The sequence below is a fragment of the Peromyscus eremicus genome, chromosome 18 (assembly GCF_949786415.1).
Source record: "Peromyscus eremicus chromosome 18, PerEre_H2_v1, whole genome shotgun sequence".
In the NCBI taxonomy this organism is placed as follows: Eukaryota; Metazoa; Chordata; class Mammalia; order Rodentia; family Cricetidae; genus Peromyscus; species Peromyscus eremicus.
Window position 1 is genome coordinate 38750614 of NC_081434.1, and position 64436 is coordinate 38815049.

Sequence of the window (64436 nt, forward strand, 5' to 3'; positions counted from 1 at the left end):
CTTTTGGTCATTAAAAAGCAGAAAGACAAAGAGAGGGAGTTCTCATATTAATAACTTTCACATCAGGCAAGCTGTTGTCTGACATATTCCGATGGACTCACCCTTTCTAAAGAAGTTATTGCTAAATCCTGCTCTCCTGCAAAGAGCTTGGAGCCCACATCTGTTAGAACACCAAGAAGAATGGCAAAGTCTCAAGAGATAGTGCTTGAAGGATCATGTTGCTTTTATGCTGGTGAGCAGAAGAAACGGTCAGAAAGGGATCCCTGGAGTCAACAGCAGGTCTCCCAAGTTTTTCGCTTATGGGCGAAAGGAAATGTAATGTTGGACCGTCACATTGACTTTTAGCCTAACTTGCCCTAATTTTACGAACTTTCCTGCTTCCCACCAACAAACTCCCATGATTCCATGAATTTGGTGTGTGCCAGCATTTGATAGAATGTGAAATTGCCTCGAGGATTCGTCACCAAATGGAACTGATTACACAATGAAAATAAACTTAGGGAGAATCGGAGATACCATACAAAGTATTTTACTGTGTTCTGCAAGACTCTTTGCATTTAGGAAGTGAGTTTATTTTTAAGTACAAATGGGATTTGTTTTAAAAAGCAAAACCTTACTCATTGTCTTTGAAGTGTTTGCAAGGCAAAAAAAAAAAAAAAATCCAGAAGTTAAATTATGACTATGCAATCCAAAAGGGAGAGTTACAACCTGAGGTGTGCCTGCCGCACAGAGGGTCTGCTGTGCTTCAAAACAGTCGGGAGTAGTTTACGCATGTGGATGGTCTGAGAGTACTCAGTAGACAGTGAACCTTTTGGAAGAACACACAGTTCTTAAATACCTGTCACCAGCGTTATATTGCAGAGCAAGATGAAATGGAAGGGCTCTCATGTTAGGCACTTCATATTGGTAGAGCAGCAATGACTTCATTGTGCAATTAGCAGACAAGCTGTTCTCTCTCGTGCCGTCCCTTCAGGAGGAGAAGCTTACTTTGACTTGGTCTCCCTCTCTTTCTTTTTTCTTCCACACTGAATTTTGTAACCTTGTCAACTGAAATCTCCTTGGCCCAATAATTACAGTCAACATTGAAAAGCTCTGCTCTCCAATTATAATTATTTTACAATAAAAGGAGGGAAAAATAAATGGAGCTCAGCCTTTCCATGCCCATGTTCCAGATGACATCTACCTGTGTTCTGGAAGTTTCTGGCTCAAGGTGTCTGTGCACGTTTTCATCTGAACTTTTTTGTTGTTGTTGTTATGTGTATGTATATGTGTGTTTATGTGCATGTGTATGCATGTATGTGTATGCTTGTGTGAGTCTGTGCAGAGCCCAGAGGTCACCTTCAGTGCTATCTACCTTAGTTGTTGGTGTTGTTTGTTTTTTTACTTTTTTGTGTGATAGCATTTCTCAGTCTCTTATTGACCTGGAACCGGTAAAGGAGCCTAACTAGCTTGCTGGACAGAGAGCCTCAGGATTCTCTCTATGTCGACCTCCTCAGTACTGGGATTGCAAGCATGCATCTCCATACTGGGCTCTGATTTATGTTGAGTTCTAGGGATTAAATGTAGACCCTTCTACTTGCACAGGAAACCCTTCTCTGGCTGAATTTCTCTTTACTAAATTAATTCCACAGAATTTGGTGTTGCGTTTATCTTGCTCTACTGATTTGACTGAGCTGTGTCTTCCAACAAGTTGAAAAATAGTTATGAATATTAAGAATAATAATTTTTATATAGAGAAAAGAAATCCTATGGAATCTATTTCCTTCCTATTAAGTTTCAACTATCTAAGGAAAAACTGAAGGTAGGCAAGCACTTATAGAAATACGTGATCCTTCTATATAGGACTTGAATAGCCTTCTAGAAGAATATGTTTATGTATTAACAAATGTCTCAGAAGAAGTAGAAAACAGACCATGTGTTTTAACTTTGTCTCTATGGTGAACCAAAACCAAAAAGAAGTATCACCAAATGCTGTGAGATAGTCTTTCTGTATGCTGTGAATATATGTTGCTCCCATTGGTTAATAAATAAAGCTGCTTTGGCCTATGGTAAGGCAGGGTAAGAGCCAGGCAGGAAATCCAAGCAGAGAGACAGGGAGAAGAAGGGCAGAGTCAGAGCAGAGGCCATCCAGCTGCCCAAGGAACAAGATGCCAGCAGACTCATAACACTACGACCACGTAGCAAAATATAGATTAATAGAAATGGGTTAATTTAAGATGTCAGAGCTAGCTAGCAAGAAGCCTGAGCCATAGACCAAACAGTTTGTAATTAATACTAAGCCTCTGGATGATTATTTTATAAGCTGCTGCAGGCCAGGCGGGACACAGAAAAGTTTTCAGTCTACACCCAAACTTTCAAGCTAAACCATCGTGCTAATAATAAACTCCAGGAGTCTAGGAACAAACAAAAAAGCTGCTTAAATGATGCCAACATGTTGTAGGTCTTCATTCTAGACTCATTACTCCCAAGTTTAAAAGTCAGTAGAGCAAAGACGGTACTTTAGGGACCACCCATCTTAAACAGCAAACCCTCATCTGCTGCTATATACTCGTAATCCCAGCCCTCAGGAAGCTGGAGTAAGAGGTCTGCTATGAGTTCAAGGCCAACCTGGACTGCATAGTATCAAACCAGCCAGAGATACAGAGCAAGACCATGTATAAAGACAAACAGCCCTCCAGCCAGGGAAGTGGTGGAATCAATGTAAATCTTCACCTTCTCTTCCTCCTCTCCTCTAAATTCAATCCCCCAGTCTCAACCTCAGCTCTGTAGCAGAACACTTGTTGTGGCCTCCCCTTCCTTTCTGCCCCATCCCCAGTGGATCACAGATCCATCTTCCTTCTAATCTTCTTTGTCCCATTCATCCCTTTATCTCAGTCCCCCAACGCCACCAGGCATTCTCTGGGAACCCATTAGCCGAGTCTGCCAGAGAAGCAAGTAGGAGAGCATTGGACCTTCATGCTCCCTCCTGTCCTCTAAATCCAACCCCCAGTCTCACCCCCAGATCCGTAGCTGTAGACTACCTGTGTGGCCTTTCCTGTCTCTGTCTCCATCCCCAGGGAACTAAGCAGAGCCTGGTGGAACACCCTGTTTTCCTCTCCTGTAGTCTCCCTCACCACCACCCTGACCCCATGTGTCAGCTCCTAGCACATAGAAACACATTTTACCCAGAAACCTCCAGTGGCCATACCTAGCAGGATCCCAGAAGCACTCCCTACCAGAAAACACACCGCCACCACACTCTCCTAAGAACCAGAGAGGGTAACGGAAACCAAGGAACAAAACACCACTCGACAAAGACAAATTCAGAAATCAGCACCTAGACTTATAGTCACTCGAAACCCAGATGTCTAGATGCCAGGGTAAAAACACACTAACAGCCAGGGCAATATGTGTCCACTATAGCCCAGCAACCCTACTGCAGTATGCCCTGAGAACAGGAACATAGCTGAAGGCCAATCAGCCTTTAGGAATGTGGTAGAGATCTTTAAAAAGGAAATGAATAAAATCCTTAAAGAAATCTATGAAAACACAAATAGTGGAAGGAGAAGAATAAAATGTTCAAGACCTGAAAGTGGAAGTATAATCAATAAAGAAAAATCCAATACTGAGCTATAACCACAGCACCACAGTAAAGGAAAAGTTTAGAAAATATTCTAGCCCAAACCTTTGTGATTATAGTGAGATTAATATGTAAATGTTAGCCGGGCGGTGGTGGCACACGCCTTTAATCCCAGCACTCGGGAGGCAGAGCCAGGCGGATCTCTGTGAGTTCGAGGCCAGCCTGGGCTACCAAGTGAGTTCCAGGAAAAGGCGCAAAGCTACACAGAGAAACCCTGTCTCGAAAAACCAAAAAAAAAAAAAAAAAAAAAAAAAAATGTAAATGTTAAATCTGAATGTTCTATCTCCACATTAACTAAAAGCCCAGAAACCAGACTACTTGTATGATTTGAAGAGTATGTCTAATAACAAGGCAGTAAGTATTACCTTAATGAACACCCTTAGTAATTTGTCTGCATTGGCAAAACCAGCTATCAGGTGTTTTTTAAGGCTGACTTGAAGTGCTAGGGATTTGTATATTCCAGGCATATGTTTTGCCACCAAGCATTCCTTAGCTGGAATTGTCAGGATAAACTGTTGGGATACATTAGTGGCTGAAGTGTGAGTAGGTTTTGCTAACTATGTCCTTCTTGACTGCTGTTCCTGATCATCCCAGACCAGAATGCAAATGCTCCTCTAAAATAAAAATTTAACCTCTATGTATCCATTAAAAAAAAAAAAAAAGGAAACCCAAAAAGAAGAAAATCTTGAAACGAAAAATTTAGGAACTTGAACAGGAACCTCAGAGGCAAGTCTTACCAACAGAATACAAGAGCTGGAAGAGAGAATCTCAGGCATTGAAGACTCAGTAGAAATCATGGATAGCTCAGGAAAGAAAATGTTAAATCCAAAGCAAACAAATAAAAAAGTTCCTGGCACAAAACATGCAGGAAATCTGGGACATTATGAAAAGATCAAATCTAAGAAAGAGGAATAGAGGATGGAGAAGAACCCCAGGTAAAAGGTACAGGAAATATTTTCAACAAAATCATAGAAGAAATTTTTTTTAACTTAAAGAAGGAGATGCCTATAAAGGTACAAGGAATATACAGAACACCAAATAGACTGGACCAGATAAAAAAGTGCACATAATAATCAAAACACTAAATGTATAGAACAGAGAAAGAATAGTAAAAGCCATGAGGGAAAATGACCATATAATATATAAGATCAGACCTATTTGAATAATACCTGACTTCTCATTGGAGACTCTAAAAGCCAGAAGGGCCTGGACAGATGTTTTATACACTCTAAGAGAATACAGATGCCAGCCAAGATGACTATACCCAGCAAAACTTTCAATCACAATAGATGGAGAAAATAAGACAGTCCATGATAAAACCAAATTAAGCAATAGTTATCTACAAATCCAGCCCTACAGTAGTCACTAGAAGGAAAACGTCAACGTAAAGAGTTAACCACATCCAAGAAAACACAAAGAATCTAAGACCAAAAGAGCAAAAGAGAAGAAACACACACACACACACACACACACACACACACACACACACACACCCCACCATCCCACACCACTAAATAACAGGAAACAACAAGCACTGCTCACTGATAACTCTCAACATCAATGGTCTCAATTCCCCAATAAAAAGACACAGACTAACAGAATGGATGCAGAAACCGGATCCATTCTTCCGCCGCATCCAAGAAACACACATTAACATCAAGTATAGACATCAAGTATAGACAAGGTAAAAAGATGAAAAACAACATTCCAAACAAATGAAGCTAAGAACAAGCTGGTGTAGCCATTTTAATATCTGATAAAATGGACTTCAACATAAAACTAATCGGAAGAGATAGGGAAGAACACTACACACTTATCAAAAGGAAAAAAAAAATCACCCAAAGAACATTGTGCAATTCTTAACATCTACGCATCAAACACAAGGGCACTTAAATTCAAAAAAGAAACACTGGCTTAAATCATATATTGACCCTTACACACTGATAGTGGGAGCCTTAATACCCAACTCTTGCCAATAAACAGGTCATCCAGACAAAAACTAAACAGAGAAATGCTGGAGCTAACTAATATTATAAACCAAATGGACCTAACAGACATTTACAGAACATTTCACTCTAACACAAAACAATATACCTTCTCAGCACCTTAGGGAACTTTCTTCAAAACTGACCACATACTTGGACACAAAGCAAGCTTTAACAGATACAAGAAAATTGAAATAACATCTTGCATCCTATATGAGCACCGCAAATTAAAGCTGGATTTCAACAACAACGTAAAGAACAGAAAGCTCAGAAACTCATGGAAACTGAACAACTCTCTACTGAATGAAAAATGGAGCAAGAAAGAAACTAAAGACTTCCTAGAATTCAATGAAAATGAATACACAGCATACTCGAATTTATGGGGCATGATGAAGGCAGTTCTAAGAGGCAAGTTCAGAGCATTAAGTGCCTATATTTAAAAAAAAAATTGGAGAGATCCCATACTAGTGACCTAACAGCACACTGAAAAGCTCTAGAACAAAAAGGAGGATTAAACCCAAAAGGAGTAGATAGCAAGTAATACTCAAATGCAGGGTGAAATCAATAAAACAGAAACAAAGAAACAGACACACAAAAACAGTACAAAAAAATCAACGAAACAAAGAGCTGGTTCTTCGGGAAAATCAGTAATATTGACAAACATTTATCCAAATTAACTAAAAGGAAAAGAAAGAATATCAAAATTAGAGATGAAAAGGGGATATAACAATAGAAACCAAGGCAATCCAGCCATTTATAGAACATACTTTAAAAATGGTACTCTACAAAGTTGGAAAATCTAAAATACATAGATTTTTTTTTGAAATACCACCTACCAAAGTTAAATCAGATTAGATAAGCACTATAAACAGACCTGTAACACTCAATGAAATCGAAGTGGCCATTGAAAGTCTTCTCACTGAAAGAAGCCCAGGGCCAGATGGTTTTAGCACAGTGTTCTACCAGACTTTCAAAGAACAGTCAATGCCAATTCTCCTCAAATTATTCCACAAAACAGAAACAGAAGAAACATTGCCCAATTTGTTTTATGAGGCCACAGTTACTCTGATACCCAAACCACATAAAGACTCAACAAAGAAAGAGAATTACAGACTAATTTCCCTTATGAACGTAAGAGCCAAAACAATTCTTAATAAAATACTTGCAAAAGTGATTCCAAGAACACATCAAAAAGATTATCCACCATGATCAAGTAGGCTTCTTCCCAAAGATGCAGGGAGGGTTAAACATATGTTAATGAAAAAATGTAATCCACCATATAAACAGATTGAAAGAAAAAAACATCATGATCATCCCATTAGATGCAAAAAAGGCCTTGAGACAAAAATCCAACATCCCTTCATGATAAAAGTCCTAGAGAGGGGGCTGAAGTGGTGGCTCAGCAGTTAAGACTACTGGCTGTTCTTCTAGAGGTCTCGAGCTCAATTCCCAACACCCACACGGCTGTTTACAACTGTCTATAACTGTAGTACCATGGGATCTGAAGCCCTCTTTTAGTGTGCAGATATACATGCAGACAAAATATCCATATTTATAAAATACATAAATAAATATTTTTTAAACTCCTGGAGAGATGATACAGCTGACATACATCAACATAATAAAGGCAGGTTACAGCAAGCCCATAGCCAACATCTACTTAAATGAAGAGAAACTCAAAGCAATTCTCCTCAGATCAGGAACAAGACAAGGTTGTCCACTTTCTCCATCCCTACATTTAGTACAGTACTGGAATTATTAGCTAGAATACTGTCTAATCATACAGCTGAAGGAGATCAAGGGGATACCGATTGGAAGGGAAGAAATCAAAGTATCTTTATTTGCAGATGATATGATAGTATATGTAAATGACCTAAAAATTCCACTAGGAAACTCCTACAGCTGATAAACACTTTCAGCAAAGTAGTGGGACACAAAATTAACACACAAAAATCAGTAGCCTTCCTATATACAAATGATAAGTGGACTGAGAGAGAATTAGGGAAACATTTTTCACAATAGCCTCAAGTAATATTCATTATTTTGGAGTAACTCTAACTAAGCAAATGAAAGACTTGTATAAAAACAACCTGGATATTGAAGAAGATAATCACCATGATGGAGTAACAGGAGCAAAATTCATTTTATTTTAATGCTAAAAAATCTCTTAGGTGGTGAGTTTTGGACATTGCAAAGCAGGTAGCACAGGACAGAGATTCCCCCACAAAACCACTGGTGACGTTTCCAGGACAGTGACAGGGAAGAGAAAGTGAGGACGGCTTGGCAATTTCGCTGAAGTGAGCAGAGTTCAGAGTGTAAAGACACCAGAGCGGTAGACGTCAGGGCACAGATTACCAGAGAGAGGAACCGGAACAAGAGACCAACCAAGAGTGTCCTTGGGTCTTTAGCTAAATTGTAGTCAGCTTATGGCTGTGAGCAAACTATCAAAGGGCCAGGATACTGCATGTTCCCATGGGCCAGAGAAAGCCTTCCTCATACATGAGCAGAGCCCTCAAGAGAAGGAACTAGTCATGCCAAATAACCCCTAACCCAAAAGATGGTTTCAACCACAAAACTTGGAAGTTTCAAAACCAAATAATTAGGCCCAAGTAACTTGTCATTCCAGCACAAGGACAAAACAAATTAAAATCATATGAACATACATAACACCACCAAACCTGATGGTGTGTCTGTGGGGAATTTTCATAATTGCTAATTGGCGTGAGAGGTCCCAGCCTACTGTGGGGAGATGCCAGCTCTGGATGGGCAGGCCTGGGCTGTGTAAGAAAGGTAGGTGAGCTGGGCGGTGGTGGCGCACGCCTTTAATCCCAGCACTCGGGAGGCAGAGGCAGGCGGATCTCTGAGTTTGAGGCCAGCCTGGTCTCCAAAGTGAGTTCCAGGAAAGGTGCAAAGCTACATAGAGAAACCCTGTCTCAAAAAAACAAAAAAAAACAAAACAAAAAAACAAACAAACAAAAAAAACAAAAAAAAAAGAAAGAAAGGTAGGTAGGTAGGTCAGCAAGCAAGGGGGAAGCCAGAAAGCTGTGTTCGGTGGTTTTGCTTCAGTTCCTGTCTCAGGGTTCCTGCTTCAGTTCCTGCCTTGTTTTCCCTCATTGACGGACTGATAATTCAAAGTGTAAGCTAAACTAAACCTCTTCCTCTCTAAATTGGCTTGGCCAGTGTTTCATCACAGCAACAGAGATGCAAACTGGGAAATTCAGGTATACACTCAGGAGTGGTACAGCTGAATCACATTATTCTTCTGTTTTTTAACTTTTTTGCGGAACCCCCCTAATTATTTCCCTAGTGGCTGTACCGGTTTTACTCCTATCAACAGAGAGGTGAATTCATCTTTCCCCACATGTCCCCCAGGGGCTCATGTATTTGAACACCCGATCCCTGGTTGGTAGCACTGTTTGGGGAGGTTATGCTGGAGGAAGTACATCATTGGGAGCCGGTTGTGAGTGTTTCTAGTCTGGTCCCAATTTTAGCTCACTTACTCCATCTGCACTGGTTTGCAGTTGAGATCTGTTTCCTGCTCCTACTTCTGGGCCTGCCCGTCATGAGGAACTGTAAACCCAAATAAATGCTCTCATTTATAAGTTACCTTTGACCATGGTATTTTATCACAGCAACAGAAAATTAAGTGATACACTTGCTAACAGGGTTTCTCATGTATGTGTGTTGCGGGGGAGGGAGAGGGGGGCTGTGGTATGGAAGGAAAAACAATTTAAGGCTATGCTGACTAGGCACAAATTACTGAATTCAGTAGAGCAAAGGAGAACAAGTTTAGGAGAAATAGTAACTGCAATTAGAATTTTACTTTGGAGTACTTTGGACATCCAGGTGAAGTTATCCAGGATCAAAGGAGATCAGCACATCTGCAGCTTGGGGGAGGGGCCTGTGCTTGAGCTGGAGCTTGGGGGAGGAGTCTGTACTTGAGCTGGAGCTTGGGGGAGGGGTCTGTACTTGAGCTGGAGCTTGGGGGAGGGGTTTGTACTTGAGCTAGAGCTTGGGGGAGGGGGTCTAGAATTGAGATAGAGATTTGGAAGAATCAGCAGGTTAAACCACGGACCTGGATGAGATAATCAAGAACATGTATTTATAGTGTTTCAACTTATAATAATTTTTATTGATCTTCTAATTTTCCTTGGAAATCTATTCAAGTTGGTTCTTTTGTCTTTTTGACCCCCACCCAGCTTGTGTCTAATATTAATAGCTCCCTTGCCTTCTCAAATATTGTTCTTCCTCTCTCTCTCTCTCCACACACACACACACACACACACACACAGACCGTAGGCTTAAAGCTATCCATGCTATACACACACACACACACACACACACACACACACACAGACCGTAGGCTTAAAGCTATCCATGCTACACACACACACACACACACACACACACACACACACACACAGACCGTAGGCTTAAAGCTATCCATGCTACACACACACACACACACACACACACACACACACACACGCCCTAGGCTTAAAGCTGTCTATGCTTTCCCGAGGTTCAGGAGAGGTGCTGGGATACTCCCGGTTGACTGTACTGATCTTTGTATTCTATAATCCTGCTAAACTTGTCCGTGGGTTTCAGCAGGGTTTTTTGTTTGTTTTTTATTGCAATGGACTTCCTAAATGAATGATAATGTCAGCTATAAGTAATGGCCATCTTACTTCTTCAGTCTGTACATCTTTCATTTCTTCTCTTGCCTTACTGTGGCAGCCAGAATCTCCAATACAAAGCTGAATAAAAATATTTCTGGGCCTCCTGAGACTTGCATTTCATTGTTTGGCTCTTTTGCGCTTGGTACTAGGATGCTAGGCATGCCCTCTGTCTCAGGACGAAGCTCCCAGCTCAGTTTGTTAAAGTGAGAAAGCACCGGCTGATTTTCAAGTGTAATCTGTTCTTGTATTTGTGGGATACATGCTTCCTGAATGTATTATTAACCAATAGATTTTATTTTAGTACAATTTAAAATTTATAGAATTTTAAGTAGATAGTATACACCGACTATAAATTCATCTCACCCCACATCCCCACTTGCCCGATTTTTAAGATCTTGCTTTAGTAGTACATTTGTTAAGTTACTATACAAATATTAATGTAGTATTTTGAACTCATCTGCAGATTGTATTGAGATCCACTGTGCTGGGCAGCTCTATAGATTCTGACAAATATACAACAACTTCAGCACTTCAGTCTCATACATAATAGCTTTAGTGTCTTCAGAATCCCCCCGCATAGTTGCGTATTTCTTCTAGAAAAAGGAGATGATGACTACCAGTTTGGGCCTTAGGTTCAGCTATAATAACAGGAACTATAGCTTGTCTCATTAACCTTCTTGAGTAGTCTTTTAAGAGTATGGCTTGATATTTTCTTCGAAGTCTTGGAGATGAGAGTATACAAGATGGAACTCAGGCAGTTCTGGGCAGTCCAGCGCACACGGAGTGAAATATTTTTTTCTGCCCTGTAATCGCATCCCTCATTTCTACTTCTGGTTCCCACACACCTGTGGTTCTGAGCTCATATTTACCCACAGCAACAATTATCCAGGCATTTTATTCTGGTTACAATTTCAGGATCATTTTTAAGGCTTGGGAAGCTTAAGGACGGCGGCGACTGTCCTTACAAGCCCCCCTCTCCCTGGTGGGTTACGGAGACTGCCTCAGGACCTCAGTTCTGCCTGGCGGATGGCCGTGGGAGGGCTCTACCAGCTTCTCTACCAGCTGCCCTGCAGGGCTTAGGGCATTCAAACCTAAACTGGCAGCTGTATGCTCCTTCTTCACACCGGTTTTCTCCCCCTTGCTCTCCCTGTTTTCTCAATTACACTTCCTGGGATAATTTCACAAATGACCTATATAGACCCAAGACCTTTTCTCGGGCTCTCCTCTCAGGGGACCTAAACTAAGAACACTATGAATCAAATGCTTTATATATCTTCCCACCTAAGCATTTTACAAGTTTTTCTAGGCTGTGTTTATGTAGTTATTTATGAAGATTTACTTGCAGGTGATGTGAGAACATCTTTCTTTCTTTCTTTCTTTCTTTCTTTCTTTCTTTCTTTCTTTCTTTCTTTCTTTCTTTCTTTCTTTTTTGCTGGAGCTGAGGATCAAACCCAGGGCCTTGCTAAATCCCCAACCCTGTGAGAACACTTTAACTTTAGAAATTTAATCTTTTGTCAAGGTGATGAAGGAGGTGATAACAGTGAGAACTGCTCTCTCTGAACCACACTGTGATTACCTCCAATACTTCTGTCTGGTAACAGACACAAGAAAATATCTGACTTTGATAATATATAAACTATTGGCCAAGGCATAAAAAGATATAGGTGCTATTAAATATCAGCAATGAATTCCAGAATAGGCATGTATAAGTTTTAAACAATGACAGAAAATCTTAGTCTTGTATTGCTTTCTGCCAGAAGTTTCTTCAAAAAGCTTATGAAACAAATGTACACAATAATTTTCAAACTAACATATTCACTAAATTGAATAATTAGTCACATTCTCTTTTTACATAGAGTCTACTTTTGATCAGTAAACTCAAACTAACTCCATTTAGAATGCCCATCGAATCCATCTTAGAATTTGTAGCACCCATAGCAATTGAGGTTGTTCTATTTTTAATTTCAGAGCATTTTATTTGGTTAAGGAAGCATACTGGAAGGTTAGAAATGCTTTATTTTTATTCTTAAACAAAAGAAGGACGGGGTGGGTATGTGGCCATTTGACGGTTTTTACCACTAAGAGCGAGAGTTTCGGCTCTTCCACAGAATGTAAACATATCTGTATAATTCTCATCGCCATTCAACTTAGTCACTGAAAGAAGAGTCACTATCTGAACTTTCTTCTGTGGCTTTTTCACTTGCACCGTTAGGCACTGGAGCATCTGGCTTCCTGAAAAAAAAAAAAAAAAGGAAAAATGTAAAGGTTTTTCCAACTGAAAGCAAGCACTTACAAACTGTGAATTAGGTTCATCTTGGAGTACTGCTGCTAACAAACCTGCCAGGCCTGTGTGCTTTACCAGGAACTGCACCCCAGTGGGCTGCCTCTGACTTCCACGGGTTGGGGATGAAGTGCTATTTCCGCTGAGGCCACGGCACTCTTGCCAGCCCTGACACCCTGTGCTCCCTCAGCACTCTGCATCTCGTTACCATGGAGACAACTATAGACAGAGATGGGATGTGGATAGGCTGGCATGGCCAGTGTTAAGCCCCTGCTGCCTCAAGTGTACACTGAGGTACAGACGGAAAGTGAGGAATGGAAAGAAAAACGAAAGCCCTGGAAACTCGGAAATAGGAAGGGTTCAAGAAGGGCTAAGAAGCACGGCAATGTGGAAAGTCTGTGAGGGAGGAGCACGTGGTCAAAGAAGGTTCTTAATGTCTACGGGACGTTTTCACTCACAAGTTTTTTGTTCTTGTGTTTTTCCCTCTAGAGAATGAATATAAGAAGAATGAGTTGATTAAAAAAAAATACTATCTCAAAGACAGCACAACAGGAACACCGACTGTTTAAACCCCGACTCTGCATGAGTGTGTTACACTAAACAAACATAAAAACTGACAGGACTATTAAAAGTCACTGTGAGTGGCTGGACAGATGGCTCAGTTGGTAAAGCATTTGTCCTGCAAGTGTGAGGATCTGAGTTCAGATCCCCTAAACCACGCAAAAAGCCAGACGTGGTGACACATGCTTGGAGTCCCAGAGGTGGTGAAGCGGGAAGTGGAGACAGGTGAGTCCTTGCAGCTTTCTGGTCAGTGAGTCTAAGCTACCTGGTGAAGTTGCAAGACAAGCAGAGACCTCATCTCAGACAACAGGAAGAACGGCACCCACAAGGCTGTCCTCTGACCTCCAGCGGATAAGCACATGTGTGCATGTGTGCACCTACACCCATATGTGCGCCACACCCAGAAACATGTCCACACCACCCCATATACCCCCAAGACACAGCGTGTTTTCAGTGGGCTTCACTAGTGTCTGTGCTAGGAAGTGCCCACTCAACACCCATGCACCAGGCCTCAGCTTCTGCTCACTCTAACCAGGAAGCAAATAAAACAGGGAAAGTAAACCGCTGGAGAAACCAAGAGAGAAAAGGAAGAAAAACAAGATGCTATGTGCTCTTAATTAAGATTGCCAGATTACTGGATTGATTTCTGACTCAGGTCCCTTGGCTATTATTAAAGCTTCAGGAGAGACACTGAGTAGAAGTTATCACTATAATGAGGGAATACATTGTCTGCTTGTTACTTTTAGCTACTCAGAACTATGGCTAAAATAAGGCTGACAGATTTGAATGTTTGGCTTGTTACTAAACATAAAGACATGCTGGCACTGCTTTTGCCTGTCAAATATAAACTCATGTGCTCTGCTGAGCAATGTTAGACTGTGTCTTTCAGGTGGTCACACGGACCCACCAAAGAAAAGCTTTGAAGGTCTGAAGTGGCATTTCCAGGTTTGACTGATGCTCTCTCTACCTAAAATACTGATACAGTCCATCAGCTGCATCACCTTTCACAGCTGCAAGAGCTCTGAGCCGCAGGCACAGCACGGGCATGTTTTCCCATTAAGTTTCTCTCTGCTACACTGTTAATTTCTAACATCTCCACTGCTTTTCCAAGACAGGGTCTCACAATGTAGCTCTGACACTCCCTATGTAGACCAGGCTGGCCTTGAACTCATGGATAGCTTCCTGCCTCTGTCTCCCAGGTGCTGGGATTAAAGGAGTGCACCACTATACCTGCCTTCCATTTTTTGTTAATTTTGAAGGAAAAAATTACTACAGGGAATTAGAAATAATAAAATTACTACATCAATATTATATTAGCATCTAACAACTCAAGCAAATGAAGCAATGTACATATTTCTCTAAAATAAGTGCTATTTAAGAAAGCCAGTTAGGGTGATGCATGCCTATAATCTCAGTATTTGGGAGGCTGAGACAGGAGGATTGCTATGAGTTTATGGTCACCTGGCCTTCCCAGCAAGATCTGATGTCAAAAAACAAAATAAATAAAAAAATTAAAAGGTAGCCAGGCGGTGGTGGCACACACCTTTAATCCCAACACTTGGGAGGCAGATCTCTGTGAGTTCAAGGCCAGCATAATCTACAGAGTGAGTTTCAGGACAGCCAGGGCTACATAGAGAAACCCTGTCTGAAAAATCAAACAAAACAAAACCAAAACCAAGTCTAGAAAGGAGCACAACTTAAAATGTAGTGCACTGTGACCATTTAAATGATATTAATTCTCCTGAGCCACAAACACGAGAGGTCCTTCCATCATCTTGATCTTCTACAACTTTTGTGTCTGGTGATTTACAGTTTTCACCGCCATTAACACCTATGAGAATATTTATGTGAAGATTTGATTTTTCTGTTTGTTTTCAAGCTATCGTAAATGGGATTGACGTCTTAGCTGTTTCTTTCCATTGTGTTGTGAGTTGGGGAAAATCCCTTTCTCTACCAGTAGGTAGTCCACATTTCTTTTCCCCTCAGCTCCCAGCAACTAATCTGTAACCCACCACTTTGCTGAAAGTGCAAACTCTTCTGGTGGGGGCCTTTTGGGTCTTTAAACTACAAGATCATCTCATCCACAAACAGACGATAATTTAACTTCTTCCTTTCCTATTTGTATCCATTTATTTCTTTGTGTGAGGTGGGGGATGGAGGATGGGGTAAGCTTATTTATTGCTGGTAGGAATATCTAATCACAAGGAAAATCCATATGGAAGTTCCTTAAAAACTGAAAAACAGAATTTCCATATGATTCATATATACCACTTTTGAGCATATTACCAAAAGAGTGAAAATCAGCTATCAATAGCAATACCTGCATATACATGTTTATTACTACACTCCTGACAATAACTAAGTCATAAAATCAGCCTAGCTGTTCATCAGTGGATTGACAAATAAATAAAATGTGGTATATACACATAATGGAATTTTAGCAACAATGAAGAATGAGATTATGTCATCCGCAAGGAACCAGAGACCATCACGTTAAATGAAATAAGCCAGCCCCTCAAAGATAAGTATCATATTTTCTCATATGTGAAATCTGGTGGAATGGAATATATGAAAATAAATCAGGGCTATTATCAAGGAGAGGAAAATAGAAATCAGAATAAGAGAGAGTAATAGGGTGTATGTGGTCAAAATAAATTATTTTTTACAATTAACATATGTTAATAAAGAAGAAAAAACTGTAAGTGCAATCATTCACGGATTTGCATGATGCTGTACTTGTATAGCGGCTAAGAACGTGGACTCTACGGCCAGGCTGTTCCAATCCCAGCCTTGATACTCCTGTGTCAGGCAACTTGGCAGAGATGACCACTCTGTGCCCAGATATCTGGCTGGATTGATGTGATGACAACATTACTAACTGTAAAGTGCTGAACAACACCTGGTGCAGAGAGTAAGCACTAATGAATGTCACCTGTGTCATGTGAGTCTCCCCATCACACACCTACCATTTTCTAGGATCTAAGTTCCTCCAGGGCTAACGTGAATACCCCTGGGCTCTTGCCCTAAAGAAGCTGTTTTATTATTGGGGGAGACAAAAATGCAAATAAATTGTTACACAGTGTGACTGGACTTGTTGGTGTGGGGGAAAAAACATAAGTAACTGTTTGGGTTGGTCAGGAAAGACTCAAAAGACGTGAAAACACTGGTGGAGAATTTTCAGAGAGCAGCAGGACGTTTCCAGAAACAGATGGCGGAGCCAGGTTGAGCACAGACGGGGTAGGCACGGAAACGGGAGCACCATGCTTCGTGCTCTTGGGAACTTAGGACTTGGGTGGCACAGTCTTAGGTCACTGAGGCAAACAAAGCCACCAGGATGTGTGGCACATCCAGGAGGTGAAGGGGGAGAGAAGGCCCTAGAAATTCACGTTTTCATTGAAATAGCAGATCCTGAGATTCTTAAATTCTCGTTATCTTTAGAATTGATGTAAACTCAGATACTAGAAAACTCACCATCTCAAGTGCACGAATCACAGGGGCTGGGCAGGTGCACAAGGCTGTGCACCACCACTAGCACTTAATTCTGTCTCTATGACCCTAAAAAGAGGCCTTTACACACTGGCAGGTACTCTGCATTCCCCTCTACCCCCAACTCCGGTCAATTAACGATGTGCCTCTTTTTCTAAAGATCTGCCTGTTCAGGACATCGCACACAAATGAGATCAGAGGATGCCCATCCACTGTGCCTGGGTTCTTTCTACTAGCATGATATATTCAAAGTTCATCCATGTCACAGCATTACATCATGTCATTGTTTTTCCTGGTGAATATTATTCTATTATATACATATACCACATTTGCTTATCCATCATTAAATGAAAGACATTAAGGTTGTTTTACTACTTTGTTACTACAATGTCACTGTGAATACGTATGTACAAATTTTTCAATGAACAGAAATTTCTGAGGCATACGGCAACTGTGTACCTTTAGAAATTTCATCATGTATATTTCTTGTACATGGCACTATGTTACACAGAACATCTCACACAGGTATAAACTGCCTGGTGAGCACACTCACCCTATACTCTCCTCTGCCACTCCCATGGTCCACCTTGTTCCCCCGACAGTTCTGCTCCTACTTTCATGCCATATATACATATAGATTACACATATCTATATGTAATTCAAGAACCATAACTAAGAGAAAACATATTTATCTTTGTTGTTCTTCAGACAGGGTTTCTCTGGGTAACGGTTCTCACTGTCCTCGCTCAGTAGACCAGGCTGGCCTAGAACTCACAGACATCTGTCTGCCTCTTCCTCCCGAGTGCTTGGATTAAGCCACTGCCTGGCAACATATTTATCTTGTTAAGAAAGAGATTCATATTTAATTAAGTATATGTATACGTCTCAGTGTGTGTGTGTGTGTGTGTGTGTGTGTGTGTGTGTGTGTGTGTGTGCGCGCGCGTGCGCGCACAGGTGCAAGCTGTAGTTCTTTGCACACTGTAGATATTGGTCTTCAATGAAATGTGTAGCTAGCAAAGGTCTTCTCCCATTCTGTAGGCTGTCTATTTACTGGTTAACGGTCTCCCTTGCCTATAGACCTTCCTAGCTTTATCAGGTCTCATTTCTGTTGTTGGCATTATTTCCTAAGGGACACTATCTTAGTCAGAAAGTCCCTGCCTGTGTCTGTTCCTGAAAGTGATTTCCCCACATTTTCCTCTAAATATTTTAGAACTCCGGGTCTTACATTAAGTAAGGCCTTTGAACCATTTGGAGTTTATACATAAATCTATCAGTATTCTTGTTGGCTCCTTGCTGCCCAACCACATGATGGAGCAAAAATTGCCTTTAAACTGATTAAAAATAGATCTCAATTCCAAAGTATAGGTGGGTTTTCTTCGGTCTGCTTTTTCATTCATTCACTATTTTTAATTGCAGTTCTCAATGACTTACTAGCAGCTGTCGGCTAGAATACATAGGGCATTTGTGTTGGGACATGTACCCAGGACTTACAAATAATAAGCACACACTCCACCACTGAGATACACTGTCATCCCTACTTTGTCTGATTTTTTAACTTTATTAATTCGAGAATTAAATATGTAAGTGGTGATTTTTAATCATTTCTATTCCTCCCTCTTCCCTTCAACTCCTTCAGTACCTACCAACTCCCTCTCAAATTTATGACCTCTTCTATAATTTATATATATAATGCATATGTATATATACTAACTATATATAGTGCATATGTATATGTATATACATGAGTATATATCTCATATATACATACATACATACATACATACACATACATATCCTTCCTACTTAATCCATTTAGTGTTGTTCATACGTGTATGTTTTAGGCTGACCACTTGGGACTGATTGGCTAACCCAATTTCCCCTCTCACAGCGGCCACTGATTGCCTGTAGCTGTTCACCTCGGGGTGGAGCCTTGAGGTTTGTATTTCGTCAGTGTTCTCTCTGTTCAGAACCCTAGAGTTTGTTCTCCCCTGAAGAGTGCCTGTTGCTATAACGTAGAGCTGACAGACCACTAATTTACAACAATATGTCTTTGCTACAGAATTAGAAGTGGAGATGTTCAGTTTGAACAAACAGTGTATAATTTTAAAAGATCATATTCTGTGTATGAAATAATGTCCGCTGAAAACATGATGGTATACAGACAACTAGGATTATAAACAAGCTGTGACCCCAAAACTTGGGAAATCCATGGTTTAGAGCATTCACAAGTCACAACTGACATTCATTAACCACTCACTGCTTGTCCAGAGCTCTCCTGAGCACCTACACCATTACTGGGGAGCTTAACCATTCTGTTTCCCATTTTACAGATCAATCCATGGTTCCAGAGATACAAGGGCAGTGTGGCCTTTCATCTCAACTGCCTCATGCAGATCGTCTCTAGTCTAAGGTGGCCTGAACCGCCTTCATCACCATGAACGTGCTCCTGAGCTGCACAGGGCCAAGGCTAATCCGTCATCCCAGAGGCACAAAGGTAGTCATTACTAGGTAATACTGATATTAGTTCTGAGACACAAAGCGGTGATACTTTTGTTTCCTGGTAAGAAAATCTAGGCATTGATTGAAAGAATTCTAAAAGGATGATTTACTATTCTGTATTTCCTCATACAACATTAAAGCAGTTTGATCTCTGAATAAAGATTAATTAAAAGTTTCAATTGTCCCCTTAATCTAAGTATGACAGTGACATTCCCAAGTCTTTTTATGTCAGCAGTATCAAGACTAATTTTGACAAGCTGAAGATTTAAAAAAAATAATTAAAACAATTAGAAGTATCAAACAAATACTTGTTCAGTACTTATCAAACATTTTCATCAGTTTTGTAGACATCTCAGATTCAAGGACAGGAATAATTTTCCAGTAAAACTGCCAGGCTTTCTCATAAAAACTTTTACTTTCAAACAGTATGCTTTTGGTCTCCAGCCTTTGATGTACCACACCAGTCCGACAGCATGCTTACTGACGGGTGTTTCTTTCTCCCTCAACTGCAGTTCTGCTCTCTGTCCAGGCCAGACAGATCTAGACTAGCTCTTCCACAGTTATATGAACTTGTCTTACTACCTGAGGATAATAAAAACAGAAAGTTATGTTTATACTTTTAAGGAAAAGAATATCAGGACACTCTTTACTCAAAGTTCTTGGACGAGGTTTATTTTGTACCTAAGATTCTAAATAAAACTATGTTTCCCCTTGGATGGTACATTTCCTCCTTGTACATCACGTCAAACTTCTTTCCCCAAGTGAAGGTCCCTAACTTCTGTAACCCCGATTCCACAGCCCCAGACTTCCCCTGTGAACAAGGTGGCTGTTACACTTATATTAAGCTAATGGAGATAGAAATGGTTGTAGCGGTGATTGCCTAAGTGAGTCAGTCCACTCCAACCAGTGCCCCTGGTGGCCAGTGGCATGTACCTATGAGGTAATGGGGTCAGAAGGCAGCCTCTAGGCTGTGGTTGAGAAGCAGCTTTTCTGTAAGGCCATGCTGTTACTGGAATCCTACCCTACAACTTGGCACCCACGTCACAACTGACTGTTTCTCAACATTTACAGACAATGACATACACCCACATTTGCTAAGGGTGATATAAGAACACACTCGGTGTGTGTGGGTTTTGCCCCTGGATCACGCTTACCGATCTATTAAAGTGACAATACCTAATACTCTTAAAGAATAAGGAGTTACCTGGGCCAATAAAATAGGGGAAGGGGTTCCAAGGAGAGTTAAGACAGCATATAAAAATGTCAAAAGGGAAGAGAACGATGATCTAGTCGAGAAACATAGGTCATTTGCAATGGTCACATAAAATGAACATGTATAGAACTAGCAAGAGCTTGAGAAATACTCCAGGACTTAATGGGAAAAGCATTTACATGCAACAGTTAGACACTATATGTTAAAGGCAAGAATGAAGTTATGAACAAATACACTTGGCTTTATTGGATGGCTTGACAGAGAACACAAGAACAAATCAGGTGCTACTGTACTAATTCAGGTGAGAAATGATGAGAGGCAGGAGAGCAGCAATGGGTAGGTAAGCACGTGGTAAAAGGTCAGTGATATTAAAACTGAGAAAAATCATAGTGATTGACATAGTAGGGTTGGGAAGAGGGAAGACGCAAAGGTGATCTTCAAGTTGCTAGTGTGAACAGTGTGAATGAAAGGGCCATGAATAAGTTTCATTTGGGAAGGAGATGAATGAAACCATCAGCAGCCGAAGACTGGATATGCAGCCTGGGGATGCTTCCAGGACACCGGCTTTCCTGTCTCCCCAGAGGGAAATATCATCTTTTTAAAGGTCATTTTTGATCTCTGTTATTATTTATGGCCTATTGTATATTTCCAGAAGCAGAAAGAATCCTAATTGATGGTAAATCTACTTATAATTATACAATTCAAGCACCAAAATAGATTGAATCCAAATGTTCAATTCTTATTAAAATACATGCCACAATCCATCTACTTTTAAAATGTCAGAAACAATTTCCAGAACACATATTAAACATTCCAGATATGCTTTGCTCAATTCAGCAAGCCAGGCTATTGTAGTCAAGCCTTTTGCTACTTGGAAACACACCAAATGAACATAAATGTTGGAAAATCCATTGTTGGCAGCTTTAAAGGCATTCTTGAATTTCACATTTTTTTAAGATAAAATATGAGAAGATGACTTTTATGGTATTTCATTTCCAAAATGCACACCTTCTCCTGAAGTGCTGAAGCCAAGAAAAATTCCAAAGCACACTGCTAGCACAGTTTGAATGCCCGGGTGACACAGGGGTGAACGCAAGCTCCAACCAGACAGGCTCTTTACAAGAATCTGGAGACTTGCAAAGCAGAAGGCTTGTGAGGAACCCATTAAGATCTATAATTTATTGAGATGAACCACATGGTCAGGCTGGCTTGGATGGAATGAATTATTATCAAAGCTCTGAGCTGGGATTTCTTAGCATTTCCAAAAAATATTTTATAATACACATTCAAACTGGCATCCTTTTCATAATAACCATTAATGTGCACCTAGGATACTGTTTATCCGAGTTATTTCTCAGCCTTGCTTAATCTAGGTCACTGTAGAACACATTTCTTAAGTATTATGACCTTAAGTAAAGGAGAGGTGGATAATATTTTGTCATAGCACCCCCAAAGGAGAAGTCGGTATAGGAAAAAAAAAAAAAAAAAAAAAAAAAACCCCAAAGGCCCATCTACCAAATTCTGACCAGTGTTATCACTGAATTTCATCTCTTGAAGTGTGCAAGGGCTAGTTTTAGTAGCCTAGGATATTTCCTTTTCTTTTTTTTAACATAGCAGGGGCAAGATTTATGACGATGATAATCTCAACTATAAAACACTGTATAGGAAACAGTACAGAGAACTTGAAATGTTTTTTTTTTTTTTTTTGGTTACAACTGACAGATTTAGTACCTTGTCAATATGATTTTATTAGAAATACTACTTACTCAAGAAGCTCTGGGTCCAGCCCTTCTGATATCATTTTGTTTCTGATTGCCATCACTGGAACACCCTAAGCAAAAGTCAAAAGATAATAATTCAGTTATTAGAAAGCCTTCTTCATTATTTCCATGAACCACCTAAAAGAATACACTGAGGTACATCATCATTTAAAGCAGGTCTTCTTTGCTTCTACTGCTGTATGTGCCAAGCATACGAATGACCTCAGGGCACACTGATCTGATGGAATCAGCATTATCTAATCCACATAAACACAAACCAAGTCACTTGAACTATCTCATTGCCACTTGTGCTGTGCAGGATGAGGAGATTACATTCTCATCCAAAGACAGAAAGCATCAGCAGCCCAGATGACTAGAAGTTTAGCTAAACTGATAGAATGAATAGTTAACTATGCTTTTCAAATGAAAACCAAAGTTTCAGAGCTTTTTAGAACATAGCACATACCAACGTAAATGTTCATGTAATAAGCAAACATCCCGATTTCATTTAGACACCTTAGGCATGTAGAATTCAAGAAATATATTGTACATCTTCTCAACACCACTATAAACATGAAGCAAAGACAATATAGGCAATAAACCGAGAAACACCAAGAATATATGAATATCTGCATTCAGAGTAAGAAGAGCAAAGTATAAGAGAAGGATACATCAGAAATGAAACAAATTTATTTGAAAAAAGAACTCATTTGAAGAATAAACAAACTCCATAGCTTCACATCACTGAATGTGGATGTCTCAAAACCTTTGGCAGCAGTAAGTGGTTCCTGGAAGTAGTACAATTAATTCAAACTGAAGTGCATGATGAACTGAACTGAGGTGTTTCGGTCAGTACTTGTCTGTGTTGTAGCATGCGGCACTACTGAAGCCTTGGTTCTTGACACACGGCATGTGTACTTTGCCCTGTGCGTGCCATCAAGCCACATGGCATTAGGAATGCTACCTGACACACCTCTGCTTGGATTCAATACTGTTGCATGTTATAAGCTGCAGTGCCTTTTTCTGCCCTTATAGAAACAATGGTTTAATTATGGAAGACAAACTTTAGTCATGATTTCTCACTGTTGTGCCTCGGCATATAAGTGTCAAAATAGTATAATCTGGGTTGTAGCATGTTCAAATGTTTGAAGTTACAAATTGCTGTTTGAGTTTCATTAAAAAAAAAAAAAGTTTGGGTTGGAGACGGTTCAATGGTTAAGAGTACCTGCATCTCCCAGAGGCCCAAGCTTGGCTCCCAGCACCTCTGTCGGGCAGCTCACAACCTGTTGGGAGCACAAAGGTCCGTGTGCTTATGGATAAGCACCAGGGAAACCAGGAATGTTAAACGCACAGGGCTGTCTCTTCAACGGAAGCAATGTACAACCTGTTTTTTTTTGCCCAGAAGTCTGGGAATGGATGTGGCTAATAGCCTAGGTGATCTGTGTGCAATCTGTATGGCCAGGGGCTCTCCTAGGCTCCCTAAAGCAGGATGGACTGGAAATATCAATGGTCTAGGTGACCTCTGTGCTATCTGTATGGCCAGGGCCCAGCTAAGCTCCCACACTTAGGACCAGAGGTAGCTAATAGTCTAGATAACTTCTACATATATGTATGACTGAGACCATACCAGAGCCTCCCTAGGCCCTTAAGATATCTCTAGTACCCATCTTCATGGGAAAAGTGACGTACTTTGAGAAGAGTGTTGGTGTAATTATATCTCCTTGTGCACAGGGGATTGTGGTACACCTGGAAACTGTTTCGCAAAATTGTACTGTACTTAGATATGCCTAAAATAAACTATCTGGTGTCAGATTCTAGAAGTCTGAATCGGTACCAGCTACTGAGTTGTGCTGAACAGGATTTCCTTCTTGCCTCGTGAGGACAGTTGCTCTGTTGGCCATGGTGTCTGCAGAGACCCCACAATAACTGTCTGGAACTCTAGCTCCAGGGGATCAGACACCCTCTTCTGGCCTCTGTAGGTACACACACACACACACACACACACACACACACACACACACACACCAATTAAAAATATTGATCAAGGAATTTTGGATTGTGATTAAAACAGAATTAGCAACAATTCCTGAAATAGCTTTAAAAGATTTTGCTATTTTTTTAAACTATGTGTTTATATGAAGTGGTGTTCTCATCACTGATTAGAAAATAAAATATGAGGCTGGAGAGATGGCTCAGAGGTTAAGAGCACTGGTCACTCTTCCAGAGGTCCTGAGTTTAATTCCCAGCAACCACATGGTGGCTCACAACCATCTATAATGAGATCTGATGCCCTCTTCTGGCAGAAAGCATACATGTAGGCAGGACACTGTATACATAATAAATAAAAAAATCCTACAGTATCAACATTCAACCAAATTTTAATTGTTTATGTAGATAAATGAGAACATCCATCTCTTTAGTTTAAAATTTATTTTAACCTTTAAAAGGTAGAAAACCATATACATGCTCATGAGTTGTTTTTAAACACCTTTTCATGATCTATTATCAATAGGGGTTTGATTTCTGTACCTGCTTTACATAAACAGATATGCCTGAGGTTGTATAAAAATTGTCAGGAGAAAGAGGTTCAACAAACGGAAAAGGTTTAAGCAACCTGCTTCACTGCGCCCTAGATATTAGATGGACAAGTATCAATAATTCCAACCTAGAATTCTTTCCAGAGCTGTTTCCCCAAAATAACTAGTCCCATAAGGCAGAGTTACTGTGTTCTGAGTAGTGAATTATGACAGGTCTGTAATACAAAGAAAAAGAAGATAAAACTCTGGGCCTTTGATCACTTACAAAGTTAGAGGAAAGACTACTGAAATATTGAATACCAAGGCCTGAGTAAAATGGATTTACAACCCAAATCTACTGCTTAACTTTCTACCAGGGGATTAGTGTAAGTGTCCACCCTTCTGAGAGAAGCTTCATTTTGCAGTGAGTGGTGGTGAACAGAACCACATCTGGCCAAAGGACAGAGGACTAGTGCCCGTGGAGTGCTCAGCTCCCAATAGGATATCTATGTCACACCTGCTGTCACAGGGCCCAGGACCCATCACGGAAGAGAAGGCAGAGACTGCAAGAGGCTGGGGTCAGCTTCAAACAGTGTTTCTGGACGTGACAACCATTGCCCAGATAAGCTCTCAGCTCCCCTGGCTGCCTGCACACAAGCCGCATAAGATCGAACCAGTCCAAAGGCCAGTGTGGATGCGGGTGTGGGGAGGGGCGGGGGGGGGGGGGCTTAGCAAGTGTCACTGCTACCAACCGCTCTTGGCAGTTGCTGGCTGCGTGTGAGGGAGAGTCAGTTTTCTTCAGGGATGTGGCCCCTGGTAGGCTGCCACGCTTGAGTGCCTGGCCCTCCACCATGCACACACCGGCAACACTAACTGGTGTCAGTGCATTAAACACATTACGGAGGCCATGAGTGGGAGCTGGGACATGTGGGATGGTGATGGGATCTAGTTAACTATTTAGGATAACAGAACGTAAGAAGTTTAGAACATTTCATTTTCCAAAAGCACTGACTCTAAGTCATGAAGGATAAAAGGGAAAAGAACAGAGTTCATGCCATATTTCCTAAAAGCAACAACAAGAAGAACCAGACAGCCTCTCAGCTTCTATTAAGTATGATTTGATGTCAGAAGGTCTTTCTACAAGCACAACTACGTGATTTATTTATCATATGTTAGCATAAGCCACAGGACATCACTGGAAAGGTTACAAAAATAAATTACAAAATCCAGAAAGCAGAAGGGAAGAAAAATGAGGTTAAAAAAAAAAAAAAACAAAACAAAACCCAAACAAAACAAAAAGCAAAAAAACTTCAACACCAGCGTCTCCTAAACTACAGCACAAAAAGTGTATATGAGGCAAAGGGGCGGGGGTGGGGGGGTGGGAGTTGGGGGTGGCTGGAAACACACAAGTGAGAACCAGGGATGCTGGGAGAATCAGATCAACTCCCCATTCTAATAGATTCATGGAACTGATTATAGTCAAAGAATAACAGACATCTGAGCCCGGAGCTCCATATTTTAACCTGACTTTTCTGGAACCAGTTACAGAAGGAGAACACAGAACTATCCAAAGTCCAGTGAGCTTTCTGTCACTTTTGTATATTGATACAGATAAAGGAAAATACACCCATTTTTCAACCGTCCGCCCTGCAGAGGCTTCTAATCACACCCTGATGTAAATCTCATAAAGTCTGATGAAAAACAAAACCACCAGTTGGGCCTGTGTTCCGAGCTCGCGTTCCGACAGGACCTGCTGTTGTATGTGCGGGGACGCTGCTCGGGAAATGTGCTGTTTGCTCGTCTCGGTAGGACGTCAAGTAACAAGAGTGGTTTGCTAGCCATCAAAAAGAAGTGTCCAATTTCTAGTCACGAAGAGACAAAGCTCCTGGTGGTCTGAGGAGGACACAGGAGACCTTGAAATGAAGTCTACGGAACTGTGGGGTTTTCTTTGGCAAGCGGTAAGGGCAGCCTGTCCAACAGAAGTAATGAAGGGGAGAGGAGGCAGCCATGGGTCTGCATTTGCGTCACTGGAGAAAGTGTGTAAAGAAGCCATGCTAATGAAATTAGAATGGCAGCGCTAATGGTTAAATGCTAGTTTCTTATATCACAAGAACTGTTGGGAGGTCTCCAGGCCTGCCAATATTTACACAATAATCTGCTCTTGTGTTAATGGGAACCAAGCTACTAAATCTCTCTATAAACCATGCTGAAATTTTCCTAAAGTTTTAGATTTGAAGGAAAAAAAAAAAGAGCTATGCTTCTTGAAAAAAAAAATAACAAAACCAAATCCTTATATTTTAGGCCTTTTTCCTATCATTTTATGAATTTGAATCCAATAACTTAGTTGTAAGAAGTGGAAACTATGAAGTTCTTCCCTTACATAAAGCAAGCATAATACAAGTCTACTGAGCTGACAGGAAGGCAGAACTTGTTTTTCAGAGGGCGCCGTGGGGAAGGACACCTGTAACCCAAGCTCTCCAGGCTCAGGCAGAAGGTCCCAAGTCTGGGGCCAGTCTGGGTTATACAGCAAGGCTGTGTCTCAAAACCATTTTCCACTTGCAAAGAAAGAGGTGTGCAGAAACTGTGGGATGTTCTGGGCTGGAAAAGAAGCCACTACATGCTAATGAGCGTCTATGACGTGGTGAAATGGACTCAACCGTATCTTTGCCTTCCGATGTTCCAAAAGTGCTGTTTTTATTCATTTATTTAGGTTTGTTCAGGTGTTTATTTTGAGACAAGATTTCATGTAGCCCAGGCTTGCCTTCAAATAAGTTATGTAGCTTGGGGCTAGCCTTAAATTCCTGATCTTCTGCTTTCACCTTCCAAGTTGTGGCATTACAGGCATGCATCTCCATGGTTAAGAATGCCATTGTAAAAATTTATTTGTTTTTATTTTATGTGCATTGGTGTTTTGCCATGGATGTCGGGTCTCCTGGAACTGGAGTTACAGACAGTTGTGAGCTGTCATGTGGTTGCTGGGAATTGAATCAGGGTCCTCTGGATGAGCAGTCAGTGCTCTTAACAGCTGGGCCATCTTTCCAGCCCAAGAATGCCATTTTAAAAACACACTGCATTTTATAAAGTGGTATGGTCTTATGTCAAGGATAAAATTTTCATTATATATATTACATATATACTCGATAAAAATATATATAATTTGTTTGCTTACCAAATCATAAAACAAAACACATACTCAATGATTTTTTTCCTCCTGGAAGCTTCCAGTAAAGGAATATGAAATGACTTTAAATAAATATCTTCAAGACTTTAACACAAATATAGCTATCTAAAGAAGGAAGCTTTACAAGACTCTGTAAAACAAGTTACAAAGACTTGTACAGATCTAGAAAACGCTGTGCTCCTATATTAATGTGGAGATTGTTCCTTCTAAGTGTTTCTATCTTGAACCTAAATATGTATGTGGGTCACAAATCTTGCCCAGTACCAAACAGCCATTTCTAGGAAAAGGAGTAGTGACTGAGTTCTTTTGCAAGGATTATTTCAAGAGATGAGCGTCCTTCTCATTGACTGCTCATCTGCCATCTTCACAGAGGCAGGGACAGCTCACAGGAAGAAATGCGTAAAGGCACACCAGCCATTCTCAGGGCCCAGGAAGTTGGTACGGCAATCCCTGTGACTTTATTCATAGAATAAACACATTTTAGCAGTTCTGTCTCTATGTTTTAGGGATAAAAAATTAAACTTCACCTGGATGCATATGAAGCTTAAAACCTTTAAGAAAATCATTTCCAAAAGTTAGGAATCTATTATGAGATCATTTAAAACATAGCTACACCAGTTTCCCCATGTTATTAACACCATCCCACGCCCCATAAAATACACTTGTAACATAATAAACTCCTGCTAATGGCCAGGAGTGCATAAAATGGTTTCTTTGATCTGTGACTACTCAAGCATTTGTTGATTTAAGAGTAACTTGGAGCTTCGGGAGACCCAATTTCTTCCCTTTACTGTCATGTGTAAGTAAGTGGTAGACAGAATCTGTCAATCTGTCTATCTGTCTATCTATCTATCTATCTATCTATCTATCTATCTATCTATCTATCTATCTATCTATCTTGAGGCAAGTAGCCTTGGACGGCCTGGAGCTCACTGTGTAGACCAGGCTGGTCTTGAAATCACAGAGATCCACCTGCCTCTGCCTCATTAGTATTGGGATTAAAGGTGTGCACCACTGTACCTGGCTTGGCATGTAGAATTTTAATGCTTGCTTTGACAGGCTCATCAATGGTGGAATCATCACCTCATTCCAATCAGATAACTTCTTACTATAAATGTATTCACTTTCATTTTAAATTTTATTATACTTTAACTTTCTAAATTTGCAAATAACTTAAAATGTTTATTTAAATTATGCATATGTATATGCCTGGGTCTATATGAAGGTATGTGCAAGTACCCTCAGAATCTAGAAGAGGGTGCCAGATCCTGGAGTTAAGAGTTATGGGTGGTTGTGAGCAGTGTGATGTGGGTGCGGAAACAGAACTCAGGTCTTCTGCAAGTGTAAATATTCTTTATACTACTGAGCCTTCACTTTAGCTCCCCAAAATTAATTATAAAATCATTAGAATTTGCTAATCAAATTACAAGTCTATGAATTCAGATGTTAAAAACATGCACATATTATTCAAGTAAATTTAAAGCCATTTCTCCAAATATAGCAATAAAAGCAATAGAGAAGATTCTAGTGATTTAATTCACAGAATATTTACTTCCGAGTTAATATTCTAGTTAAAGTAAGGTGTTTAGGCAGCCGAATTATGATTCTCACATTCTTTGACCTTAATAATCCATATACACACAAAGAAAGATGGCCAGAGTTAAGCACCCATGGAGGCTACAGAGCCAGAGTAAAGAGCCTTGAATCTGGTAATGATGTCATCAGCCTTGATCTAAGCAACTAATTAAAGGTCTTTGTGAACCTAGGTCAGGAAATGAAAGACGTTGCTGTGTGCTGGAGACTTTTCAGGACTGTTCAGGTCTGGACCTGCTGACAGGCATCCTCTCCCTCCTGAGGAAGCCTGGTTCCTATGATAGCTCACAGGTTTTATTGTTTGTCTCATAAATTAACCCAAATGCTTGATAAATAAATTAACAGGAAAGGTGCGAACTATGTATTTCAAAAAGGAATAAGCAAAAACTGCTTAAAGTCCAGTGGCTATTTTTCCCCTTTACCCATTTGGAAAACTTTCAGGGGTGGGCTCTTATTTCTGGCAGGAGTGGAAAGTACGGAAGAGAGAACAGCACGGATGAATGACAGCTGGGAACTACTGTACAGGGGTTGGAGTGAAGGCAGGCTGTGGCTTTCAGCAGGCACAGCGATCCTTCCAGTCAGTGCCTGTACCCAAGAGCGGCTGGAGAAGATGCTGTGCCTTCCCTACAACCTCTGGAGAGCTAAGAGAGGTTGTGTAAATGAAGGGCATGAAGTCAACAGTGCCTGCTTACTTGTGCCTTCTCTGTGTCCAGGATGGAGGAGGGCAGGAGTTGTGCTCCAGTGGTTTAATACACTGAAACCAATTTTATTGGCCTTCAGCAAAGCTGGATGAAATGGATACTTGACTTTAAAAAGCTGCTTCAGATAACGCATCTTATGTAGTATCTAAATTATTTTAATTATAATGCCATTCATACCAAACTCTGATGACTTCAAGAAAAGTACATTCTTACCACATTTACTTTTATGCAGGTGCTGGGGACTGAACTCAAGTTGTTAGGCTTGGTGGCAAGTGTCTTAATCTGCTGAGCCATCTTGCTGGCTCTCAACTACATTTTGAATATTATTTTGCATTTTCTATTTTCTTATTTTCTACTTACCCCTTTTAACTTACTTAAAATTTTTATTTTATTTTTATTTGTGTGTGTGTGTGTGTGGCATGTGTGCACACTCCTGTGTGTGTGTGTGTGTGTGCATGGCACGTGTGCACACCCCTGTGTGTGTGTGGTGTGCGTGTTGGTGCCTGCAGTGGTCAAAAGATGGTATCAGATCCCCTGCAGTCAGAGGGACAGGCAGCTGTTAGCTCTCTACTATAAGGTGCTGGGAACCAAACCACAAGAGGATCGAGAACCATTAACTGCTGAGCCACCCACCCCTCTACCCCTAAAACTCGTGTTTAAATGAAATCCATTTTAAAGTATCTAATACCACATTAAAAACAATGAACTCAAGTGTACTGGAGCCAAGTGTCTATCAGCAACCCTAGGGGAGACCGGCCTCCACGCACGTACATCAGTTTCTTGATCTGTGGCTGTTCCTCATATGTGACTGAGCACTTTTGACCTTCCAAAGGTTCACAGTTGAAAATAGATTTTCCAGGCACACTAAGCACCATGCACAAAAGCAGTACGGCAAACAACTAGTTTCTGGAAACAAATGAGCACGTTGATAAAAGTGCCACAGTGAAAAATCTGCAACACTGGCACGCAAACACACTGGACTACGGAAGTCCAGTACGGCAAGGGTGGAATCAGTGAAGGGGACAGCTGAGGAATCAAGGGGGCATAGGCGACAGCACCAATAGACACGGACACCCACACAAGACAGAAGCAGCGGTCTGCTGCATGGCAGCTATTTCCTGCTGTCTGTCTTTATCACACCTCAGGGAAAACATGAACGCTCACATCTGAGTTAGACTTATTGTCTATTGCTAACACCCATATTTATAAAAACAAAAAGTGTTTTTTTTTTTTTTTTGTTAAAAAAAAGATAAATGAAGCTGGGCCAGGTATCACAGGCCTGTAATTCTAGCTACCTGGGAGGCTGAGGCAGGAAGACAACATGTTTAAGAACTGTCTAGACTCCAGAGTGAATGCAGGGCCAGTCTGGAAACTTAGTGAGGACTTGCCACAAACAAAACAAAAAAAAAACAAAATAAAACAAGAGGTGAGCATTGGTGGCGCATGCCTTTAATCCCAGCACTAGGAAGGCAGAGGCAGATGGATCTCTAAGTTTGGGGCCAGCCTGGTCTATAGGGTGAGTTCTAGAACAGCCAGGGCTACACAGAGAAAGCCTGTTTTGAAAAACCAAACCAAATCCAAAGTTCAAAAGAAGCTTATAGATACAGCTCAGAGGCAGAACCCCTGCCTAGCTTTGGGAGGTTCCACATCAGTCCCCAGCACTAAAAGAACAAAGTCAATAAGAAAACCCCCAACATACAAAAAGAAAAATACATCATTTAAAGGCACATTTCTTTTTGTTTTGGAGACAGGGACTCACTGTATAACCCAGGCTGACCTGTATTTCATATGTAGCCCAGGTGGTCCTTAAATCTGTGATCTTCCTGCCCCAGCCTCTCAAGTCCTGGGAGTCCAGGATCTGCCACAATGTCAGGCAGGAATATTTCTTAACTTTATGTACACCATGACTTGCTCTGAGCTCCCCAACTTCCAAGGTAACATGTAGAGGTTTAAAAGAAAAACAAAAATGATTGAAAACCCAGTCTTTATAGACTTTATAATTGGCATGAAAATATTTTACAAATAGCATTCTTAGAGTTCAGTTCACTGACACTGGGAGAAAATTAGTAATTTTTATAATAATCAAAAATATGACAAGTTTTCTTTCTAGATTCTCTGCTATCAAATCATAGGCAACATTTTGACTGTTAGGTTCCCTGTTTAAGGGAAGTTCTTGTACTTCTATGAGGTAGGATGCGGAAGAGAGGGCCTATCAGAGGCCACCCAAGTCCCATTTATCCCAGCTCCTACCTCCTCCTCATGGGTCCACCGCACTACAGAGACCTGTCACACTGACACGGTCAACACCTAGTTGTCACAAAACAGGAAGCTGGCCACAACACTGGGTATGTGGCTTCCCTTCAGCTAGCAGCATGAGACTTACCCTTCATCCTGACAATCTTCCTACATTAGAATAAACAGCCTTGACGTTTACTATTAAATATATACATCTATACAGATTTACTATTTTATATATATATATATATATATATATATATATATATATATATATATATATATATAATACATATATTATAAAACCTCAGGTATTACAAAAAAGAAACACATACACTCTTAGAAGTAACATATACTTGTTAAACTAAATCTGGGACCAGTGTTCAACAGCTGACATCACCACAAACCATAACTGTCCTTTGGTCACACGGTTGTAGTGATAAGCAACCTATCCTGGAGCTTCTTAGACCATGGGAAGCCACACTATACTCATATAAGAAGGGTCTGGGTATCAACTACTCTTAAAGTAACTCGACCTTGCTTGCTCTCTAAAGGGAGCTCTATATCATGCTTGACTGCTTCGCCAGGTCCAAAGTGTATCACCTCTTGATGAACATCTCTAATAATCATTTGGAGACTTGGTGCCCTTAGGTAATGGAGTCCCATTTCCTTAGGCCAACGTTCACTCCTGGCAATGGATACATCAGAACCACCAGAACCAGAGATTATTCAATTCACATTTTGAGCAAGCCAAAGAAAATAGAGCTTTGAACAGTCTAAGTGTCTGAAGAGACTGTTTTGGCAAATATGGTTCCAAAAGTACAACTCATTAGCCTCCTTCATGTGGAAGCAGGACTTTCCCAATGCACAATTTATTACTGGCACAAGATCCACCAAGCTCTGCCAGGAAAAGGGGGGGAGAATTGTTGGAAAAGTGATCTATGTACACTATTCCAGTTAAGTTATAAAAGCAATATGTAACTTAGCAAAGGCTGGTGCCACACTATTATGGTAACAAGCACTAAATCAGAATCAATTATCTGCCACATTTGGAACAAAATAGTATTACTCACTGAAAAATCTTGTATAAAACTTACTTTAAAAGGAAAAGAAAAAAATCAGAAAGTGCCTGCAGGTGTTCCAGGAACCTTTACTAATGGCACGGTCCAAATCTGAGGATTAATGAACAGATCATAAATCGAGAGGAAGTTCAGGTCTCAGCTTACATGGGGAAACAGACTTGACCGTGGTCACACACAGCCTAAGGCAAAGCTTTGGAGCTTTGCGTTTCCGAGGCAAACACGCTTCTAGGTGCTCACACTGCCTCTCAAAACAACTGCTTTCTCCAATGTCTCCCACACGTGTAATGGAAAAAGGTGTGTGCAGAAGCCACAGTGAGAGGTATTGCTTCCTGGTCTGCGGCAGGGACTTGTGAAACAAACAAGGGCCATGCATGTTCGCTTCTGTTCGGAGACATTTATATTAAGTAACTGGAGTTACGAGGCTTTAAGACGAACTTACAGGAATGGGACAAGTGAGACAGGACCACTGGAAAAGCAACACACTCTGAAGACAGCGAGGGCTTAGGAAGAGACTGTTGTCATGGTGCCTTAGGGAGGAAGCCCCAAAAGATGACAGTGCATCTCAGAGGGAGCTTGAAAAGAAAAGGGATGTTTCTGTAACCTATAGGACTTTCCCAGAGGGAGGTGAATGATCACTACATAGGTAGTCTGCAAACCCAAGCTTTTTATACGACAAAAAACACTGAGGAGGCCTGAAAAGGACTCTGTCTAATTGAGAGGATGAAATGTTTCTGAACAATTCACTGAGAGTATCTCCAGTAACAAGATGCTGCTGAGCGAGAATATCACACTGCGGATAAAGCTAAGCTCAGCACAGGTGGAGTTTATGAACAGGAACACAATGGTCCTGAAGAAGAACGGAATGTCAGTACTGTGCCGAGGAGGGGAGGCTTTGTGGCACCGCTGATTCCCTTTTGAGTATAATTTATACCACTGATATAAGTCATGTGGTTTCTTTTGTTAGAGACAGATTGCTTTGTTTTAGGCCAGGCGTTCTTTGTTTGTGTCAATACAAATACAAATACCTCCCTAATAGCTAAAATGTGGGCTTCCGTGACTTCGCTTCACGACTTATAGTACTATGTAGAGTGGATGACACATTACTCAAGACCATGTCTACATACAGTTTCAGTGGTTTACAGTCATGTACAGTGGATGGCACATTACTCAAGACCGTATCTACATACAGCTTCATGGCTTACAGTACTGTGTACAGTGGATAGCACATTACTCAAGACCGTATCTACATACAGCTTCATGGCTTACAGTACTGTGTACAGTGGATAGCACATTACTCAAGACCATGTCTACATACAGCTTCATGGCTTACAGTACTGTGTACAGTGGATGGCACATTACTCAAGACCATGTCTACATACAGCTTCATGGCTTACAGTACTGTGTACAGTGGATGGCACATTACTCAAGACCGTATCTACATACAGCTTCATGGCTTACAGTACTGTGTGCAGTGGATGGCACATTACTCAAGACCATGTCTACATACAGCTTCAGGGCTTACAGTACTGTGTACAGTGGATGGCACATTACTCAAGACCATGCCTATATACAAGTTAAACTCCTCAGGATAAGTTTCTCTGCATTAACAGTCCTAGGAAAGCAAGGGAAACATTAGTGACCCTCTGAAGCTGAGAAAAACATGGCATTTTAATAAAATCTTTGAATTTACAGGCCAAGTAAAGTACTTTTCACAATGAAGGAATGCACTAGAACTAGCTAGATTAGGCTGCTTTTGGGGGATGGCAGTGAAGTATGTTTATCGTCTTGTCTCTATCCCACTAAACTGCTTATTTTCACACTCAAGGAATTGGACCAATTTAGGAGAGTATACAGCTGATTAGAAGGCTAAGAGAAAACAGGAAGGCACTTCACCACCCTGAGTTACTAGTCTAATAATCTAAGTAACTCTTCTCCTGTCGCTGATAAACTGAATGAGTAGATGACATGGGTCTCTAATGGCTCCACTGTCAGGCATTTTCTAAAGCAGACTGTAACGCCATCATGTTTGTCCAACTCCAATTTTGACAGCTACTCACAACATAAGAAACATCAGAAAGTGTTTACATACAGATTAATAACCAGATTCCAAAGATTAGTGTTAACACTGAGTGACACATCTTACCTTGCCCTATAAAACATTTAAAACCAACAACTTGGAGAAACAGGAGCTAATTATGCATTTCCACCCTGCTTGAAGCTGGAGCAGAGAGCAGAAGGGCAGCATCACACTGTGGTTGGAAAGACTATCTTAGCACCCTTATACTGCTGTCCTAGTTGGGTTTGCTATCACTATGATGAAGAGCATAACACAAAGAGTCCTTTTCCCAAATGACCCTAGCTTGTGTTATATTGACAAAAAAATAAAATTAGCCAGCACAAGTGCTGAAGTGAATACAAAGATTCCTCAAGGCTGTTTCTCCTCATACAGTTCCCCCTTCGACTGGTGATATTCTCTCTCTCTCTATATATATATATTTTTTTCCATAGAGAAGGGTATGAAATAACAAATTCCATAATGAATATAGAAAAAATGGCTGGCTAGGTTCAGGAAGGGAGCTACTGTTTTAGCTTTATGAACTGGTACATTCAGAATCTGGGATGTGAGATGAGCAGAATTTGAAAAGTAGTAATTAAGAGAAGCAGAATCTAGGTTCCGAGCTGGAAAAGCACTGTGCCGCTTATGCGAGGAAGGATTTGTGGTTTGGTTTGAATGAAGAATGGAATTCAGGACAAGGAGCAGTAGGAAATAAAAGTTGGGTAATAAGAGTCTGGGATACAGGTTGGCACAATGAACTAAAAACAATGAAATTAAATTTAACTTGGATGAACTTCCAGTTTGGGGATGGTGGGGTGAAGATCTTGTTTCTCCCTTTCTGCTTGAAAACCACCCCCAAACAATTAGAAAACAGCCTCCAATGACCGAGAGGCATGTAAGAACCACAATGCTTGAAAATTAAAAGCAGAGAGAAGAATGATTGATGAGGCAGTGTGATAGATGAAGTCCACGTTCATGTGTCCCAAGAGGGAGATCCCACGAAGGAGCCACTTCCAGAGCCTAGAACACAGAGATACCTGTAGCACAGGCTCAGGAAAGCCAGCAGCCTAACACAGGGGCACTGCTCGCATCTGAAAAAGTCTGAGAAGATTGATTTCAAACTGGCCCACTGCTACACTCAGGCACAGGGCAAAAAAGACGGTCCAGAGTTAAGTCAAGCACTTCTAAAGAGCTATGTTTTTTCCTTCTTCCTTAACAAAACATTTATTTTAAAAAAAATATTTTAAATAAAAATTTATAATGGCATTAACAAAATGATTTTAAAATACTTTTAAATTAGAAACCATTTTAAAAACATATATGATCTGGCTCTGACTTCCACATCTACAGATTCCAATTCTGTGAGTGGTGCCATCAACCTGTATTTTATAGATTTATCATTCTGAAAACAAGGTCAGAGGAGACTGTCATTTAAAGAAGGGTGACTAAGTCCTCACTTAGAAGGTACTATTTTAAATGAAGATTTGAAGGAAATAGTGAGTAAGCCATGCAGCTATTGGGGAAAAGTATTTCAGGCAGAGAATGGCTGATGTGAAAGACCCCAAGCCAGGAGACTGACCACACACCTAGCTAAGAACATCACAGAGGCCAGCTGACCTAGGGCAGAGTGAATGAGGACAGAGATCAGAAAGGTAACAGGGCAGATAACTTAGAGAAGATCTATCTCATAGGCCTCCTGAGGGCTCTGGCTTTTGTATCCAGTGAGATGGTAGGTTGTATGATCAGAAAAAAAGATAAAGGACCATCACAGAGAGAGAGAGAGAGAGAGAGAGAGAGAGAGAGAGAGAGAGAGAGAGAGAGAGAGAGAGAGAGAGAGAGAGAGAGAGAGAGAGAAACTTATTTTAAGTAATTAATAACAAAAATCAAAACTCCAAGTAGCTTGGGAGTGTTCGCTGGCTCTGGCTCGCTGATGTAATCTCTTAAGTGTTTAGTACACATCTGTGACCTGAGTGGACACAGCCAGTGTCCCCACTTCGTCTGCAGGAGCTGTGAGACTTGCCAGGCAGACACCTGAGAGGGCTGACCCTGCCTACATGTTCCACAGTCGTGCAGCAGACTGTCTGCTAACTGTGATGACTAACAGGCTACATGGATCGTGTACATGCGTGGATGCAATGGACAGGGGAAGACTCCTTCCAGTGAGAACGCATCAGAACAGCAACTCATTTCAAGTGGATGAACTGTTGACTTAGGAAAGCTCCCATTTGGCGTTTCCAGATGGCAGCTGACTGGTTAACTGCGATTGTGGGGAGTGGCACCATGGACACAGGTCTGCTATCTAGTCCTAGATGAGAGGTTTCAGAAAACCCGACTCTATTTTCTCATTTCTTAGGTGGGTTACATCAGAAGACCCTCACAGAAAAAGCTTTTATGTGTCATTCTGAAGGCTTTTCTTTTTTATTTTGAGAGTCACAAAGTTTTTTAAGAATTTATCTTTTGGGTTGGGGATTTAGCTCAGTGGTAGAAGGCCCTGGGTTTGGTCCTCAGCTCCAGAAAAAAAAAAAAAAAAAAAGAATTTATCTTTTAAGTGTACTCTTTCCTGGGTTCATTGTTATTTATATTCAAGCTGAACTCTTTCTTGATCTTATTAAAAATTTATACATCCTTTTTTTAATCCAGAAAGTTTATTATTACTATAAAGTGTTCTCGTACTTATTATTTGTAATTATTTCTATAATTTTTTTTTTTAATTTATTTATTTTACATCACTAACGCAATTTCCCCTCCCTCCTCTCCTCCCAGTTCTTCCCCCTCACCTGACGGCCTTCCCTCTGCCCCCAACCCCACCCCACCTACTCCTCCTCTGTTTCTGTTCAGAAAGGGGCAGGCCTCCCGTGGGTATCAACAAAGCATGGCATATCAAGTTGCAGTAAGACTCAGCACCTCCCCTTGTATTAAGGCTGGGCAAGGCAATCCAGTATGAGGAAAAGGGTCCCCAAAGCTAGCCAAAGAGTCATAGACAGCCCTTGCTCCAACTGTAAGGAGTCCCACAAGAGGACCAAGCTACACAACTGTCCCATACAGGCAGAGGGCCTAGGTCAGTCCCATGCAGGCTCCCTGGTTGTTGGTTCAGACTCCGTGAGCCCCTATGAGCTGAGGTTAGTTGATTCTGTGGTTTTTCTTAAGATGCCCTTGACCCCTTAGGCTCCTACAATCCTTCTTCCCTTTCTTCAGCAGGGTTCCCTGAGCTCAGCCTAATGTTTGGCTGTGGTCTCTGCATCCGTTTCCACCGGTTGCTGGATGAAGCCTCTCTGATGACTACTGACCTAGGCACCAATCTATGAGTACAGCAGAGGGGCCATTCCGGGGTCAGGTAGAGACCTGGTGCAAGGGAAATTCCCAGGAATCTACAAGGATGACCCCAGCTAACACTCCTAGCAATAGCAGAGCCTGAACTGGCGCCTCCTGTGACTAGGCAAGACTTCCAGTGGAAGGACTGGAACACCAACCAGCCACATAACCTTTGACCTACAGTCTGTCCTGTCTACGGGACAGGCTAGGATAAGGGTGGCACAGAGATTAAGGGAGTGGCCAACCAATGACTGGTCCAGCCTGAGACCCATGCCACGAGAGTAAGCCCATCCCTGATGCTGCCTGGAAGACCAGAACCCAGAGGCTGGATGGCCCAGAGACCTACAATAGAACCAAACACGACTGGAGAAAAAGAATGTCAGTGTAATAATGCCTAAAAATGTAAACACTCTTACCCCAAAGTCCACCTTACTCCTGAAACCTAGGCCAGCCCACTGACTGTCAACGGATCACTCCAAAGTGACAGATCTGCTTCTGTCACACAGAGGGGCGGGCATGGCTTCTCCTTCATTACTACTTCTGCAGACCTACAGTACCCACTCCGCTCTCCGCCATCAGACAGCAGTATCTGCCTTGAAGTCATTTTGGTGGTAAATAATGCCACTGGCTGGGACACAAATTTATAGTACTATTTTTTGTTTTGCTTTTTGTCTGATAACAAAATGTTATAAAAGCATTAATTTTTTTTTTCTTTAGGTTTTTCAAAAGAGTTTCTCTATGAAAATCCTGGCTGTCCTGGAACTCACTCTGTAGACCAGGCTGGCCTCGAACTCAGATCCACTTTCCTCTGCTCCCGAGGGCTGGGACTAAAGGCGTGTGCCACCACCGTCTGGCTAATTTTTTTGATTAGCAGAATACAATGTTCTGTTGGCTCTTTCAGTTACTTGCAGTAGGGCTTTCTTTAAGTATAGGAGTAAATGTACTTCTGCTGCCGTAGACAACCACAAACATTTGTCATCAGACCATGTAGAATTGCTTAGAAAAACATAAAGGCATATACTATTAAAACTATTCTCTTATGTAGCCAAGAGAGCTGTGTTCTTTTTTATAAACCAAATCACTGATAAATGAACATCAAAATAGAATATATTTTAAAACCGTATTTACAGTAGCACAAGAGAAGCAAACTCCAGTATTGATTTACCAGAGGAACAGCCCTGTTTCGTTTTTCTGATAGAGCCAAGATTTCAAATACAATAATAATGGCACAAATCTACACTGAACCGCTAACCTATGTCAAATTGAAGTGTAATTGATTTTAAACTTTTCATTTTATTTATTTTTATTTTAGGAGCATTAGCATGTATGTCTTATGAGGTTGTCGGGTCTGCTGGAACTAGAGTTACAGACAGTTGTAAGCTGCCATGTGGGTGTTGGGAATCGAACCCAAGTCCTCTGGAAGAGCGGTTGGTGGTCTTAACCACTGAGCTATCTCTCTAGCCCAGTGTAATTGATTTAATGGGAAATATTGGACTTCTGGAAATTGGAAAAATAACAGTGAAATCTGCAGGTTTAGACAGAGAAGACAGATAAACTAGCTCACCACTTGAACCATCTTGAGGTATCTGGCGTATCTTGGATCCTTGGCTACAGTTACGATATTTTCTGAAGAAACTTCACTTTCCTGTGGTCCAGAGTCTTGTGTGCTGTCCTGCTGTAGAGAGTTTATGTAAATCTTTAGACAAGTCACAGAAAGTATCTGTCATGTTACTTAAAAGGGATGTTTATTTTTATAATTATAAGGTAATACATATTTAAAATTATATTCTTACATTTAAATACCAATAATTTAATTATGGGATATATGTTTCTAAATACCTATAAATATTTATAAGCTAAAATTAATATCATCAATAATACATTGTTCCTTAAAATGCAAATGTACTCTTGGCATCAGAATTTTTAGTTTTCCTTTATTTATCCTATAAAACATGACGGGTGGATATAGCAGGAAACTAGTAAAACTGTTTGATTTGCCAACTGCTCAACTATGGACAATGAATTACTTTTCTAGGGATCTGCCATGTACCCTATTGTCCTCCTCACTTACTAAACCATCGTATTCTAAATGGATATGGTGATTCTAAGTTTTTAGAAAGTGATGCTCAGAGATTTCTTGGAGAAAACTAGATTCTTTGGTTTTGTACATTTTATGTGTTGATGAGCAGTTATTAATGGTAACAAAGTTAACAGAGTAGCTAAAATTAACTAAATACTGGTTTGGGTGACAAATACTGAGGGACGGTGTTTTTAAATAGTGGCAGTCCTGATGCTGGACAGCGCTAGGTTACCAGAAGCTGGGGCACAGTGAAGACTCACCAGCACACAGTACTTGGCTTCCCTACCAATCTGAACACTCAGAATCAACTCATTTTTGTGACTCTCAGTCGGCATTGGCATAACTGCTTCAAGGGATTTCTTTCACAGATGCCATTACAATGCATCTATGCTAAAATGTGGACAAATTTCTATTTTAAAAATCTTCCGTCTTAGCTGGGCGGTAGTGGTGCATGCCTTTAATCCCAGCACTCATTAGGCAGAGGCAGGTGGATCTCTGAGTTCCAGGCCAGCCTCGTCTATAGAGTGAGTTCCTGGACAACCAGGGCTACATAGGGAAACTCTGTCTTGGGAAAAAAAAAACAAAACAAAACAAGAAACAAAACAAAACAACCATCTTTAGTCTTTAAAAAATGAACATAAATTATGTTTATATATTGAAGTTTTTCTAATATAATTTATATGTAAGCCAAATCTTTTTTTTTTTTTTTAAAGAAACTCTGAAGCAATAAAACAAGTACAAATTCTTTTGGTTTCTTCCACTATGTGGTATTGTTAAATGTTACAAAAGCGAATGACAATATGTATGAGTATATATATTCATCTGCAAAACACTTAAACACAGAAGTCAAAAACATTGTTAAGCATAAAAAGAAAAAGAAAGATTCAAGCATATGTTTTAAGTCTTTAATGCACAGCTCCTCCAAAGTCCAATGGAGCAAATGAGAGCTACATCCTATTCTGTTTTCAACTCTCAGCTGCTACCTTGTGCCAACACCCAAGACCTAACAAGGTTTAATCACACACTAGCATACTTTTACTATATGAATAGCTCATTAAGCCTCATAATCCTTTCTCTCAACTGTCTTTCATTTCATTCTCAATTGATCTCAATCTCAATAACTGATACTCTACTGTGAACAAAGATAAGATCTGAGCCATGAAATTAAAGTTGCACAAAAAGCAGTATAGGAACCACAGGATTCTGACTCATAGTTAGAATCAGTAATGAAGAGATGATGTTATTGTTTTGTGTTGAGGCAGGATCTCATGTAGCCTAGATTGGCTTCCAATTCACTACATAGCCAAGGATGACCTTGAACTCCTGATTCTCCTGCATCCACCTTCCATGTACTGGGATAGCTGAGTTGACTATAATGTCCATAAAAATCTGCATAAAGCAATGCTTAAGTCCTTTTCAAAGTATTTTATATAAAAATATACTAGTTAATGTCAATGAAGAAAAAATGAGAAGTTTATCTGAATGTTAACATGCTCAAGAATCATTTTATTAGATTGATCAACACAAAACCCAATACAATTTTACAAATGCAGAAAGGCTACAGAACTTCCAAATACTCTAAATGAATTAATTTACAACTCAAAAATTGTCAGACATATACCAGGCAGTTCTGAATCTGCAAAGCAAATTAAGAAATTCAAGTGTGATTAATAGTAATAGGTATTTGGGGATCTGCAGGGGTTGGTCTTTCAATATCCAAGGATATTGAAATCTGCAGCTGCTAGAGTATCTTATATATAAAGTGGCATTGTGTCTGAATTTAACTAACTCTTACCCTATAGTGTGATTTAGTCCATCTTTAGATTACTTAGAGTACCTTTTACAATGTAAACACTTATGTTGTTTAAGGAATAATGATAAGGAAGAGTCCACATACATTCCGTATAGATGCAAATTCTTTCTTCTGAGTACCCTTAATGTGTGTCTAGGTGAATTCCGAGATGCAGAATCAGGCATAGAAGATCAACTAACTATATTTGGGTCATATGGCTCTTCTGAGGACTAAATATATTCAATTATTAAAATAAAAACTCTTAGAAGTATACATGTGTTGACACACAGCAAGCTTTCTTTCTCAGCTACTAACTTTATTAACAACATCATTATGACCTAAAAATACTGTGTGAAAATACTTCTAGGTAAGTGAAATGCAAAATTCGCTTACATAGGATGTCTACCTTGTTAATATTACTTTAGTGGGTCATCATTTTGGTGATTGTTTTATTTCATATTTCAATACCTCACTGAGACGTGCATATAATGGATATTTTTAAATGAACAGTTAAAAGCTCTAAAAGTGTGGAAGCATACAGGAACGTTATGGCACAAAGCCAAGTACAGTGGCTCTTATTATGATGCCAAAGTGGCTCTAATTAGGATGCTGATGCAAACACATCAACTTCCAAAATACACTTTTTTGGTTCACTGAAATATAGAGACTTTGGGTCTTGTTAACTTTGGCGTGACATACACAATAAAGTTTTAATAAAATTAAAAAACAAAATAGCTAGCTCCTTCCCCTCGACACGTGTTCTGTAGCTTCAGGCTGTGTAATTTGACGACTAAGAGCCTCACAGCTACTGAGCATCTTCCAAGGTCTAAGTATAGTATCCAGCTCAACCATGATGACCATGTCCCCTGTAAGTCACTTACCTGTGGCTGCTCTGGAGTGCTTTCAGAATGTGACCCGCTCGGGACGGCAGTGACACTTAAAGGAGACACTTCAACGGTGACATCCTCTAGGCCTGGGATAGATGACAGCTGAGAAATGGACATTAGTGTTGGGAGGTCCTTCCAGGTGCACACAAAAAACCTTTTTACCTGTGGGTTCTTACTCAGCTCCCTTAAACCTATCAAATCACATAGGTTCAGAATTTTCATCTTCAATCTCTACGTCATAAACTCAAAGTGAAAAACATTCACAATACTTTTGAAGATTTTTTTCAAAAGTTTAATTTAGTTGATAACCCTTCTTTCCCTACAAATTACTGTTAAGATTACGGAGTATTTTAGTGCAAGAACTGAGAGTGTGGCTTTGGAGCCTGACTGCCAACGTGCATGCACTGCTAACATACTATGTGAGCCTCTGGCCAACCTTCCTTACACCCCCACTTTTACTACCTGTACAAGGATGAGGAAGTTTTCTTTATAGAATTATTTCTGAAACATTTTTATTAAAAATAGCTTGCTAAAGAAAAGTACCCTGCAACACACAGTGTATGTGCAAGTGTGTTGTATATAGGTGCGTGCGTGCGTGTGTGTGTGTGTGTGTGTGTGTGTGTGTGTGTGTGTGTAGCTGTGTGGGGGTTAGCAAGCACATATGTGCACGTGTGTGCATGCATGCTGGTGCATGTGCTGGACTCCTCTTCACTGTCCCTTCACCATCTTCTGAGGAAAGGGTCGCTCACTGCCTGGAGTGCCTCCATTTGAAATGCTGGATTGGCTGGATCCTCCTTTCTCCCATCTGAACTCAGGTCCTTAGACCTGTGCAGCAAGTACTTCCCGCATCTCCTACCCAGCCCGCTAGCACGTTGCAAGTTTTAATTATACGAGATGTGTCTTTACATTTTAATATATGACACAGCTTATTTTTCTCTCTGTAAACATTTATCATTGGATGTTACTAAAATGCGTTTTATTCACAGCAGATAGGCGTATTGCCAACATTCCAGACTAGAACAGTAGCATTTTAAAACAAAAAAGATAAGCATTTGGGGTTAGATTTACAAAAAATCCGTCCTGATTTTACCCTGGTCACATGTGATATGTCTATCAGATGTCTGCCGGCTGCGGGGATTGTACTATGGTTGGGGAAACACTACGGTGAACTTGTTCAAATGGAAATGTGACTTGTGTCCTTGGACGGCAGCACCTTAGGGTTCCCCAACCATTAAATAAGACACAGTCATAAGAAAGAGTATAAGAAATCCCTGGTGATCGGATCTCAAGCAGCAGAAGTCATTGACAAGTGCTGACTCAAGACTGTGCTTGGCCAAGTGGCAGTGGCCCAAAGTCACAGTAGGTGCAGTTGGCACGGCCAGAATATCCCTAGCATATCCGAGGCCGCGTATTCCAAAGTTCTATGCCAGAGAAATGTTCTCAGGCAACATACTTGTTGAAGTCCACAGAGGGCAGAGAAAGTACTACCTTGTCTTTACTTCCTTATTCTAACACGAATACAAAATTTTCCACTTACATATTTAGTAAATATTTTGATCAATTAAAAAAATTAAATTTAACTTTTGAATGGACACACACAAAGGCAGACACTGAACACTTTTTTGGAGTATCAAGGAGGGAAGGATAAAATCCCAAAAATACAGCAGAAAAAAAAAAAAACACACAGTAGTTTCTCCTTTACCCCATAAACAGGAAAAACATGTACAACGTTACAAACCAAAAGAAGTTAAAACTGAATGTGTCGCTTATTTATCAAAATCTCTAGGAATCAAATAAAAATCATTTTCCCAGGTAACACGGGACCTTTGTTTGTTTCTTTCATTTTCTATTTAAAGAGGCAGTTTCTTTCTGTACAGATCAGGCTGGCATCAAACTCGCCATCTTCCTGCATCATCCTCCTGCGTACTGGGATTATCAACAGGGACTACTGTACCCAGCTTCTTGGCAATTGCTAATTTCAAACTGGTATTTTTCATTAACTTCCAAGATATTTACAAATGAAAATATCAGACAATGTTGACAAATTTTGCTTGGGAGACATTTAAGTTTTATTCTAACGATTGTATTATTGTGCCACTATTTCTACATTATAATCATTAACATAAAAATAATTGGGCCAGAGAGACGGCTCAGCGGTCAAGAGCACTGGCTGCTCTTCCAGAGGACCCAGGTTCAATTTCCAGGACCCACATGGCAGCTCACAACTGTCTGTAACTCCAGTTCTAAAGGATCTGACACCCTCTCATAGACACACATGCAAGCTAAACACCAATGCACATAAAATAAATAAAAATCTTAAAAAAATAATTTTGAGATTCCATTAAGTTATGTGAACCACATGGTAGCTTAATTTGCTAACATGATGTTTATAGTTTACTTGTAATTAGCATAATAAAAGAACTCTCGACCCACGAGTTCATTTGAAATGACTAAGTTGATGTTTATATAACACCATTCATTGTCTTGCAATTTTAATATATTTAATAATGTGCAACACTATATCATTTCACAGATACAGGGGTTAGATTGATTTCACTCCCAAATACATTCTAAGTATGACTGAGAAAGATGATATACATACAGAAAAGTTTATCCTGTATTTAGAAATACAAACCTTTGCATCTAAAATATTGAGAGTTGTTTCAATTTGTTGAATACGAAGAGAAAGGTCTGCCAGTTTCTAGAAAAAGTCAGAGACATAAGAACAGAGCATTTGATTAACATGGCAAAAAAGAACAATGAAGGGCAGATTTGGAAATTATAAAATATACAATTTAAAAATTTCTCATTTTCTCATATACCACTGTTTTCACAAGAGTTGAACACTGTGTTATTAGAATGTGTCAGTTTCTATATGGACACTAATAGAAATCTTACCTTTCAGCTTTCTAAAATTCATTATCAGAGCAAGAAACCAAAATACAAGTTCAAGCTAGGCCAGTCTTTCATTCACTGCTGTTGGGGGCCCACAGAGACTCCACAGTGAGGCCTTACTCCATCTTGACTCAGGGTAAGAGCGTCTGAGTTTGCTTTGCCCCACAAAGGCTCATAATAGGATGTTTTGGCCAAAGGCGTGGTTACCAGGTGTCTTATACTTCAAGACCTAATTATAAGATGCTTCGTCATAAGGTGTGGTTACCAGGTGTTCTGAAAATTAAGGAAGGGTCTACACTTGCTTGTACTTTGTACCTTGACCTTGAGAGGGGGAGGTCTTTTGCCTCTCCCCTTGCTGGTATATAAAAAGCCCATTAGGAATAAACTCGAGGAGACTGTGGTATTGACCTGGAGCCCTCCTGAAGCCATCCTGTGTCTCTGTATTTTTCTTCGTCTACGTCTATATTTTTCCTATCTATTATTTCTTAATCTTCACTCCTTGAAGGGTCAGGCTGGTCCCCGGCACTGCTGTATTCCCAGGACAATGCCTGGAATGTGACAGCAGCGAAATAACTACTTGCCAGTGAGTGAACTGTCCACAGAAGACAAGAGAAAGAATAACCATTAGTTAGAGATGGCCTTGCATAGGATCTGCCTGTAGAAATTACTCTGGTGAATAAGCAAATACAATTCAGTCCAAATTCAAAGGTCTCAAGTTTCAAAAATAAAAGGGGGAGGGGTGAAATGGGAGGATGAACAAAACATTTTAGAAAAGAATTAAAAGAGAAATAGTTCTAAAGAAGCAAAATGAAACATCTACTATCAAAACCCAACATAAAACAGACCAAAGCACACTATGCCCTAATTAATTTATATAATTAAGCTATCCATCTGGTCCTAAGGAGATGGTTCAGGGGATAAAGCACTTGCTACTCCAGTGCGGGGACTGGAGCCTGCACCCACCTAACAGCCAGGCAGGCACGGTGGCCTGCCTGCACTCCCAGCACCTGGAGACAGAAACTGGATTTCCAGAGCAAGGTGGGTAGTAGGAACAGCCAGATCAGTGAGCACTGATTTCAACAAGAGACCCTGCTTCAATAAATACAGTGGAGAGTGATGAGGAAAAGATCTAATGGCATCCTCTGGAGTCCATGTGCATGCCAACCTGTACACAGTTACCTACTCAAATGGGTATGGGTATATCTGCATGCACATATACCAAACATACAATTATTCATCTACACACATATGTACAATATATACAATCCAAAAAAAGCATTTACTGAATACCTTGATTCTAAACATGTCATGTTTTGTTACACATTCCAAGAGGGTTAGCCAGTTTATTCCATGGCAGAGGCAGCATTTTGTCTGCTACCTGGGATAATACAAAACTCCTTATTAAAAGCAGAACTTTAATGCCCCAAGGTCATTTTGCCCACAATTAGGAGTAAAATACTGAACATTGGTACAAAGCACTTAGTGCTTCATAGGATACTTGGTTGTTTTAAGGCAGGATCTATCAATCCTGCCTATGTAGGTCTCAAACTTGGGATCATGTCAGCTCCCTGCTGCAGCCATCCAAATAGCTGGAATGGCAGGATACATTGCTGCACCTGAATCTGTCACCTGAAATTTAAATAAAAGCTGCATTCTTTTTATTTTACCTATTGTTGTATTTTGTCTCTTCCATCTTTGCAAAATGTGTACTGGCCTATCTTCAATCTTAGGAATGACAATAAAAGCCTGAGTGGATGTTGAAGCAACAATATCAGGGGACATAATTGAAGAAACTGCTTCTGGATATAGCAATTGCTCTGATAACTTAGATCCACAAGACTGGTACATGTGCGAGACAGTGTTTCAATATCATTTAACTCATATGTTGCACTTTATTACACTATCACACCCCTTTCTCATACCTGATACAAAGTGTACAGCTACAGAGTACTTGGGTTTTTTTTTTGTTTTGTATTAAAGATAAAGTTTATTTTAAATTATATGTGTCTGTGAGTATGTGTACATGAGTGCAGGTACCCATGGAGGGCAGAGGAGGCACCAGGTCTCCTGGAGCTGGAGTCACAGGCAACTGTGAATCACCTCATATGGGTGCTGGAACCCAAACCTGGGGCCTCTGTAAGAGAAGCACATGCTTTTAACTACTGAACCACCTGTCCAACCTGAGAACACTTACTTTTAAAACGACCACCGAAATTAAACATACACAAGCTAATTTCTAGTTTTGGTTTCATTTTTTTTTTTTTTTTTTTTTTTTGGTTTTTTTGAGACAGGGTTTCTCTGTGTAGCTTTGCGCCTCTCCTGGAACTCACTTGGTAGCCCAGGCTGGCCTCGAACTCACAGAGATCCGCCTGGCTCTGCCTCCCTAGTGCTGGGATTAAAGGCGTGCGCCACCACCGCCCGGCCTGGTTTCATTTTTTGCGATAAGGTCTCGCTGTGGAGCTCAGGTTGGCTTCAAACGTTCAGTACAGTCCAAGCTAGCCTCAAGCTGTCAGTCCTCTTGTCTCAGTCTTCCTAGGGCTCAGATAACAGGCCTGCATCCCTTGGATCAAATTTAGTTTTAATGGCATCAATGCTAAGTTTAACTTTGAGATTTGTTCACAATAAGCTGTTATGTAAACATAAATACAAGTTATAAAACATGTCATGCTATCCAAATTATAGGCACATTCCTGAAAATCATGGAAATTCAATTTTGGCAAATTTAATAAGTCTTTTAATTCACTAGAGAAGAAATCTTACAACAAATTAATTTGTGAAATGATAAATTCCATATGTGAAAAATGAGCATATTGGTTTAAGTAAAATGAACATAAAAAGAAAAATGAGTTCAAAATTTACTATTTTATACATGTATGTGCATATACATGTTAATGTGTGTGAGAGAGTGCACATACCTGTGTGTCTATGTGGAGGCCAGAGGTCAACTTTTAAGGCATCTTCCTTAATTGATCTCTACTTTAAGTTTTGAGACAGGTTATTTCCCTGTACCTGGAGCTCTCCAATTCAGTTCGACTGGCTGGTGAGCAAGCCCAGGAACCCTCCCAACTACCCTCCCAACACCCAGGTTAGGCATGCTCTTCCCTAGTTAACTTTCATATAGACTCTGAGACATCAAACTCAGGTTCTCATGCTTTCATGAAGAGAATTTTATTGACTGAATTATTGCTCCAGTTCCCCAAATTAAGTTTTATGTTTTAATATACCCATACAAATATACACTTTAAAGGAGATTTAGTATTGTAAATGTCTGATCATTGGTGTGTGAAATACTGTGTCTGCAACACATCATTCAAGCCTCCACAGCAAGTCTGTGAAGTAGGAATGACTTTGCTCATTTTTAAGAGAAAAAGAAAAAAGCGAGATTTTATACAAGTGTAATCACCTGAACCAAAACACTTCCAATCCAGAGCTGACAGAATTTGCAACAACATGATGGTAGATCCAGGCGCCACAGATTGTTGTTCATTACCCAGAGTTAGTAAACAATTGACCAGCTTGTCAGCAAGCTCTGGACTATATAGACTGGAAACCAAGATTTTCTGATTTGGAACATTTACTAAGGTGGATGCACTCACCTGCGACTATTATTATTTTTAAATCAGTTTTAAATATTCTCATGATTCGAATATAAAACTAACTTGTCACTGAGTACTGAACGGAGGATTTACATAGGATAGACTGAGACTGGAAAGAAATCTAAGTGATTACGGGAGTAAAGATGTTTGTTTAGAAATTTACCTACTGAATAGACTGAAGATGCTTAGACAAAAACGATCATTTCAGAGCAATAGTCGTCTCCCTCTTTGTATGCTGTGGATTGTTCTGGTACCTGCCATCCTTAACTCATTTTACCTACTCTCATCTGTTACTGGTCAAAGCCTGAGAAGGCATGGATGATTTCTCTTTCAAGACATGAAAGACACTGATATAAAATAAACATCAATACATATTAGCTTATACTCATTTATCTAAAAACCTTTGGTAATTGTGGGGATAAGAATTGTGAACAGTGGTCTTTTCCTTGCTATGGCTACTACCACCTATGTCAATGCTAGTTAAACCAATGTAAACATAATTTCAAGAAAAAAACAAACCCTAGCAGTTTTATACTACATTGAAGTTCGAAAACCCCCTCCAAATAGTCTAGTTATTAATTTAAAAACTTATGAGGAGTGCTGCATTAAGAAATGATTCTCACAATTCTACAGAACAGCAGAAAATCCAGAACCACTCAACACCTGAGAGTCTCAAGCCAGCTCTAGAGAAGGTTAATTAATAGCTCTGTGAACAATGAGATGATATAACTATGATTATAAAACACCGAGCACCTATAGCCACGTCCCTAAAGAGTGTTTAAAGTGGATCTCAATGTCCTGCTGTGCTGTGTGTCCTAGAGGCCAGCAGGGAATCAATCAGTCTTCAGTAAGCTGCATATAACTCTTAAGCCTCCCCACTATAAAGACGGAGCAAAAACCAAAAAAGGGTTTAAGAGAGACATCATTTGTCTGAAAGATAAGTTCAATGTGGGCCTAAAACTTGGATATAAAAGAGAAACACTATAAATCTGTTAGATGAGAATTCTCAACACCTTCGCCTGTATTTAAAGAGTTTTAGAAGAAAAAGATTAGAAATGATTTAAAATCCAGTATTGTGTGTATCAAATCTGAGTCAAGATAAAACATCCACATGTCTTGTTTACATGGGGCTGTTGACCCTGTAATTCACAGTAAGACAGTCTGCCCAGAATTTACACAAGTAAGAGCATGGGTTGGCCCTGCCCACTGAGTGGTGGACGCCGGCCCTTCTGCTGACGGGAGCTGGGGATTTGTGAAGGGAGAGGAGATGACCCTAAGCGACTCTGTAACTTGGGTCTGATTCAACTGCTTCCCTTTCTCTGGCCTCTGGTCTCAGCAGGCGAAGCAGAATTCTTTACAAAGTAGCCTAGTAGGCACAACGTTTTTTAAAAAGTTGAGCTCTTTACAAAAATATCAAAAAAGAGTTCTATACTGTTCTCTTTATCAGAAAACTCTAAGAAACAAAATAACAGATGAAGAAAGAGCTCGAGTCGTTCCTAATTGAATCCCAGCTTGAGTTTGGCTGGCTGAAAACACTACAGTTACATCCGATGTAGATCAGCGTGCAGGGAGGAGGTGCCTTTCTCCCTGCAGCTCACTCCTAACTAAAAAACTACAGCCGATGCTCACTTTTTCTTTTAGGGAAACAGTCATTTTGTTTCTGTTACGGCTTGCCAAACAAGGACAACAGGCTTCCCAGGAACTATCAACAGATTAAAAACTATTCCAGAGAGTCGGCCGGGCGGTGGTGGCGCACGCCTTTAATCCCAGCACTCGGGAGGCAGAGCCAGGCGGATCTCTGTGAGTTCGAGGCCAGCCTGGGCTACCAAGTGAGTTCCAGGAAAAGGCACAAAGCTACACAGAGAAACCCTGTCTCGAAAAACCAAAAAAAAAACCAAAAAAAAAAAAAAAAACCAAAACAAAACAAAACAAAAACTATTCCAGAGAGTGACCTTGAGATACATATAGAATATCTTCAGTAGTTTCCATACCCATAAAGACACTCCATTCAGGAAATACAGGACAACAAAATGTACAATACAGAGTAGAGAGAAGCTTTGGCCTCTTCACTTAGACCAGAGCTGGGATCTCAGTGTGGCTCATGGGCTCTGTACTGTTCTCAGCAAGTTAGAGAGCCTCCCGTGAACAGCTAGCTACAAACCCTAGGGACTCAGATACATGGGGAACGACAGTTCAAACTGTCCACATCTCAGTTTGTGGATATGCCAAGAGAGAGGCCTGGACCTTAAATGGCAGGGCTGAGATGACTGCCTGCATGTCACTCAGTTAGGGAGTAAGCACACAGTAAATAGTGGCTACATCTCACTGAGCGAACAGCCAGCAACTGACCAAAACGTAAAAACTGCCAATGTAGGGCTGGAGAGGTGGCTCAGTGGTTAAGAGCACTGGCTGTTCTTCCAGAGGTACTGAGTTCAATTCCCAGCAACCACATGGTGGCTCACAACCATCCGTAATGAGATCTGGTGCCCTCTTCTGGCCTGCAAGCATGCATGTAGGCAGAACACTATGTACATAATAAATAAATAAATCTTAAAAAAAAAAAAAAAAACTGCCAATGTGTCAATTGTAAACAAGGACTTGTATTGTAGTCAGTTACCAAACGTAAAGCACCCCAGGAAGGTGGGCCAGGACTTCCCAGTTCATGTCCACAAGCAAAAGCATGGATTTAATCAGAGTCCCCCACAAAGATACTTTCCCAAGAGCTAAGGGAACCTGGTGAGAACTGCAGTGACCTGCTGAACTCAGGGAAGACACATAGAAAAGAGCAGTGCATGTGATGTGACGTGTGTGTGTGTGTGTGTGTGTGTGTGTGTGTGTGTGTGATGTGACATGTGTGTGTGACTCCGACAGCTGCTCATTACCGGGCTCACTTCTCACCAAACTCCAGCAGCACAGCAATGAGGACACAACTCTAGCTGGGGAAAGGAGAGGGAAGTGAGCACCACACTGCCTCACACTTAGTACCACCCCACTCAGACCTAGCACTGTCTAGGCCCTGATGGCCCTGGACACCTGGCCAGTACCAAAGACGGAGTTTCCAAGCCCACTCATTGTCTGCTCAGATTTCAGAATCTCGGACTTCATGCCTGGCCCACTGACAGCTCAACCCTAGTGGTTTAAACCTCCCAATCAACCTAAGATTGAAGACATCCCAAGGGTCAGGCTAGTCCCCACAGACTCAGTCTCCAGACCCACAATAGGGCCATACTGCCCCCTGAGGCACTAGGGTCTGAACTCTCTCAGGAGGAGGCTTCCCCTAGAGGACAGAGTGAGCCCTGGACTCAGCCTTCAAGCTAGCTTCTGTGAGTACAGGTTCCAGGTCTGCCCTAGATTCTAAGCTAGCCCAAAGCCAGGCAGACTACACAGCCTAAGCTTCAGGCCTGTCCTAGCTCCAGGTTGATATCTCTGACTGTAAGGCAGCAGACTGAAACCCATCAACACAGTCAGGTTGTTCCCTACAGCCTTACTCTCCTGACTGGCTACAGAGCTTCATGCCCTAATGGACCTAGCCCAGGACAACCTTTCAGACTTCCCATTCAGGCCAGTATATGCGGCCTCCGGACTGTTTCTACATCCCCAACCTCCAGCTCTCTAAACATGGGCCCATGGTAACAGCCCAGCACCCACTATCCCATACTCCAGACTAGCCTTGTGGATGTACATACCATACCTGCCAAGTACCAAACTAGCCCCAGAGACTCAGAATCCAGGCCAAACCTGAGCAGGCTCGAATGCCCTCACAAACCAAGGCTCTTTGAAGAATGCTGCAGACCCAACCATCAGATTTGACAGAGTGGACCAGGCCTCCGCCCTCAGACTCAGGCTTCAGACCCATCCCAGAGGACCAGGGCCCAGGACTGGTAGGTGCAAAGCCAGACTTGGCAAATTCAGGCTCAAAACCACAATTCCAAGTCAGTCCCTGTAGCCTTGGGGTTCAGGATGGCCTATTAGAGACCTAAACTCTAGGTCTTCCCTTGCAGATCCACAGCCAAGGCCCACCTCATAAGCCAAGCAATAAGTCCATCTCACTGGATCCAAGCTCTATGCAGAACCAAGAATGTGAGATCTGTATACCAACGTGGCAGTGTACACTTTTAATTCCAGCACTTGGGAGGCAGAGGCAGGCAGATCTCTGTGAGTTCAAGGCCAGCCTGGTCTATGATTTGAGTTCCAAGATAGCCAGGGCTGTTACACAGAGAAATCCTGTCTCAAAAAAACCAAAAGAGGAGGGAGAGAGGGAGGGAGGGAGGGAGGGAGGGAGAGAGAGAGGGAGAGAGGGAGAGAGGGAGGGAGAGAGAGAGAGAGAGAGAGAGAGAGAGAGAGAGAGAGAGAGAGAGAGAGAGAGAGAATGCTATAAAATATCGATGAGAAATCAGACACAAATGACTACAAACATATCCTGGGTTCATTGGTTAGAAGAATATTGTTAAAATGCACAAATGACCTAAAATAGTTTATAGATTTAACATAATCTCTACCAAAATTCCAGTGAAATTTTTCACAAAAGTAGAAATTGTGAAATTCATAGAGGAAGACACACACACACACACACACACACTCCACCAAAGGCGAACTGAAACAAGAAGAGCACAGCTGGAGGCAGAGATGGAGGTGAGAAGGGGGCTCAGCATCTGGACGGCCATCCGCCAAGGCTGAGCTGGCCTCAGCAGCTGCTGAGTGACAGATCTGCCAGCGGCAGAGACCAACAGTGTCCTCCCGATGAGGCACCATTCCCCAAGGTACCTAGCCAGCCGCCTGGTGGAAGGTTTACTGCACTGGCCTACTTTCTTCTTGGAAAGGGCAATGCCTGTCCTTACTAGAGTAGACACTTATTCTGGTTAAGGATCTGCCTTTCTTGCAAGTAATGTCTTTGCCCAAATTACCATCTGTGAGCTTGGAAATGCCTTATCCACCATCATGGTATTCCACACAGCATCCTTTTGACCTAGGAACTTACATCACAGATGCTCATGGCATCCACTGGTCTGACCACACTCTCCACCACCCTGAAGCAGCTGGCCTGAAAGAAGGGTAGAATGGCCTGCTGAAGACACAGTAACACCACCAGTTAGGTGGCAGCAGCCTGGAGGGCTGAGGCAAGGTTCTCCAGAAGGTGGTCTATGCTTTGAATCAGTACCTAATACTTAGTACAATTTCTCCCAAAGCCAGGATTCACGAGTCTAGGAATCAGGGGCAGAAACAGGAATGGTTCCAGTCACTACCACCCCTAGCAACCCACTAGGAAAACTTTTGCTTCCTGTTCCTGTGACTGTAAGTTCTGCTAGCATAGATGTTTACCTGACTGTCTGAGTTAGGGTTTCTATTGCTGTGAAGAGACACCATGAGCACTGCAAGTCTTATAAAGAAAAACATTTAACTGGGGCTGGCTTACAGTTCAGAGGTTTAGTCCATTATGGTCATGGCAGGAAGCAAGGCAACATGCAGGCAGACATGGTGCTGGAAAGGAGCTGAGAGTTCTTATATCTTGACTCACAAGCAACAGGAAGTAGTCTGAAATACTGGGCGGTAACTTGAGCATCGACGAGGCCTCAAAGCCCACTTCCCCAGTGAGACATTTCCTCCAACAAGACCATAGTGACTCCCACAAGGCCACACCTCCTAATGGTGTCACTCCCTTTGAGGGGCATTTTCTTTCAAACCACCACAATGACTTAAAAACTGACGGCAGCCGGGCGGTGGTGGCGCACGCCTTTAATCCCAGCACTCGGGAGGCAGAGCCAGGCGGATCTCTGTGAGTTCGAGGCCAGCCTGGACTACCAAGTGAGTTCCAGTAAAGGCGCAAAGCTACACAGAGAAACCCTGTCTCGAAAAACCAAAAAAAAAAAAAAAAACTGACGGCAAAGCTATACAGACCAAATCAGTATGGTGCTGATAAAAATAGGCTGTGGAACAGAACAGGGTACCAAAATAAAGCTGAACGTTCACGATCAACTGATTTTCACAAACATGGCAAGAAGACACAATTGAAAAAAAAAAAAAGGACAGTTTCTTCAACAAATGGTGCAGGATATATATAAGCAAAAGGATAAAATTAGAGCTCACACCACACGCCATGCACAAAAAACAATGCAACACGGGTAGAACACTCCCATGTAAGACCTGAAACCTCACAGCCACCAGCAAAGAAGACACGGGAGAGAAACTTTGGGCAGTGGCACGGACAACCATTGGCTGGAAGTGACTCCAAAAGCAGAAGAAGCAAATGTACTTGCAGCAAAAAGCTTCTGCACAGAATGGACCTGTGACGAGGAGAAGAGACACCCTATGGATGGGAGATGTCTACACGCTGTCTATCTCAGCATGGTCATAGTAAAAGAAAATTATAAAGAACCACAACAACTCAATAGTAAGAAACCAAACAATTCCGTTTTAAGAAATGGACAATGAAGCGGGGCAGTGGTGGTGCACGCCTTTAATCCCGGCACTCGGGAGGCAGAGAGGCAGAGAGGAAGGTGGATTTCTGAGTTCAAGGCCAGCCTGTTCTACAGAGAGTGAGTTACAGGATAGCCAAGACTACACAGAGAAACCCTGTCTCAAAAAAGCCAAAAAAAGGAAGAAAAAGGAAAAAGAAAATGAAATGAACAAAGCACCTGAACAGATAACTATCAAGAGAAGACACAGAAATGGAATGGATACTTGGGAAAAAATTTTCACATCACTTATCATAAAGAAAATGCACATTAAAATAGAATGAGAACCCACCTCACATCCACTGGAAGATCAGTGTTAGAAGATTATGAGATTTAAAAAAATACAAGAATTAGTATGAAGGTAGAGAAAAGGCAGCCCCCCATTTGTACTGCTGGTAGGAATGAAAATTAACATAGCCATTTGGAAAAACCGTACACCAATTCAAGAAAGAAGAGAAACGTGTAACTCCTTGAAGATCTAGTGATTCCACTTCTGGTTACACAGTCAGAGAAAGTGGCATCAGTCTGTGCAAGAGGCATCTGCACTTTGCTGTTCACGGTAGCCTTACCCCAGCCAGGGTACAGAACCAGTGTAAATGTCTGTGAACCATGACTGGATAAACAAAATATTACACACACACACACACACACACACACACACACACACACACACACACACACGGGAAAACTCTGAAGGAAACACTTCACATTTGACAACATGGATGAATCCAGAGGACACCAATAAGTGAACTCAGCCAGGCATAGCAAGACAAATACTATATGATCTCATTTCCATTTGCAATATAAAAAAATCCAATTTGGCTAGAGGATATTAAGTCTGAGAGAGAGCAAGGTGTGTGTGTGTGTGTGTGTGTGTGTGTGTGTAGATGGAGGGAGTTCAAAGAAATGATGTAATGATGTAACTTTAGCTTAATTTTTTAAATAAAAAAGTTCAAATTAAAAAGCAGAGTAAAATAATGGTGATCAGAGGTGGGGTGGGGGGAGATGGGAGGACTGGGAAGCTGTTGCTCAAAGGCACAGAATCTTAGGAGAAAAAGTTCAATACATTTCCCATACATTAAGGTGACTGCAATTAACAGCAAAACATACTCTCAAGAAAGAAGAGACTAGAATTGGTGATCTTTCCATCCTCAAAAAGTATGTGAGATAACCCACATGGGATATGGCCTGACTTATAGATTCCTTAGAGGGTACGAGAATCAAGGCAGCTTATTTTTCACCATAGAGACATACATGTAACTTGTCAAAATAAACACATAAAAAAGAGAGAAAAGGCAATAGACTAATACTGTATTATTTGTGCTTTCTGCCTTACGCCCTTTTTTCTTGAGTTCAAGGAAACACTAGAGGACTGTGGGGAAAGCTGAGAGTGGAAGAGCTGGAGGGTGAAAGTGTGGATCGTTGGACACTGCCTAGTCCCGAAGGTATCAGACGCTGAAACTCGCGATCTCAGACTCCAGTGTCAACAGTTAACCCCCGTTCTCCAGACAGCGGGAACTGGAGGGCCTACAAAGACCAGGGGCTCTCCTTGCCCTGAGCAGCTTACATCACATTCCTTTCCTAGCCTGTTTGCTAGTTTTATTTAACTCAGAAAGGGCAACTTCACAACTGGAGGGAATGAACACTTGCTGCTTTCTGCTGTATACACTAACCTATAAAAAAGGGTGCTATGCAAATTGAACGGTGAAAATCTTGGCATACCGGTTTTCACTCAGTGGGTTCCTTACTCTATCAGAGAAGCGACACCCTAAGAGAGAACAGGCTGGAAAGATGGCTTGGCAGCTGAGTGCACTTGCTCTTGCAAAGGACCCAGAACGGATTGCCAGCACCCACATGGTGGCTCATAACTGTCCATAACTACAGTTCTAGGGGATCTTATGCCCTCTTCTGATCTCTGTGGGCACCAGACACTCATGTAGTGGACGGACAAACATGTGAGCAAAACGCTCACACACAAAAAATAAAAATAAATCTTTTAAATAATTAAATAAATTTTTAAAACACCAAAAAAAAAAAAAGAAAGAAAGAAAAAGGAGAGAGAGAGAGAGAGAGAGAGAGAGAGAGAGAGAGAGAGAGAGAGAGAGAGAGAGAACTGCCTGGGAACAAGCACCTAGGCTCTGGGGCTATAGATATGTAAAATACACAGAACTGAGCTCCTTACTGTACCATTAGTAATTACATTTTTCCTCCATTTGTCTCCATGGAAAAGCTGAAGATATTTTGATAAAGATATAAAACAACAGCTGGGTCTAGGGATGTTGCTCAGTGGCAAGGGTGCCTGCCTATCCTGTTCAAGACCTCAGTCACAATCCACAACTAAACAGCTCGAATTTTACACAAATGAGAAGTGTCCCGTCTGCAAGCAATTCTGATTAACAGCCATACATCTAGCATAAGCTCTGCTTTGTTAAGGATACGCCTGACACAAGACAATGTAAAACAAGAGAATATTCAATTACTCCGCTGTGAATTGTTTAAGTCTTTTATATTTCCTTTCTTAAATTCGGTCTCAACATATAGTCTCATTTTCCTCCTCATCCTTAAAAAAACACAAAGTGGTGGCACACGCCTTTAATCCCAGCACTGGAGAGGCAGAGGCAGGCGGATCTCTGTGAGTTCAAGGCCAGCCTGGTCTACAGAGCAAGATCTAGGATAGGCACCAAAACTACACAGAGAAAAACCAAAACCAACCAACGAAGCAAACAAAAACACAAAAACAAACAAACAAAAATGTTTCTCAAAGATCAGGGGAGTTCCTGGATCTGGCTCCTATTTCTTAATTATGTGCTTATTTCTTCCTTCACAAGTTATCCAGCCATCTGCAGAGGGGTATTTTTTGAAAATTGTATTTCTAGGCTACCTCCCTGAACCATTTTTGGCTCAAAGAATGCAAAGTAATTTAATATAAACCCAAACATATACTTAAAATATAAATCTCTGGAGTAGGAAAATAAAAAAGAAACTTTAAAATTAAAAAAAAATTTCAACTGTGAACTTCTGGGGTGTTTTTATTTTTTCTTGGTTTTGGTCTCATAATCAAAACAAACTTGACTGAGCTATCTCAGAGAAACTTCTAGAATACTAATTCAGTTGAGGGTACAGGCTACAGGACTGATGGTAACATAATCAAAGGGGATGCTAAGGTGTCTTAACACAGTTGAAGACGGTCATGGCAGCGTGAATAAACGAAGTCTGAAAATCTAGCTTCACTACGTTAACCTCAGAGGTGGAAGGGGACTTCTCGGCTACTCCGTAAACGAGCAGCACAGGACCTACCTCCTCACAAACTGTGGAAAATCGGTTGAGAAACTGCACAGTGTGCACCACAAACTGGTTTAGAAAGGCCACGGTTCTTTTCTGTTGAATAGCTGGCACCTGTGTTGTGTAAAAACAAACAAATATGACTCTTACCGGAGAAACATACACTGTGCAATCCTTTGGGTATCTGGATTTCATAAAGGGTATGGTTTTGCCCTGGGACATGAATTTCGAGATGGGCTGAGAATAGTCCCTGATTTGTTTTCCTGAACCTTGCGTGTGTCAAAGTGACAGGGGTTGCATAAAGTTTGAGAATGTACAAAACACACACACAAACAGAGAGAGAGAGAGAGAGAGAGAGAGAGAGAGAGAGAGAGAGAGAGAGAGAGAGAGAGAGAGAGAGAGACAGAGAGACAGAGAGAGAGACAGAGAGAGACAGAGAGACAGAGAGACAGAGAAACTTGAGGATCCAAGACAGGTAGTGTTAGAGGGGCACTGTCTCCGACTGTCAACCTTGGGCGTAGAGACACGTGATGTGGGGAGCAAAGGCTGCGAGGCACACCGACTCTTTAATTAGCCCAGGAAGGACCCCTTTCAAAGCGGACTGCTGGGGCTCCCCCTTCCCCAGGTTAGCAAAAGAGGGGCCCAGCTTGGGCCCGGAGAGGTGGCGTCTCCCGGGGAACCGGGGCCCCTTGGTCAAGCTCCTTCCCTGTTCGCCGGAAGCTTAAGTCCATCTTTTACAAACCTTGGTCAGGTCTATGCCTGACCCCATGAGAGGAAGCCCATCCTCATCCATCTCCTCAGCGGATGGGGACCCCGGGGCTCAGGCACAAGCCCCTCCCAGTCCCGTACAGAGCCCCGATTCCCTTCCCAAGTTCCTGCCTCCGGGGCCTTTCCGGAAGAAAGCTCCCGAGTTCACCAATCAATCGGTGGCTTCGGAGAGCCCGCCCCTTCGCCCTCGCTCAGCATTCTGGGATTGGTAGTTCGTGATACGGATTGTAAAGTTGGCCCCGGGAAGCGAGGCTGAAAAGCAGCAGGTGCTGTTTTAGCTGTAAAATCTGAAAAATGCCTGAGAAAACAGAGAAAGAGAGAGAGAGGGAGGGAGGGAGGGAAGGAGGCAGGGAGAGAGAGACAGAGCTGAGAGAGACAGAGAGAGACAAAGAGGGACTGAAGAGATGAAGGGGAAACCCCTACCTTCAAAAAATAGTATAGTGAAGATATGCAGAATTTTGATGTGCAAATTTTAGATGAATGTGCAAACAAAATGCCGTGAAAGTTGTGGCCTTGCAAATTAGCACATACAAACACTTGTGTACCCATGGGTATATGCACCCACATGGACTCAAAGTGCTGTGGTACTGAAGAAAATATGTCTAGGTTGCCCAAGCAAAGAAGAGGAAACCAACTTTAGTGGCTACTTAACATTAAGAGGAGTTAAGATGACAGTCTGGAATGAAGAGTACAGTATGTAGGGCAAAAGGAAAGTCGTTTGGTGGTGTAAGCAGACTGCCCAGAGGTGGAGAATAATGAGAAATAAGGCAGAAGTAGACACAAAGAGCCGATGAAGGGCCTTTAATGCCAGAAAAGGAGTCCCGTTCTTCTAAATGTGATTTATGGGCCACTGGTTGGGAGTGTTTTTTAAAAGGCTCGTTGCAGAAATTAATCTCAAGTAAACCAAATCAGGATCTCTCTTGGAGAAACTTGGATACCTGCATTTTAATACCACTCCCTGGAATTGTTCTGAATTGGGTTGTCTTCAACAGTAGGGTCTTATTGTCAAGTTCTATGGAACCTGACTGGCCAGTAACTCTAAAAGATGTGATCTATTCCGAGTCCTAGGCTTTTTGTTAGCAATAGTGTTTATAGTGCCTAGTAGGGGCATTGTTGCCTTATAATAGGGTAATGCCATTTAAATTATGAACTGCATACATACATACATACATACGTGCATATATACAGTTTAGGAACCTTCTATAGTAGTAGGTTTCCATATGTCTGTTCCCAAAGGGCTTTAGTGTTTCTCTAGTGTTAGTCCTTCCTAGGTTTCCTTCTCTACCCTCGCATGTTTTCATTATCCATTTTCTGTATCATTACCCACTTTCTGGCTATTGTGAGTATAGCAGGATTGAACATGGATGAGCTGTATCTCTAGAACAGGATATAGACCTCAGGGTATGCCCGAGAGTAGTATAGCCAAACCATGTGGTGTATCTATCTCTAACTTTTGGGGGACCCTCCAACCTGATTTCTGAAATGGTTGCAACAGTTTGCACTCCCTTTATTAGTTCTTCTTCTCCTGCAAAGGACATTTGTCGTGGTTTGATTATTTTAACCTTAGCCATTCTGACTGGGGTGAGTTTTAATTTGCATTTCCCAGGTGACCAAGGAAGGTGGACAGTTAAAAAATGTTTGTCAGCCATTTGTGTTTCATCTTTTGAGAATTATTTAGTTTAGTTCTATGCCCCATTTCCTGAATTTCTTGAAGTAAGCCAGAAATTAAGTTTGATGCGTTGATTAACTGCTATTCTTGGGAAAGATTAATCTGCAACATGATGGTGTTTGACAGTATTTTATTCATACTAGTGATGTGTTTCAACATCGGGGTCAGTTTCCTCAAACGTGTTGCTGCATTAACAAGCAGGTTTGTGTAATACTCAACGCTTTCTTCTTCCAATGGTGTTCACTGCATCCTCTTGGAGTGGATTCCATCCTGAGAATCTACTTGCTTTGCTCATCAATTAAACATACTTCTCTGTTTAAGTGTTTTTCATGAGATTAAAAGCAATTCAGCCACATCTTGAGGCTCCAATTCCAACTCCAGTCTTTCTGCTATTTCCGGCACATCCGCAACTCCCTCCTTCACTGAATCTTGAATTACCTCAAGCCATCCATGCTTTGGAATTCACTTCTTGCAAACTTCTCCCTTCCTCCCCTTTGGAACTGGCTCTCCTGTAGCCCAGCTTAGCCTCAACCTCATGTAAAAGAAATGAACTTTGAACTCTTGCCTCCACTCCCTGAGTACTGGGATTACAGGTGTAATCTTTGTTTCATTTAGAATGTTGAATTCTTTGGGAGAGTTTTGGTTTATTTTGCCAAGATCCACAAGTATTGGTGTGTAAGATGTTGTAGCCTTACAAATTTGGTTTTCTCTCCCCCTTTCTCCCTCAGATCTCTCATTCCTTCCCTCTCCTCTCTTTCTGTCTCTCTTCCTCCATTCTCTCATTTATTTCTTCTCTCCACTTCGTTTTTTGAGACATGGCCTTGTTTATTCCATCCTGACCTCAAACTCACTAATAGCCCAGGATAACATTGAATTTGTCATCTTCCCAACCCTATGTCTTGAGTTCTGGGATTTCAGGTGTATGCTACTAGGTGTATGCATACATATTTATTCAATAATAAGACTTGAAAATAAAATTGTATCCATCGCAGAGTGGATTTTGTGTCAGCCAACAAAAACATTAAGCTCATGGTCCATCTCCTTTGGAGCTCTTGAGTGACACGTGGTGCTAATGTCAATTAGCAGTCATACTTGGAATTGTTTTTTTTTTCTTTTTTATCCTGATTAGTATGTATCAATAATGGGCTTAAAATTGTCTGCAAACCATGTTTTAAACAGATATGATATCAGCTGGGCTTTGTTCCATTTACAGCGGACGGCAGAATAGACAGTATAAATCTCGAGGGCCCTAGGGTTTTCAGAATGGTAAGTTAGCATTGGCTTCAATTTAAAGCCCCAGCTTCATTAAGCCCTAGCAAGAAAATTGGTCGGGCTTTTGAAGCTTTGACAACGGCATTGACATCTCTCTGGCTATAAAAGTCTGACATGGCATCTTCCAGTAGAAGGCTGTTTCATCTGTGTTGAAAGCCTGTTGGCTGGTTTAGCCCCTTCATCATTTATCTTTTCTAGACCTTAGGCATAGCATGCTGCATCTTCTGCATCAGCCCTGGGTGCGTCATTGTGCCCTTGTATGTTATGAAGACAACTTCATTCCCCGAACCAAATGAAGCAACCTCTGCTAGCATCAAATTCGCCTTCTGTGGGGCCTTCACCTTTCTCAATTGTCATAGAACCGAAGATAATTAAGGCCTTGTTGTGGATTAGGCTTTGGCTAAGGGGAATATTATGGTTGTTTTGACTTTCTATTCAGACCAATAACTTCCTTCACATTAATAATAGGGCTATTTTAGGTTGTTTCATTATCATTCACGTTAATCCCCTTCAAAAAGTTCTTTTCCAGTGTGTTTTTTATTTGCAACTTTTAACAATAAAATAAAAAAAATGAGTGTATCTTTTAGAAGTTTTCCTCCATCTTTACAACCTGACTAACTGGTAGAGTGGGCTTACCTTTTGGCTTGCCTATACTTTCTGTATGTCTTTCTCACCAATCTTAACTTTCCTAGCATTTGGTTTAAAGTGAGAGAGAGGAGATTCTTCTTTCATGTGGGAACTTAAGAGACCTCCATGTGTGAGTTTAAGGATTTCATTTCCTTACTGTGTTTCAGGGGCTCTAGGGAGACACAGGTAAATGGACTAGTCAGGACACAGATGATGCTAATGGGTTGGGCCTGCCATCTTATATGGGCATGATTTGTGGCACTCAGAAACAATTACAGTAGTAACATCAATGGATACTGATCCCACATTACTGTAACAGACATAATGAGACAGTTGGAAATTCTGTGAGAATTACTT

General features: G+C 41.1%; 1 protein-coding gene across 2 annotated transcripts; it reads right to left on the reverse strand.

Moving 5' to 3' along the window:
- Window positions 1-12279: 12279 nt before the first annotated feature.
- Window positions 12280-60656, reverse strand: Washc3 (WASH complex subunit 3). Of its 2 annotated transcripts, none has more exons than XM_059245572.1 (7): window positions 60486-60656; window positions 59759-59857; window positions 46154-46219; window positions 43513-43620; window positions 40324-40431; window positions 22090-22154; window positions 12280-12515 (listed from the first exon to the last, which is right to left on the reverse strand). In XM_059245572.1, the coding sequence occupies exons 1-7, from the start codon at window positions 60534-60536 to the stop codon at window positions 12431-12433; spliced, it is 582 nt and encodes a 193-aa protein (XP_059101555.1). In that variant the 5' UTR covers window positions 60537-60656; the 3' UTR covers window positions 12280-12430. The 2 variants fall into 2 exon arrangements, with proteins under 2 accessions (XP_059101555.1, XP_059101554.1); XM_059245571.1 differs by having other exon boundaries at window positions 40324-40434; window positions 60486-60655.
- Window positions 60657-64436: the final 3780 nt, after the last annotated feature.

Coding starts and splice junctions, on each gene's coding strand:
- Washc3 (XM_059245571.1), bottom strand. CDS start 60,536: ATGGATGAGGATGGGCTTCCTCTCATGGGGTCAGGCATAGACCTGACC. Junction 46,220..59,758: donor TTTCCACAGTTTGTGAGGAG/GTAGGTCCTGTG, acceptor GACTTTTTCTAG/AAACTGGCAGACCTTTCTCT. Junction 12,516..22,089: donor CTGGACCCAGAGCTTCTTGA/GTAAGTAGTATT, acceptor TTTTTTTTTCAG/GAAGCCAGATGCTCCAGTGC.